The 72089-nt window shown below is 34.0% G+C and overlaps 2 protein-coding genes across 3 annotated transcripts; both read right to left on the bottom strand.

Annotated features, from left to right (window-relative positions):
* Positions 1-39009: 39009 nt before the first annotated feature.
* LOC126889369 (uncharacterized) lies at positions 39010-48293 on the bottom strand. 2 transcript variants are annotated; one of them, XM_050657621.1, is made up of 6 exons: positions 47505-48293; positions 47265-47437; positions 47120-47206; positions 46901-46972; positions 40341-40394; positions 39010-39241 (listed from the first exon to the last, which is right to left on the bottom strand). In XM_050657621.1, the coding sequence occupies exons 1-6, from the start codon at positions 48200-48202 to the stop codon at positions 39048-39050; spliced, it is 1278 nt and encodes a 425-aa protein (XP_050513578.1). In that variant the 5' UTR covers positions 48203-48293; the 3' UTR covers positions 39010-39047. The 2 variants fall into 2 exon arrangements, with proteins under 2 accessions (XP_050513578.1, XP_050513579.1); XM_050657622.1 differs by lacking the exons at positions 40341-40394; positions 46901-46972.
* Positions 48204-56703, bottom strand: LOC126889440 (uncharacterized). The gene is made up of 6 exons (XM_050657745.1): positions 56189-56703; positions 55717-55958; positions 55455-55652; positions 52571-52780; positions 52333-52404; positions 48204-49159 (listed from the first exon to the last, which is right to left on the bottom strand). The coding sequence occupies exons 1-6, from the start codon at positions 56241-56243 to the stop codon at positions 48296-48298; spliced, it is 1641 nt and encodes a 546-aa protein (XP_050513702.1). The 5' UTR covers positions 56244-56703; the 3' UTR covers positions 48204-48295.
* Between the last annotated feature and the right edge of the window lie 15386 nt (positions 56704-72089).

Here is a 72089-nt window from a genome sequence, read left to right as displayed (position 1 = left end):
ATTTCACCTTGAATTTATTCCTAAGTGCCAAATTTGAATTTGTTACAAATTTGTTACATTGCCAAGAATACCATACACCTTATTAACATTGATAGTCCATGCATTTTCTAAGGTTTGAACCGATTTCTCAGAAAAAACTTCAAATTTCATTTATCTGAGTTCATGGAAGTTCTCTCGCGTCACCCTGCTCCCCCCATTAAATTTGAGAAAAATAAAGAATTTTAAAAATAAAAAAAGTTTCCTTTGCCATTTAGACAAAGTCGCCTACCCCTTCACATTTTGTGCACTGAAAGGAAGTAGTGCCTAACTTACCAAATATAGAAATAATTTTGTCTTCCATTATTTGAAACATATCTATCTGAAAATCAAATAAAATTGCATAAAAATATTGCAGTGATAAAAAAAAATCAAAAATCTAAATTGAGAAATGGCTATTTGTATAACAAGGGAGTAAAGTGCTACTTTTCCACCCGAGAATAAAGTTTGAAGATAACTAATCATTCGAGGGAGGAAAAGGCACTTTACTCTCATGTTATACATATGATTTTTCCACGTTCCTCAAATATCAAGTAATTTTTTCATTTTTAAATAATCTATTTTTCTAACTAACTGACAAAATTTATTAGAGCACTAAAACTAACAAGTAGGTACAGTATAACTGTCAACTGTCAAATATAAGTCAAATTATTAATGTAAACATTGTTAAATCACAATAACAATTTACTGTTTTTACCGTTCTGATAAATACAGGGTGCTCGATAAATAAAAGTTAAAATATATAGATACTTACGTAATAGATAACAGAATATTGTATAGGGCGTCAATAAGTTATTTCATCAATGACATACCTTGACGTCACTTTTAATTTTCCTCCCTAGGGAGGAAAAGTACGACTTTGCTCCCTACAATCAGACCAAGAAAAGTATACTTTTGGTAGAGGTAGGTGGAAAAAAATATAACCGTAACTTGGCAATGTAACAAATTTGTTATTGTTCATGAGTCACGATTCATTTTCAAACAAATTAAGTCAAAACATACAGTGAAATGTACGTCGATGTGTGTAGTATATAGTATAGAGTATACAAAATGTATATATGTTACAGTTCAAGTTGATTATCCAGTTGGAGTTGACTTTTACTAGTTCGAGTCAACTCTAACGGCTGGTTTCAGTAAAAGTTGATTATAAAAATATAAAATGAAGATTTATATTCAACAATTACTAGTAAAAGTAGACTCCAACTAGGAAAAGTATACTCTTCCCAATGCCATTTAGTAAAAGTTGATTCTGATTCACACAAACAGCCGATTCTAGAAATTAAATGTTACTGAATATGTTCAAATTAGTCTAGGCTGTATCGTCGCCCCCGTTAGTTAAATTACTCCGATTCGAATTTTTTGCACAAACTTACTCAAAACGAGGTCCTTATAACAAATCTACTGGGTGCCAGGCAGTACCTTGATTGATAAATTGTTTAAACAATTTTTTTTAGACAAATTCACAAAAATAATTTTTTTAACTTCGAACAATTTTTTTTTGATCATTTGGGTTATTCTGAGCAAAAAAGGTATTTTGTGATTTTTCTCTAAAATTGATTGTTGTCGAGTTATACGCGATTTAAAATTTGAAAAATGCGAAAATAGCCATTTTCAAGGCTTAATAACTCGGTTAAAATCCATTATTATGTAAGTCAGAAAGTGACCAAATCAAAGTTCATAGCCCCCTCTACAAGATCCAGCAGAAATTTTTGTCACTATTTTATTACTAAGCTTTATCTTTAATTAATAACAATGAGCGCTAAGTGCGTATTAGGCGGCCGTCAATGGTGAGTGCTAAAGAGATGCACCATTCTGGCCGTCCAACGGTGAATCTCACTCGTACTCACATTGACGGCCGCCTCAATACACGCTTAGCGCTCATTTTTGATAATTAAAAATAATATCTTATTAATGAAATAATGACAAAAATTTCTTCAGGATCTTATAGAGATAGCTTTAATCTTTGATTTTCTTTAGTTTCTGACTTTCATAATATATAATATCGTATGGCATTTTTGCCTTTCGGACAGTTCTGGCGCCAATTACACCTTTAACCCTGTTTCAAGTAACTAGTGTCGATGTACACTAGCCCAGGGGGACCGACGGCTTAACGTGCTCTCCGAGGCACGGTGAGACGGCTCGTGTCATTATTGGAAATGAAAATGGTTTGTCTTGGCACGGCCCGAACCCACGTGCACTGGCGTATGAGGCCAGCGATTATGCCGTTACTCCACGGCCGTTCGCTCGACTTTCACAATAATTATCTTTAACCGAGTTATTAAACCTTGAAAATGGTTATTTGGCGATTTTCAAATTTTAAGTCGCTAATAACTCGACAACAGTCAATTTTAGAGAAAAAAAAACCCAAAGTGAAAAAATTATTTTTGCGAATTTGTTTAAAATCATTGTTTATCGCCAAACGTCACTAAAATCATTCATTATTGTACTCATTTGCCCTCATTTTCGGCAGTAAAGTATCACTTTGTTGTATTGAAAGAAGAATGTTACTTTACCTGCCGAGATTATTAATCAAATTAACCGATATTGAATGTAAGTGGTCAATGGCAGCAATAGATTATTTATTTGAGTGAAATTAAAATTTATTTACTTTAATTATTAAAAATATTGTACAAAATTTATCTTATTAATAAAATTTATGTCAAAAAGTAAAATTCTGTAGTGTTTCGCAATTATATTCATGCATAAAAAAATATAAAAAAAAAATTTTTAAGAAACGCTTTTCTTTAGTTACGAGTGACTAAAATTAAAAATATTATAAAAAATCAACTATTTTCGCCCCACGCTTTTCTTTAACGAATGTGTTAGATTTTTTCAATTTTTTTTATTTTTTGCTTTTTAGTTGATTTTTTTATAATGTTTTTAATTTTAGTCACTCGTAACTAAAGAAAAGCGTTTCTTAAGAATTTTTTTTCGTATTTTTTAATTTTTTTATTTTTAGTCTTACACCTTTCAAACATTAAAATATATCGTCATGTTTCCTAAAATATGTATAAAACATATGATGTACTAACATGAAAAGTAGTCGGAATCCGCAAAAAATTTGAAACTTTACTGTTTATTTATGAAGCATAACGTAAACAATTAACGTAAAAAGTGAAATTATGTATAGTTTATATCATTAGCTACAATCCGTAAAAGTTTCAAATTTTTACATTGTAAAAAACAAGAGAATTTAAGCATTTTCCATTAAAATCCTTTTTTTTATTTAAAGAACTAACCCGGTACCTGCCACGTGGGGTGCTACCAGCACCCCATAACACATTTTTATCAAATATTTGGTATTTCAAGTTTGGTAATCGAGCTGTGCGTCATAGTAGCTTTCTATAATATTATATAGCATATATGTGTTAGTGTTTGAAGTGGTTATTTAGTGTCATTCTGAACTTGTAGCTCTAAAGTCGAATTGGGGTGTCATCATCTGGCACTTGAAGTTTTAAATTTTTTTTGTGTTTTTGATAAACAGGTCAAATTTACATTTTTTATTGAAACAACTGATTTAAATTATTAATATAGACTCTATACTCACTAAATCGTAATTTTTTTAGATATTTTACTTGACTTCATTTATTATCGCTTGGTACTTGCTAATCTGCTTATAACACCTTTTTCATTTTATTTTTTAACTTTTATAACATATTAGTGGCCAATAAGTTAATAAAACATGTTAATTTATATGCTTGTGTTACTCAACACATTATTTGGTTTTTTAAACAAGTAGATCACAGAAAATTTTTAAGGGGTGCTGTGAGCACCCCACGTGGCAGTTGGCGCCTTACAAAGCCACGTGGCAGGTGCCGGGTTAATAAACATAAAAAAAAATTTATTTATTTTTCGTGTATTGTTCCCGCGAATGCATATGTCTGCAAATTTTCATTCATTTGCGTTGGAGAAAAGGCACTCAAATTAACGTCTAAAGATTTGACGCAAACTATTGAACTAAATAAAAGCGTTTAAAAAGCGTTTAAAAATAAATCAAAACTTTACAGATTTAGTAATTAGGTAGGTATAAAATATTGATAACTATCGATTTTACATCAAAACCGGCCATCATACAAAAGTCCTCTGTCATTACTGTCATTAATGCCATAATAATTTTTTATTTCGTCTAAAATTAAAAAAATTTCCTCAAAGTTGTAAGTAAGTGTTAATGTTTTTTATGATTGACGATACAATTTTGTACGCACCACCTCAATACTCTTTATCGAACGCGTCTGTTGCTCGCTTCGCTTCCTCTACTCGTAATATCAGACTCGTTCGATAAAGAGTCACTTTACCGACTTGGTACATAAATAACTAATAAACAATATTTCGACCACGATACTGCCTGGTACCATCTGTTTGACAGCGAGTATAACTCCGCGTTAATTATAACAGGTAGAAAGACAAATGAGGTGTCAAATGAAAGGTTAATATCCAAGGATGGTACTAAAGGTGAAAAATTTAAGCTAGGCTGTCTATCCGTCCGTCCGCGAATATAACTCCTCCGTCATTATAACAGGTAGAATGACAAATCTTCTTCTTCTTCTTTTTGTATAGACATTAGTTTGTCTGTTTTTTCAATGTGCCTCTAGTAAGTTGTCGTTCCATCGTTTTCGTGGTCTTCCCACTGAACGTCTTCCTATTGGGGAACCGTCTCTCGCTCTCCTGACTACAATATTTGTTGTCATTCGACTTATGTGGTCAATCAATTCTATTCTTCTGTTTCTTACCCAGTTATTAATGTTATCCACCTTGCATCTCCGTCGTATATCTGTACTTCTAGCTCTGTCCCATAGAGTCTTACTATCGATTTTTCGAAGGGTTTTCATCTCGGCTGTTTCGAGCAATCTTTTTGTCCTCTCTGTGTCGGGTTGTGTTTCTGTCGCGTATGTCATTATTGGTCTGATGAGTGATTTGTAAATTCTGCCTTTCATTTCTTTTTCAATATGACAAATGATGTGTCAAATGAAAGCTTATAATCCAAGGATGGTAATATTCATTTTCTTCTTTCATCCATTAAATCCAAAATTTCCTCTGTCATCCATCTTTGCTTCCGTGGTCGCTGTTTTGTGAGCATTTCAGTTGCCGTTGCAAGGGCGTGTCTGATTTCCTCCCGAAGGCGAAAGTTAAGGATGTTTAATTGTATGAAAGTGTGCTAAAAAACTGTGCGAAAAAGTAAAACCCATTTAAAATACATTGTTACTTCAGATACACTTTAAACCCTTCATGTACTGCTATCTATATTTACAATTTTCACACAATAAAATCTTTACTTTACATAATATGAGATAGAGTAAATAAAAATTATTTTTGTGAATTTGGTTAACAAAAATTGGTTAAACAATTTTTCGACCGCGGTACCGCGTGACACCCTGTGTATTTGTTATAAGGATTGTTATACGGATGTACATATTTCTTTGAGTAAGTTTGTGCAAAAAATCGAATCAGAATAATTTACCTAACGGGGGCGACGTTACAGACTATACTAATAAGTAGTTGTAACGGTCAAAACAAAGAAACGCACACTCATCAAAAATGCACTTGAGATTCTCGTATAATCAACATTTGCTGAATCGATCCAGTAAGAGTCAACTCGAACTAGTAAAAGTTGATTTAAATTTTTAAAATCAACTTTTACTGCTCGTTTCAGTTGGAGTTGACTCCAACTAGTTGGAGTCAACTATAACTGAGAATGAACTTGAACTGTAACATATACACATCGACGTTCGTTTTACTTTATGTTTTGACTTAATTTGTTTGAAAATTAATCGTGACACATGGGAAAAGATATAGCGGATGAAAAATACAAAAGTTTGGCGACGTTTTTTGATAGTCCAATAAACACAAAACAACTAAAACCTACACTCTCTGTTTATAGGATCATTGAACAATTTAAAGCAATCACAAAAATAATAAAAAACACACTATTTTTTATAAAAAATTAAAAGTTTGTAAAAACAGTGGAGAACTGTTTCGAAAATGCAGTAGGTGACAGATGGAATCAATTAGAAGTTGGCAGAAATCGCTTATAAAAAATATAAAAGTTAACTATTCTGGCCGGATAGCCCTGGCAGCTAAGGCCATTCAAATGAAGAGAGGAAGTTAACTATTGCCAGCTACGGACAGTTTTATATTATTAGTACAAAATGTTATGTTATGGTATTAGTACATGTCGCCTAGAGGGTTAAATAACAAAATTTATTAATAAATTTGGTATACAATTGTGAAAACGTAACATACCTTAAAGAAAATCGGTTTTAAAAGTTTTTGCTTCCTAACCAACTAACAATAATAAATATGTTGGCAAATTTAAACAACAAAACTTGGCAGATATATACGAAAATTATAAATAAAATAATAATATACTGAATTCGCTCTATCGAGATTCACTTTGACACTGACGTTAGTAATTTCTTTTTTGGGAAGTTTAGTTGTCAGAAGTGACTGGAAATTATTACACAACCAACACACCTCCTCATATACCCCAGTTAATAGGGAAAAAAACATGAAAAAATGTTAAGCAGGGTTTTGAAGGTGCTAAACGGTAGATAAGAGATAAATGATGATAATTCCGTGAAGACGTACAGCTAATTTTTCTTCTTCTTTTTTTTAAACAGGTACAAAGAATGACAAACTCAGTTTTTTGACTATAAAACGTTTCTTGTAAATTTTAGAGAAAAATGTTTTAAATAAGTGTTGTAGATCTTAAAAAGTTCTTGAATTTGATAGTACTCATATTAATATACATAAACAATTGACCTAGATAATTGCAAACAACTCTCATTTTTGCACTAATTTTTAAATATTAATAACTTTACTTTTTACACAATGATATATAATTTAACTACTTTAAATTATGCCATTTAATGGTTTCTTTAAGTGCACTAAATTTCAACCAGATTGACCAAATAGTTTATAAGTTATTCAATTTGTTTTTCCCAGAGAGCAATTGTTTATACAACTGTTCTTGCCCTAACAGTGAATCTAGAGATATTTAGCAAATCGCAATCAATTATCCGAGAGTCTACTTTTAAGATGCATTGAGAAACAATTAACATTTTATTAAAATTGTTATTAAAAAACTCGTTTGAAAAAGACCCTACTTTCTAGGTTATAAACAATTTGAATAACTTTGACAGTTTTTATGTCACACGCTTGCATGTAGGCTCACTGAAAAGCTGGTGAAAAAATACATATTAAAAAAGAAAAAATAATTTTATATGACAAATAGGAATCAAGTTAGTATTTTTTTTATAAATCAAATTTTGCATTGTTTATAAACATCTATATTTTACGATCCAGTTTATAGATTGCATATGCAGTGAAATAATAAAAACTTATGACCTGTTAAACTGATGGTACTCGTGAAACACCTCCAACGAAAGTGAAGGTGGGAATTGTTCAAGCTTCGCTTCCTTTTTTGGGAAAAAACTGCAATATATTATCACCTTCCATAGCATGCACAACCTTCTTTTTTAACTGGAGTAGCTCAAGAAAATACTAAAAATTGTGTAAATTTCACCTTGCACAATTGGAAAATCCCGTGAAAATCAATTAATTGAATTTTATTATAAAAGTTATTGAACTCTACAAGTATTCCTTAAAAATTATTTAAATTATTAATTAAAGTATATTTTTTATATAAATATAAAATAATTATAAATTAGTACAATACATTATTTATTTTTTTTTATTTGACATAATTAAAAAGTATTTAAAAGTCCTTAATAGTTTTTAAAAAACTAATTTTTGTTTTATTTTGTTTTTGAATTGTTATGAAATATTATTTAATTTAATGAAGCTATTAATATTTGTTTAGATAGGCATCTAATAAGTACAAATATGTAATATGTTTGCACTATTATTTAATGATGTATGTTAAGTTCAATAATTAGAATAAAATTCATATATTTGTTTTGATAGTAATATATATATTTTAATAAATTCATATAATTAATTATAAAAATAAAAAAGTAAAACATTGTTTATGAATTTTAATTTGATTATTCTAGTGAACGTCTATAACTTCTAAATCGCTTCTCGGCAAGATACAGTTTATCCTCTACAAAGTCTGACTCGACATCGTCAAGAACCACTGCAGCGCGATTACAACATTTTTTCTCCTCTTCTTCCACTGCACAGTTTGTAAAAAGATCCGTACAGTTTATACCATATTTTTTACAGCCACATCTTGTACTTTTGCAACCCGTTGAACATTTACATGTAATTTGTTTTAATATCTCTTTAGGTATCAAACAATCTAAGGTGTAAATAGGTTCAAAACCCGTATCAGTTTTTTTCCATCCATACTGGCTAGCATCCAGTTTTTTACCTAACCAGTGTTAAACGCGATGTACATGCTGATAACCTGCACCTTCTGTTGGGGGCAAATTTTCCAATTTAAAAGACTTTTTCCCTGTATTTCTTATAAATTGTAAAAAACGTAACTAATTTAATGCCAATATGTTATTATTTTTTTTATATGTAACATCAATTGCAGCAGAATACAAAGCAACAATGATATCACATCCGTTTTTCATGATGTTCTCCTTGTTAGCATTCTCGTCATAAAAAATATTTATCAGATCTACAATTTCTGACGATGCAGTTAATAATTTGAATTTTCCTTGATTAAAAAAGTGGAAGTTGTATCACGCTCAGTAAAAATATATAAGAACCCAACGTATTTTCTTAGATGAGAATGTTTAAAACTATTACAACTATAATAGATAGATTTTCCTTTTGCGACTTTTTTTTCAAAATATATGTTATTGTTCGGAGCAGAGAGTTGCGTCAATATTATGAGTATATCAGTATCATTACCAATTATTACAATGGTCTTGTTAGTTTCATATGTATGTTCGTGAAGAGCTGTCTGCACTATTAATACGTCTGCATCTTCATCTGCTACTTTAGTTCGGTACCCAGATTTGTTGAGCTCTGCACATAAAAGTTGAATCAATTGCTTTTTATTCTTACTAACTGCTAAAAATATTTTTTGTTTTATGGATAAGATCGTGTTTTCAACCAATTTATTTTCTGGGCCTGAGCTAATTATTATTGTATATTTATATAAATAATATTCTTTAATTAGTAAAATATAAGTAATTCTTACGAGAAATTATTGTAAAATTAAAGCAAGTAATAGCAATTAAACTGCAAATTTTTTCAAAATGTTTCAAATTGGGATTCCATTCTAAAAAATAAAACGAAGCTATTCTCACCTTCACATTTGTTGGCGGTGTTTCACGAGTACCATCAGTTTAATGAGTCATGACTTTTTATTTTTTTTACTGCATATGCAATCTATAAACTGGATCGTAAAATATAGACTTTCTTAAACAACTTATTCAATTTTCAGCTCTTAATGTTTATAAAAAATGGAAATATGATTTATTGAAAAAAAAATTCTAACTCGATTTCTATTAGTCCTATAAAATCCACTTTATTATTTTAATGTGTATATTTTCACCAGCTTTTCAGTGAGCCTACATACGAGTACGTAACGTAAAAACTGTCAAAGTTATTCTAATTGTTTATAACCTAAAAAGTAGGGTCTTTTTCAGGCGGTTTTTTTAACAACAATTTTGATAAAATCTTAAAACATTTTCAATACATCTTAAAACTAAAGTCTCAAATAATCGATTGCGATTTGTAAAATATCTCTAGAGTCACTGTTAGGGCAAGAACAGTTGTTTAAACAATTGCTGTCTGGGATAAACAAATTGAATAACTTATAAACTATTTGGTCGATCTGGTTGAAATTTAGCTCACTAAAATAACCCATTAATTGACATAATTTAAAGTAGTTAAATTAAATATCGTTGTGCAAAAAATACAGTTATTAATATTTAAAAATTAGTGCAAAAATGAGAGTTTTTTACAATTATCTCGGTCAATTGTTTATATATTGCAATATGTGTCACACCAAATTGAAGAACTTTTTAAGGTCTACAATATTTATTTGAAACATTTTTCTCTAAAATGGATAAGAAACGTTTTATAGTAAAAAAACTTAGTTTTTCATTCTTTATAACTGTTTTAAAAAAAGAAGAAGAAAAATTAGCTGTACGTCTTCACGGAATTATCATCATTTATACCTCATCTATCGCTTAAAACCTTCAAAACCCTGTTTAACATTTTTACGTGAAATCGATGATTTTTTTCCCTATTAACTGGTGTAATAGCCAATATTATTAATAGTAAACAGATATAAAAATAACATAAACCATACGCCAATCAATAATTATTTATTTACACCATTATAATGTATTGATAACAAATGAGAAAATTATTTATTTTACAAAATAAAAATATTTTGTAGAAATAAACTACACAAAATTTTATGAGATTAGTAGACACTCCAACTATTTCTAATATTTCTTCTTTTTTTAATGAAAGATTAAGTTCATTTTAGCAGTTAATAGTGTGAGGTAGGAATATTTGTGTTGTATATTTCCTATTCCGAATGTGTCAAAATGAATCTCGGTAGAGCGAATTCAGTATAACAAAATTTACGAAACAAGAATTAAATCATTTATGTTAATTGAGTGTCTGGTTGTTCTTCTATTTCTTTATAATCCTATTATAGCCTTTTAATATTGTTATGAACTATTTATATGGGAAATAAGCCACAATTAAATTGAAAAAATATTTTTATTAACGTTTCGACGCCCAAATCGGGTGTCGTTGTCAAAATACAAAATACTACTAAATAAACAAAAATAGCATTTTACATAATATCGTGTTTTTATTTCTAATATTATATAGATATTTTCTATTAGCTGCAAAATCAAAACTAAATAGTATTTTTATTTTTGGTAATTACTGTTACTTAACCAAACAATTTAAAACATTTCTGTAATTTTTTATTTTATTTTTGGTCTCTGTGGTTTTTATTACTAAAGCCTATACGAAGATTCATTTGTTCAGTGTGCTTCGCAGCTTCTTATTTACGGCATATTTTAGTAACTTTTAATATTATTAAAAACACCGTAAAGAAGAAGCTGTGAAACACACTGAACAAATTTTTGCAAATAATTAAAGAAAACTATATTGCTTGTTGTAAACAAATGCAGGTTTTTGCAAGTTTGTACCTTTATTGGATTTTGTTATATATTCACTATTCGGAAAAGAGTTTCCGCATTGAAAACCAAGAATCGTGATATATAACGATAAAGAAAAAAGGAATAAAGAGATATATGTGAATTACATACATATCGAATATTCGATTTGAAGCCAGTCATGTAAGTGTCTATACTCTACTTCTCCGCTTGGAAAATAAAAATAAATAAGATTTCGATTTCTAGAATTGAACACAGAAATGAGTGTCTAGGTGCTCGAAATACATGGCCTTTATTCCAGTTTCCACTAAAATCTAGCAACATCGATCATGCTGGCTTAGTTCGAGGTGTTTCGTGCTGAAATTCGCCATTTTTTAAATTTTTTATATCTACGCAACATTCCACTTTAGTTGTCTTTGTTTAAGAAACATGTCATATGTTACCTAAAAAAAATTTGGTGATATCAGATAAATAATTCGTCAACAGATTAGACTCTTAACATTTAATCCAATAATGACTACTTTATTACAGGTTTAAAAGTAAAAGCCAATTTTTTTATAATTTTGTTTTTTATAGAAACCCCATTAATACAGTTTTAAATCCACATTATATAAATAACCAAACATTTTTGGATACAAATAATCTGAATATGTAACCACATTTGGTCTGATTGTTGTTTTTTTAATTCGGCCATATATGGTGGCTGCTGGCTTCTGAGCCACCTTGGATAATTAGGGGTTGGTTACCCCCGTACCATAAGGGTTGATGAAATAACTCGCATCAACGTAGATGCATTTATTTTATAAGTTAGAGTACTAACGGTAAATAGCTGGTGGTACGCTAGTTCTCAGTAGCTGTGATGTTTTCCCTTTGGGATCTCAAATATTAATGACTTACTCTTCGCAATGGAATTAGAAGATAATAATTAGTCTTCTTTTGTTTATTGTTTTGGTATATAATGAAAGTAAGAATGTTTTGATTAAAAGCGCTGAGTCGACTCGGTTATAAAAATAATGAATACTATTGTTATTGCAAACCGACCTTGGTCAAACCTAAACTGTTACACTGATATGTGCTAATTTAGGTCGATCGTATTTACTATAAACAAACGTAGTTTGTTTTGCTAAAGACATTTAAAATTATTAAAAGGATTTGTTTTAATAAGAAGATTACTAAGAGATGCCGTGTATCCCAACAAATCTTCCTTTCCTTCCGAAAATTTTCTGACTACGGAAAAGCAAGAAACATTTTCTTTTATTAGTACCACCACCTGCTTACTGCGTTTTAATAAATACAATATATACATTTTTTATTTCCTATAAATAATAATTAAATAAAAAAAAAATAAAAATGTTCGTTATTGACATTATTCCCGTTTCACTTGTCACTCACTGTGTTCTCGGATTGTAAGCATATAATCTCTTCTTATGTATTTCCCTGATTTTATTGTTTTCCAATCTGATCTTACAATTAACATTACTTACCTCTGTTATTGTGAAGGGGCCTACATAAAGACTATCAAACTTACCATTCTCTTCCCTTTTTACCAGGACTAGGTCTCCTATTTTAAAATGTTGTGATGTTGCTTTGAGCTTATTCTTTTCTTGTCGCTCTTTTTGTCTTCGTTGCTTTTATTACTTCTAGTGAATTGACCTATCGTATCTATGTACTCTGTGTCCTCTTGTTTCGAAGAAGTGTCCGATATCACGTCTTCTTTGACATGTGCTCTTTTCGGTTTGTTAATTTGACATTCATGGCATTGTTTAACGTATTTTCTTACGTCTTTTTCTAAATTTTTCCATCTGAACTTTGCTTTTAGCTTCTTTATTAGTCTATTTTTCTTTAAGTGTCCTCCAAACATCGGATGATTATGATATTCTTCTATTAAGCTGTGTTTTTCTTTGTCATCTTCTATTGTTTCTGGTACTTCACATATGTATATTTCTACATTCTTCAATATTTCGTTTCCTTGTTTAATAAATTTCTCAATTGTGCACACTTTAAAAATAATATCGTTTACGTATATTTTTACTTTACGTACTGCATTCTCTACCGCCAGCTTATCAAGCTGTGCCAACATTTGGTTTAAATCGAGATGATTGAATCCTGTGGCTATGCTCTTGCTGCACTTTATTTTGTTTTTGACCCTAATGCTCAGTCTTGGTGAGATTAGTGCTGCTCCAAAAGACAAAATTGGTAGTCTATGCGCCTCTAAATTATTTAGTACCTTTCTTACTGTCTGTTTGTGGGCTTCTGGCTGTAGTGCGAGTTCACTTTCTGCCTTCGTTTGCCTTGCTTCCTTCTTCTTTTCTCTTGCTTGAGCTGGTGTTATAGCTAATATATGGGTATTGTCTATGTACAGGTTCTTTAGTTGATGTAATGTTATTCTTGAAAGACTATCTGCATAGGTATTTTTCCCTGTTATATATTCTATTTCGAAATCGTATTCCTCTAAATCTAATCTGATTCTTGTAAGTTTCGAAGTTGGTTCTTTCATTGCGAATAAATGTGTTAGTGGCTTATGATCCGTTTTTACTAAAAATGTTGGTGCTCCATATAAATAACATTTGAAATGATTAATTCCCCAATGAATCGCTAGTAATTCCTTAACAATTATAGGTTTATTACATTCTCCTTTATTGAAACTTCTTGATGCGTATGCTATTGGTAGGTCTATTCCGTTATAATCCTGACTTAAAATTGCTGAACAACTCTCGTTGGATGCGTCTGTTGTTAGTATGAATTGTTTATTGAAATCCGGTTATTTTAGGATCGGTGGCTTCATCAGAGATGATTTAAGCTTATTGAAGGCTTTTTCACATTCTTCTGACCAAAAAAATTCTACTCCTTTTCTTGATAATCTGCTGAGTGGTCTGCATATTTCAGCAAAATTTTGAATAAAACGTTTATAATAGTTACAAAATGCTACGAATCTTTTTGTTTCTTCCGCTGTCTTAGGTGTCGGGTATTGTTCAATCGTTGCATATTTCGCTTTGTCTGGTGATACTCCTTCCTGAGAAATATCATGTCCTAAATATGTTACTTCTCTTCTAAATAATTGACGTTTTCCTGGGTTAAGTTTCAAATTGAATTTTCGACATGTCTCGAATGTCTTTTTCAGTTTGTCTAGGTGATGTTTTTCGGATATTCCTATTACTACTATATCGTCCATGTAAAGAAATGCCTTGTCTGGTGTTAATCGCGAAAATGCTATTGATATCATCCTTGAAAAGCTATTTGGGCTTACATTTAATCCAAAAGGTAATCTGGTAAATTGAAATGCTCCATTTTCTGTGCTAAACGATGTGTATTTTCTCGATGATTTTTCTAATGGTATCTGGTGAAAACCTGACATTAAGTCTATAACTGAAAACCATTTTGCTCTTCCTAGTTTATCTAGTATCGAGTCTATCCTTGGTAAAGGAAATTTGTCTGTGACTATTTTCTTGTTCAGTTGTCTAAAATCTATGCATAATCTCCATGCTTTATTTACATCTATCACCTTTTTCGGTACCAGCACTACTGGGCTGTTGTATTCTGATGTAGACGGTTCTATTATTCCTTGGTCTCTCAGTTTTTGTACTTGTCGGTTTAATTCCTCTGTTTGTGCATGAGGTGTCCTATAGTTTTTAATGTATACCGGAGTTTGGTCTTTAACTCTCAGTTTCTGCTCGTAGAAGTTGTTACATGTTAGCATGTCATGCCTAAGGGCTAATATATCTGAATAATCTTCACATAAAGATACTAACTTATCGCGTATGTATTCTGGAATGTCTAACTTCAATGATTCCCGTAATTCCTATTTCCTATCCTTGCTGTCGTTGATCAGTCTATATATGTTGAATAATTTAATGTCTAATGTTTTGATCGCGTTTTTTCTCTACTTTTACTGTTTCGTAGGTTGTGTTCAAAATTTTGATGTACGGATTATTACTTGAAATTATTGCTCTCGCTATGAATATTCCTGGTTGTATTTCCTGTTGTTCCACTATCCTGTCGTTCTTCAGCGTTTGAAAAATTTTTACGACTCTGTAAATTTCACATCTAGGCGGTATTATTATCGTGTCATTATCTATATTATCCAAAATGTTTGTACTAATGTAACAATCGTTGTCCTCTTTAATGTGCATTTTAAGGTTAGCGCAGTCTAGTATGCATTGAAAATTTGAAATAAAGTCTCTCCCAATGATTCCGTCGGTTGGAATAGGAAAGCTAGGTTCCACTAACTGAAAGATATGCTCAAATCGAGATCCTTTTACTTCTAGCGTTGTTTCAACTTCTCCCATTGTTTGTAATTCTCCTTTAATTACTCCTTTTATTTTCGCGTTTGTGTTTGGTTTCACATGTTCCTTCATAAAATCTTGTGAACATTTCAGTATTGAAATATCAGCTCCTGTGTCTATGATAAAGGTATTTGTGTTTTCTAGGAATCCTGTTTTCATTCGTACAAAATTCGTTAGGTTTAAATCGAAGTTGTAAATATTATATTCCACTTCTGACTGTGTACTTTCCTTGTTTCGTTCATTCAAAACCCCAACTGCTGGTTTTCTGGTTCCTCTTGGCTGTCTTCTAACTCAAGTAGCCTTACGTTTCTGTTACGTCCTCCTCTCTGGTTCCCTCTGTATAGAATAGAATAGAATACTTTATTGGTATAGCTTTACAGCTGCCATCATAAAGATGGATATACACGTCAGATATACAACACAATATAGTCACAGACACATAATCAAATACCTATACATACACTTAAATTTTAGATTTAACATAATGTACATTGATAAATATGAAAATTATTAATATTAGACAGAACTCATAACAGCAATCTAGTTGCTAAGTATTCTTCTACACTGTAGAATGCATGTTTACATAGTATACTTTTCACAACTCTTTTGAATTTCACCGGATGCAAAGATCTAACTTCATTTTGTACGTTTGGTTGTTGAATTGTCTATATCCTCTGTTGGAATAATTCCGTTGGTTTCCTGTTTCTTCTCCTTCGTTCCGTTGTCCGAAGTTATTTCTTCTTCTTCTGTCGTATTTGTTATTGTATCCTCTTCGGTATTGCTGTTGTCCTCTCCTATTTTCATAATTCGTCCTATAATTGAACACTCTTCTCTGTGTGTTCTCCTCTGTCGTATCAATCGGTAAAAATTTAGATACTACTTCCTGCGGTGTTGTGAAATTACCTGCCTCCAGTATTAACTTAGCTCTATCCTTATTAACATTTCGTTTCATTGTTGCTACGACTGTTTCCGTTGTGTATTTTTTCGCTAGCTCCAATGGTATTCCTTCCGCTATGTATGCTACTTTCAACTGTTCCGCTAATTCCTCTACTTCGGATGCGTACACTGCTGCATCTTTGTTTCCTTGCCTTTTCTTTGCTAACTTGTAACAGTATCCTCTATGGTTATCAGGTTTCTAGCCTTATTAGTCAATCTTGTTTTTATTAATGTTATCGCTGTTTCTTCATGTCCTTCTGCTATTTTTCCCAGTAACTCTAATGCGTCTAAAAATGGTTGTAGTTTCCCTGCGCTTCCATCAAACTCGTTGGGCAATACGTTGCTTGCAATATTCAAAAATTCGTTGATGGTCAGAGCCATGTTTAATATTTTTATATCTTGTTTTATGTCGCTTTTTCCCTCTTTTATTTTCTCGTCAATTTTTTCCTCTATCTCCTCGTCACTTTTTTCCTCTTCTACTTCTTCGTCGCTTTGTTCTTTCTCTATTTCCTTGTCGATTGGTTGGTGTATTGAACTTGGAACTACTGTTCTTAAGTTTACAGCTTGAAATGAGCGTATAACTTTGTCTCTTATTTTTCCGAAATATTTGTTGCACGCTTCTCTTTGTTTGTCTGATAGCGCTTCCCAATTTTTCTTCGTTAAATGTGTGAATTTGTTATACAATTTAATTAGCTGTGTCGTTAGTTCTTCTTGTATATCCTTAGATTTAGGTACTTTCTTCTTCAAGACCCTTCCACTTTGTTTTGTTACTTCTTGCGTAATCTCCTCAACTATTTTGATGAAGTCTTGCCAAGTAACTTTGTTGCTACTCATTTATTCATAATTCATTTATTCCTGTAATATTCATTTTCCTTATTCCTCTACCCGTAACGAACGCATAAATTTGACAGTATTACGATGTATAGTAAATATATATGTATATGAAATATTATGTCAAAAATAGTAAAAATATAGTAAATTGCAATAAAAAATAATTATATCAATCAATATAAATAACCATTAAAAAGCAGTAGACCAATAAAAATGTAATAAAAATCAGTAGGTCAAATAATAAATGGATAAAAAGTCAGTAAAGATAAAAATAATGCTAGTAAATATATAAAAATCAAACAAAAATCAATATCAAATAAAAATGTATCATTACGTCCTATAAATAACTAATATTTGTAAAAAAAAATTCCTTATAATACCAATAAGGTAATTAAAAATAGAATAGTTAAATAAAAATAGGTAAAACTTAAAAGGTTATGTGCATCTTAAATTACGATTATATTACTTTATTATATGATTATATTATACGAATTATATTATATGATTATATTATATATTATATTATACGAATCAGGACTAATATCATAAAATACTTAATTATTATACGAATCAGGAAATACCATAAAAATAGCTAATATGAACTTACCACTTTTACACGGTCTGTGTTCGTATCACCCAAAAGTCCTCGCTGCACGTTCCATAGCATTGTCCATTGTCCATTGTCCACACGAAGTTCCATCTCCATACCATGTTCCATTTTCCATACCATTATCATCTCCGTCTCGGGCCTGATATCTCCATCCTTTTTATGTGGGCACCCCGCTGCTATCTAGGGTGGTCGAGGTGCAAGAACATTGACGTGTTTTCCCATTTCTCGTTCTAGACTGCTAGTTTTGGGTTCTTCCCTGGTCTTGGATCGCCATATGGTGGCTCCTGGCTTCTGAGCCGCCTTGGATAATTAGGGGTTGGTTACCCCCTACCATAAGGGTTGATGAAATAACTCGTATCACCGTAGATGCATTTATTTTATAAGTTAGAGTACTAACGGTAAATAGCTGGTGGTACGTTAGTTCTCAGTAGCTGTGATGTTTTCCCTTTGGGATCTCAAATATTAATGACTTACTCTTCGCAATGGAATTAGAAGATAATAATTAGTCTTCTCTTGTTTATTGTTTTGGTATATAATGAAAGTAAGAATGTTTTGATTAAAAGCGCTGAGTCGACTCGGTTATAAAAATAATGAATAATATTTTTATTGCAAACCGACCTTGGTCAAACCTAAACTGTTACACTGATATGTGCTAATTTAGGTCGATCGTATTTACTATAAACAAACGTAGTTTGTTTTGCTAAAGACATTTAAAATTATTAAAAGGATTTGTTTTAATAAGAAGATTACTAAGAGATGCCGTGTATCCCAACACACATATATTTCTTTCCCGATTTTTTTATTTCTATATATTGTTCATTCAGGCATCCTGAAGTTTTTTGAATTTTGACGTTTTGATTTCCATTTCAGAAATCGATCTCAAAATATCGGTATTATAAGCATATAATACAAAAAATTATATTTGAGAACGATTTTTGAAGTGCAAAGCAAAGTTAACTTATTATAACTTAAAATCGTCGTTTATTCCAATTAATAATATTGAATGCATTACAAAAGTTGCAAGTGTCTATATTATAGTTTGGTCATAAATAATTGAAAAAATATTAGGTCTACTACATAACTACATAGATAAATATAAAATTATTTGCAATTAAATTTTTTTATTAAAAGCAGCTTGTGCAGTGCATTATAGATTGCACATAATTATAAATAGCAGTTTTTGTGAAAGTCCGAGGTAATGTGCAGACATTAAAAATTATCAATCTAATGTCCAGCCTACAACAGGTTGCAACAAAAAATGTCACACAAACGATTTCTATGGCTTAAGAGCGTAGGCGCAAAATTTCGGCTCGCTGCTTTTTAATGCATTCAGTTTTTTCGAATCCTGAGAAAACTAATGAATATTTTCGAGAACTTTAAACGCAGAAGGAAATATTATATTATTACCGAGGGCCGAAAGTCCCTGAAAACCTTCTGTTAATCCTGAATCCCTTCTATTAATGTGTATTTTAATGATGTACACATATCTCATCCACAAGAAACTTTTTTTGTTTATTCTAAGGGACTTTCGGCACTCGGTAATAATGACATAATCTTTCATTCTGCGTTTAAAACTTTCAAAAATATTTACATATTAGTTTTTTCAAGATTCGAAAAAAATTAATGCATGTAAGAAGCATTGACCCGAAATTTTGGGCCTATGCTCTACTAAATATCACAAAATAAAAAAACTACTTACTGAACACGCATGGAATATACCATTGTGGTTGATCTTACCTAGAAAAAAATAATAATTACTAGTATTCAATTCTTTTTACCATCTTTTTTTTCACTATTTTTAAATAATATTATTATACTTTGTTTATAATTTATTCATTGACTCCTGTGAATAAGCATAAATATGTCACGTTTAGTAAATTTTTCAGCGTCGAAACAATGTTTACAGGGAAGGGCAAAATGGCAGAATAATGGTAAAACCCCCAAGGAAAAATTTCCTGTCGCCAGCTGAATACAATCACAAACAAATTTTAACGAATATTTCATTCATAGAGATTCTGACCAATAGAAAGCTACAGAAATAAAAATTACAGCGATTATTTCATTCATAGGAGGTTCTGACCAATAGAAAGCTACAGAAATCTAAATTAAAGTGATAATTTTTAATAATTTCCCGTCGTCAAGTATATTACGTCAGATGCCCGTCGTTTCTATGAAAAAACACATTCAGTGACATTAATGACAACTAATGATTTAGAAATTATAAAAGTGATGACTTTCAACCGTAAAATATTTATAACAACTGTGTGTTTAATTGTACTAATTTGTACTTACATAAATAAATTACAATAAAATTTTGGTTTTGTTTTATTCATGAAATAATCGCAACAAATTGCACTAGATCTCTAAAATTAATATAGAATTCTTGCCCTCGTGACACTTTGACATAATTTCACTCGCCTTCGGCTCGTGAAATTAAAACTGTCAAAGTGTCACTCGGGAAAAATTCAATAATTTTAGAGCTCTTGTGCAATTACTACTGATAATTTTTGACGATATTCCATCGTCAAGTACTTATTACGTCAGTTGACCTTCGTTGCTACGAAAAAATTAACATCCAGTGGCATTAATAAAAATTCATGTTCTACAACATGTCAAAGAGAACATCAGGAACAGGTTTAGCATATATTCAGGCGAAGATATCAATAAAATCTCGTTGTATCCCGAATGAAGTACGTGCCTCCTAGTGGCGGGATACGGGCAACAATACATTGGCTTATAGGGCAGTCCTTACAGTAGGGATCCTGGCCTATACAGAAAAATGCAGGCGGGTGTGGGGTAATACTGCACTTTGGTTGCATTGGTGGTGTATTGGCTAAACGTGCAGGACAGGGCAGGGTATGGTGCTGATAGAAAAGGCATTCAGGCATCAAATATCCAAAAATCTTTTCAGGCCATAATAATGAAAAGACCTTCTCCAAACGAAATAAAAACATACTGAAATGATGGCATCTCCTGAGGTAAAATGTTCCGGAAGTAAAATGAGCCTCCATTCGGATCTCCGGGTGAGGACTATCTCAGGGGGAACACCATTGCAGGTTAGAAAAATCAGGATAGGGTCTTGGAATCTTGGTAGTCTTACAGGTAAGAGTCTGGAGTTAGTGGATGCGCTCAAACGAAGAGGAGTTCAAATTGCTTGTATTCAAGAAACTAGGTGGAAAGGACAAAGGGCGAAAGAACTAGGTGATGGATATAAATTGTGGTATGTAGGGAGTAGTAACACTAGAAATGGAGTTGGTATAATTGCTGATAGTGAAATGAAAGATAACGTAGTAGATGTTGTAAGAACGAGTGATAGAATGATGTCAGTGAAATTTGTAATTGATAAAGAAGTATTGAATGTTGTGTGTGTGTATGCTCCTCAAACAGGTCTGGGTGAGAATGAAAGAAGAGCTTTCTATGATCAATTGGGAGACATACTGAGTGATATTCCAGCGGAGGAGAAAGTTATAATAGGAGGTGATTTCAATGCACATGTGGGCCAAGCCAAGACAGGATATGAAACAATACATGGGGGATTAGGCTTTGGAACTAGAAATGAAGCTGGAGATGACATGCTAGAATTAGCAACAGCATTGGATATGGCGATTGTTAACACATTCTTTAAAAAGAGAGAAACTCAACTTATTACCTACAAAAGTGGACAACATCAATCCCAAATAGACTACTTCATGATAAGGAAAGAAGACATACGTGAATGCAAGGACTGCAAGGTAATAGTTAGTGAGACAGTAAGCCAACAACATAAGCTGCTTGTTCTGGACATCGAAGTAAAAAGCGAAACTAAACAAAAATATCGGAGAGGACCACAAAAAATCAAGTGGTGGATGCTAAAAGATGAGAAGGAAGGTCTATTCAGGGAAAGAATAGTAGAAAAAATATATTGGAACATGAAAGGAAGCCCTAACACAATTTGGAGAAAAATGGCCAATATTATTAGAGAGACGGCTATTGAAATACTTGGGAAAACGTCAGGAAAGAAGTTTGAAGATAAAGAGACTTGGTGGTGGTCAAATGAAGTACAAGGAAACATAAAAGAGAAGAGAAAATTATATAAAAAGTGGCAAGAAACCAGATCGGACATAGATCTTCAAAACTATATGGTCGCCAAAAAGGAAGCGAAAGTAGCAGTAGCAAAAGCTAAAGCAGAAGCGTATTCAAACCTATACGATCAACTTGATACCAGGGAAGGCGAAACGAAGATATATAAAATAGCCAAACAGAGAGCAAAGAAAACAAAAGATTTTAATCAGATTAGATGTATCCGAGATGAAAATAATAAAATACTAGTTCACGAAAGGGATGTCAAAAAGAGATGGAGAAAGTACTTTGACAGCTTATTAAATGAAGAATTTGACAGACAGCCTGTAGAGTCAACGGAGACAGTAGCAGCAATGGTCACCAAAATAACCAACGAGGAAGTGGCTCAAGCGCTTCAAAAAATAAAGAAAGGAAAAGCGGTAGGACCAGATGATATTCCTGGGGAAGTATGGAGAGCATTGGGAGAGACAGGAACAAGGTGGCTAGCAGGTCTATTTAATAGAATTATGGAAGTTGGACAAATGCCAGACGAATGGAGAAGCAGTATACTGGTACCTGTTTACAAAAGCAAGGGAGATATACAACAATGTACAAACTACAGGGCTATAAAACTGCTTAGCCACACCATGAAAATATGGGAAAGAGTAATTGATAGACGGATACGTGAAGAAACCGAAATATCCGAGAATCAATTTGGCTTTATGCAGGGTAGATCAACAACAGATGCAATTTTCATTATAAGGCAGTTGATGGAAAAATACAGGAGTAAAGAAACAAACGCTCATATGGTATTCATTGATCTTGAGAAAGCATATGATAGAGTTCCTCGAGAGATTCTGTGGTGGGCACTCAATAAGAAAGGAGTCCCTGGTGAATATGTAAAGATTGTGAGGGATATGTATGAGGGAGTAACGACTAGTGTTAGGACAGGTGTGGGAGAGACTGATAAATTTCATGTGAAAGTAGGACTGCATCAAGGTTCTGTGCTTAGTCCGTATTTATTCTCATTAGTTTTGGACCAGATAACAGCGAAAATACAGGGTAACATTCCATGGTGCTTAATGTATGCTGATGATGTCGTGTTAGTAGGAAATAGTGAAAGAGACTTAGAACAAAAACTGGAACAGTGGAGACAAGCTCTGGAGGAAAAAGGTTTAAAACTTAGTAGGACAAAAACAGAGTATTTGGAATGTTCATTTAAAGATGGAGCTACTACAAATAAAATGGTATCTTTGGATGGTGAAATGATTGTAAAAAGCAATAGTTTTAAGTACCTAGGATCGGTATTACAGAGTAATGGAGAAATAGATAGAGATGCATGCAGTAGAATTAGGGCTGGATGGATGAAGTGGAAAGAAGCGAGTGGTGTGTTGTGTGACAGAAAAGTTCCAATGAAGCTGAAGGGAAAATTCTATAAAACAGCCATAAGACCAGCTATGATGTACGGAACTGAATGTTGGGCAGTGAAAAAGAAAGAGGAACAGCGAATGCATGTGGCGGAAATGAGAATGCTTAGATGGATGAGTGGAGTGACAAAGAAGGATAAAATTAGAAATGAGTATATTAGGGGAAGTCTAGGTGTGGCACCAATTGATGCCAAAATGAGAGAGCATAGGTTAAGATGGTTTGGTCATGTTCAACGTCGAGACGTTAACCACCCAATACGAAGAATAGCTGAAGTGCAGATTCCTGGAAGGAGTAGGAGAGGAAGACCAAAGAAGAGCTGGGGGGAGACGATAAGGCAGGTCATGTTGGTAAAGGGGATTAACATTGATATGGCCCAAGATAGAATTGTGTGGAGAAATGCAATTAGGGAAGCCGACCCCGCATAGGGATAAGGCAAAGAGAATGATGATATCAATAAAATCTCGTTCCAAATAAACTTTTTTTATTCTAAAGAACTTTCGGCCTTTTAAATGAGACATTTAGTAAAAATTATATGCAACTCTTAATGCAGAACGCAGAACGTCAAATTTCCAGTTAAAGTTCACTGATTTGTCCCTACTGGCGCTCGCGAATTTTTAATTATTCCCTCTACCTACGAGCTCAGGGCGGATAGTATGCTTAGTATGCTCTATTTTTTCGTTGTAAATTTTCTTTCACTACATTTACAGCTAAATGCTGTAACATTTAATGCTAGGATGACTGCTCAGAGGTTTATAGATTTGGTTGTAGAACCAATTGTACCATTTGAGGGTGCAATAGGAGAAAGTATTGTCCCTTTTGGCGACAATGCCCGGTCTCATGGTGCAAGAATTGTGACCGAAAGGTTACAGCATCACGGTATTGACAGAATGGATTAACCAGCAAACTCACCAGATATGAATTGCATAGAACATGTTTGGGCCGCTATATCATGATAACTAAATGTGTGAGAAAATGCTGTGTATACGCCTCAACAGTTAAGTGATGAAGCACATATGGGTAACTTTGGATCAAAATTTATTGAATGCATTAATAAATTGGTAGCATGTATGTCCAATAGAGTAAGAAGTTTAGTGCTTTAACGAAGAGGTCTTTTTTATTTAAAATTTGTAGGTAAATTATCTCGTTATTTTGGATTTTGTAGAACACCATTTTATTTTAATTTATTTCAATAAACTGCTATTCTTGTTAAAACATCTTATTTTTGCTTTTGGTTATTTATGTTCAAAAAAATATACATTTTTTAAATATAGCCAACGAAAAAATTCTACGACTTCAATAAACTTTTAAAATATTAAATTTGTAATAATTATTATGATTCTCATCAATTGTTAAGAACTGGGCATACTAAAATTTTGTTACTATACGGGGTGCTACAGATACCCTTCAGCTGGGTACACATATGCGAGCCGAACTGTTTGCGAACTGATCGCGTGCAGTTCGTTGAAAATATATTCATCTTATCACGATCCATGGAAAGTGACAAACCAACACTTGTGCGAAATTTATGTAAATTATTCGTTTAATTTGTAATTTTATCTCAAAGTCACGTTCTAAAAGCAATTATCTGTTTATCAACTATAAAATAAAAATTATTTTCTCTATATCTGTTATTTATATCTTGGAAGCGTGAACAATAAAACAAGTCCATTTGAATAAGTTGGCCGCCTGTGAATTTTAGTGTTACAGAAGAATCCTACGAATATCATAGATTCAAAGATTGTCAAAAGTGGAAGTAACTAGAAGGATATGAAAAAACCGGAAATAATAATAACTATCAAAAGACGAAAACTTGAGTACTTGGGACATGTGATTAAAGAGAAAAAATACCCATTTTTACAACTTATTCTGCAAGGCAAAATCCGAGGAAAGCTAAATGTGGGAAGACGAAAAACATCCTGGCTTAAGAACTTAAGGGAATGGTTCAAATGCAGTAGTGCAGAGCTGTTTAAGGCGGCAGCAAACAGGGTCCGCATTGCCATGATGATTTCCTTCTTCATCTTCATGTGAAATCTTCGTTCCGAAGGTTGGCGAGATCATCAGGGCTATACGTATTTTCAAAACTGCTGACCGAACAATTCGTTGTTGCTACAGCCATACCATTCCCGTAGATTCTTTATCCAGGAGTTTCGTCTTCTTCCTATGGACCTTTTTCCTGCTATCTTCCCCTGCATAATTATTCGAAGCAGCTCATATATTTTGCCTCTTGTAATGTGTCCCAAGTATTGCAGTTTCCGTTTTTTGATCGTAAATATGACTTCCTTTTCTTTATTCATTCTTCTCAAGACCTCGACGTTTGTGACTCTCTCCGTCCTTGATATTCTCAGGATTCTGCGACACATCCACAGTTCAAATGCCTCTAATTTCTTGGTATCAATCTTTTTCAGCGTCCATGACTCCATGCCGTAGAACAGCAAAGAAAGTACGTAACATCTCATCAGGCGAAGTTTCATTTCAAGGCTCAAATCTCTTCCATAGAACACTCTCTTCATTTTAGTGAATAAGTAACTGGCCTTTTCTATTTTTATTTTGATTTCTGCTGAGCTATCGTTGTCTTCATTTATTATAGTGCCTAAATATTTGTATTTGCTACATCGATCGATAATTTCATTGTGTAAATATAAATTTTGGACATTTCGTGTTGATTTCGATATTACCATAAATTTAGTTTTCTTTATGTTCAAAGACAGTCCATATCCTTCGCTGCAGTCAGCTATCTTATTCACCAATGTCTGTAGCTCTTCAAGTGTTTCTGCGATCAGAAAGGTGTCGACGGCAAATCTCAGATTGTTTAATCTAACACCATATATTTTAATACCTATGGATTGCTCAGAGAGTGTTTTATTCATTACGTCTTCGGAATAGAGATTAAACAGGGTTGGTGACAGTATACACCCTTGTCTCACACCTCGCTTTGTTTTAATTTCTTCAGTGGTATTATTCTCTACTCTCACTACTGCTTTTTGATTGTAATAAATTTTTGCTATTAGTCGGATGTCTCGTTTATCTAAATTCTTTTCTGCCAGGAGTCTGATTAGATGATCATGCCGCACTTTATCAAAGGCCTTGTTATAATCTATAAAACACATGAATACATCTTGATTTATGTCAAGACATCTTTGAGACATAACGTTCAGTGCTAACAACGCCTCTCTTGTTCCGAATCCATTTCGGAATCCAAACTGGGTATCATTGCTGTCCATTTCCAGTTTTCTGTGTACTCTAGTGTGTATAATTTTCAGGAATATTTTCAGTACATGGCTCATCAAACTGATTGTACGGTAATCACTACATTGTTAGGCATTCATATTTTTGGTATAATAACAAAGGTGGATAAAAGCCATTCTTCTGGTATTTTTCCTGGTGTATAAACGCTATTGAAAAGTTCAACTAAAATGTTAATCGAGTCTTCTTCTATCAGTTTAAGGATTTCCGTTGGTATTTCATCTGGACCTGGGGCTTTACCGTTTTTCATTCTTTTTAATGCGTACATTAATTCCTCTTCCACTATTTCTGGACCTTCGTCTCCTTGTATGTTACTTAGTTCAGATTGTGGTCTATCATATGCAAAGAGTTCTTCAACATAGTTTTTCCATGTCTTCAACTGTTCTTCTAGTTCTGTTATTATGTTTCCGTTGACATTATACAGGATATTTGGCTGCTTACGTTTTTGTGTACCTGTTAGTTCTTTCACTATTTTATGTACAATAAAAATATCATGTTTTGCCTGCAATTGCTCTATTTCTTCACATTTTCTTTTATAAAAATCTCCCTTTAGTATTCCGATTCCTTTTTTGATTTCTTTCTGTATTTGTTTTTACCGTTGTTCGTTTTTTTTTCTTTCATTATTCTCCGATTGTCCATGAGAAGAAGGATTTCAGTCATTCAGCTTTGCTTTATTTTTGTTTTTCTTTAGTCAGAATTTTCTTCGCAGGACTTGTTATCGCCATTTTTACGTTTTGCCATTTTTTTATCTGTGTTGTTCGTTGGCTGAAATGTTTCTTTTTTATCAAGTATTTTCAAATTATTATTAATACATCTTTGCAGTTCCTTCTTTACCACCAGGTTACATAAATGACTGAAGTTTATCTGGTTTGCTCTTCTTTCCTGCTCCAATCTTTTTCCTTGATGATTTCCAACCTTCGATAAAAGATCTTCTTCTTCTTCTTCTTCTACTTTCAAAAGACGAAAGAAGAAGGAACACGCCATTCCCATAATCTCGATTAGACGAAACCAACCAGGCAATATCGCTGGGTACGCGGTCTAAATTGAATGGCTAAACAATATCCTTTGTGTTTGTCCCAAAAACCGACAGGCTGGGGTTTAAAACAAGCGATTAACGAACAGCTCACAAGCGGTTCGTTCAGCTCTGCTCGCATACTTTACACGAGCACTGTATTTAAAAATATATTATAGATTTTTTTTCACAGAAAGGTGTCTTATGTTATAAAATCAATAAAAATATATATAAAACCGAGACCTGCAATAAAATATTTATTACTAAATTGTTATTATTTCTCCCGATCTTTTTCAGACCCCATTTAAGTGGACTGTGGCCGAAAAGTAATAAAGCGAAAGACAATATAAAAACAACTGCTCTGGGATTTGTACGGGCTTTCTGCGAAAGGATATTGAATTCCCGAAAATATTTCTTTATGTCGTACCTATCTCACTTTGAAATGGAATAAAAAAATCGTCAAGCGATATTACTGCTCAAGCTAAACAAACGAAAATAGCCATATAAATTTTATTCATATATAAATCAAAGAGTTTCTTTATATAGAATCTTGGATAAAGAAAAATTATAAAAAAACTATTCCAGACGTCTATTGAAAATAGTTTGCAAGAAATTTCTGGATTTCTCAGAACAATAACAATAAGTTAAAAGTGATCTAACAGATCCAACAAAAATATTAAAACATCAATAATATTATATACTCAGCTGAAAAGGAAACGTTTTAGCACAAGTATGTTAATTCACTTTGAACTGTGTCGTTTTACGGACAGTTCATCGAAAAAGATCCACGCTTTTCAGGACAATAAAAATAGGGTAAACAGGCAATAACTTAGGGTTGAGTATTAGCTTCTTCAGCCTTCAGTAATCCAACTTTGGACATAGGCCTCCCCCAAGTCAATCCAGTGTTGTCTATTTTGTGCCACCTGTTTCCAGTTGTGTCCTCCAAACTTCTTTATCTCATCGGCCCATCTCATTTGTGGCCTTCCTCTACTTTTTCTTCCTAACCACGGTCTCCATTGTTGTATTTCGTGATTCTATCTTTTATCCTTCAGTCGGGCTTGTGTCCTGCGAAGCTCCATTTTAATTTGGCAGTATGTCCTCCTGCGTCTTTTACTTTGGTATTGCTTCTAATCCATGTATTTGTTTTTTTGTCTATGAGGCTCACCCCGAGCATTGATCCTTCCATCGATCTCTGTGCCTTTACTATTTTATCCATATTGGCCTTGGTGAGTGTTCACGTCTGTGAACCATACGTAAGTATAGGGAGGATACACTGATCGTAAACTCTGGTTCTAAAATATTGTTCTATTTTAGTGTTTCTCAAGATCCAACTCAGTTTTCCAAATCCTGTCCACGCTAATCTTATTCTTCTAGTAATTTCGGCAGTTTGATTTTCTTTGTTAACTTTCATTATCTGTCCTAGGTAGATGTATTCGCTTACTGTTTCTAAATCTAAGTCATTCAACGTTATTTTTGTAATGTTCGGTGTATTCGTTATTACTTTTGTTTTTTTCAAGTTCATCTTAAGACCTACTTTTTCCGAAGCTTGAAATAATTGCGTCATCATGGTCTGTAATTCTTCGAAACTTCTAGCGAATATTACAATGTCGTCAGCATATCTCAAATGACTCAGTTTTCTTCCATTAACATTTATTCCTTTATCTACCCAGTTAATGTCTTTGAACACGTCTTCAAGTCCCAGTGTGAACAGCTTTGGTGAAATAACGTCTCCCTGGCAAACTCCTCTGTTGATTGGTATAGCTTTGGTTTTCTCATCTATTTGTATTTTCATTGTAGCTTTTTTAAAAATATTATGTATGACCATTTTGTATCGACAATCTATCTTGCAGTTGTTCATAACTCTTTCTATTGCCCAAAGTTTTATGGAGTCGAATGCCTTTTCATAATCAACGAAGCCAATGTATAAGTTCAAGTGATATTCATTGGGTTTCTCTATTAGCCTATCTACTTTCTTAGCTCCCTATTAGCGTTCTCTACTCCTTTGGGTATTAGCTTATGGGTTATAAATAATAAATTTCGAGAGTAATTTCGCTATTTTTTTTTATTTCATTGATTCCCGTATTCATTTCTTATATTTCTCTGTTACATTTGTCTATTTCACTCGTCCTGTCGTTCCAACGTTCCATGGGAGTTCTTTTTGATGCTCATTATTTATACCTCTCTCCTCATTCACTCCAATCCAAAATTGACTTAAAGACCATCGGAATTGCTTACACGAAAGCTAGAGTCATCTGTAAGTAAACAGTTTCTCCATTTTGTCGTAAGATATTACTTTGATCCTTGTTAATTACTGGGCACTGCAATAGTGACTTAAAATTACATATATATTTTCGATGTTGCCAAATGTACAGTTTCTAAATTATAAGGATAACAAATATGCGCATTTTTTAATAGGACCACCCGTATATTTTACGATCTTCTGTTACAGTTTTTATTGCTGATGCAACATCTACCATGTTAATGGCATGGCCAATATTATTATGCAGAAAGTAGTAAAAACTTTTTATTACAAGCGTTGATATTAATATAACTAGAAAATAAAATGGGCGACTTGGTTTTTGTTAAAGTTTAAAAATGTCCTATTTGTTTTTTTATGTATATCGGTTTCATTTCATTAAATCAATTAGGGTGTATTGCTATACCGTGATTTAGATTTAACAGCGATACAATTCAGACTAAAATACAATGGTACATTCAACAGAGCCTCAAACAATTTAAATTTTAATACTAAAAGGATGTTGTGATAGGTACATAATAATACCAAAAAATTATGAAATTTGAGAATTTTTTACTTGCAAAATTTGCAAGTTTAAAATAGGGCAGTCAATGAGAGCAAGAAGAGGTTATTACCTCCGATTTATATCCTACTGGATGGATTTTAATGAAATTTTAGGAATAGCATGAAAATATCTCCTTATTCAAAGTCTACCTTATGCCGATGTGTGCTTTTGTCTTGGGGGCGGTTCCCACCCCTTCTCAGGGGTGGAAAATATTTTGGTTAAACAACTACGGAAGTTGCTAGAGAGCCTAATTCTAAGCAAAGACTGTTCTATAATTTTTTTTTCGAAAACTCCATACTTTTTGAGTTATTCGTGGTTGAAAATTGGCCATTTTCATTAAAATATAAGACCTTTTGAAACGCTTTTTTGCGAATACCTTAAAAAACAATGCATCTAAAAAATTATATAAAACATTTTTGTAGCTCATAAGAAATCAAAGAGATTTGTTCCTTTTTCAATTTTCTAGTTACAACACAAAACGAGATATGGTAGGTTATATACACCGCTGACGTACCTAGAACACCAGGTACCCTAATGAGCCTCTACGCCGACGATACAGCGATAGCGGCCAAACACAGAAACGTAGACATCGCAGTGACCAACCTGCAAACAGCGTTAGAAGACATCGAGGAATGGTGTATAAAATGGAAGATATCCATCAAATCCGAAAAGACGCAAGCGGTACTATATTAGAAAGGAAGACAACAGCCAGAAGGACAGCTGACGGTGCTAAACAACCCCATCGAGTGTAAACATGAAGCTAAATACCTGGGAGTCATCATGAAAAAAGGATTAACCTTCCAAAAACACTAGAAGCCACAGTCCAGAAGGCCAACATGGCGAGAGTAACTTTAAGAGGACTCACAGGAAGAAAAAGTAAACTAAGACCAAAAACGAGGTTAGGACTAATAAATAGCATAATATTACCGGTATTAACATACGCATCTCTCGCATGGGGACAAGTATGCAACACCCACAAAAAGAAGATACAAGCGGTCCACAACAGCAGCTTAAAAGAAGCAGCCAGAGTCCCAAGATACGTCGCAGAAAGATTCCTATTTAGAGAACTTCAACAGGTGATAGTCACCGAAATGATGACAGATAAGGCAAGGGTCAAATTCGCGGAGCTGGAGCACCAACCAAGTCACATACTGCGAGAGATTCTAGGGTATGACGCGTTCCACCGATGGAAGCACAAACGTCCTAAACAGCAAATAATGGAATAAAGTGAATCCAATAAAGCAAACAAAGAGTGACAAAGTAAAAGAAAAAGTAAAAGTGAAAGTAGTAGTCAGTTCGTAGCTCAAAACACCAAGTGCCGAAGAAACACGCAACCCAAGCGTAGGTCCAACATCCCAGGTAAAAAAATAGAGGAAAAGGCGCAAGCATAACAAAAAAAAAAACACAAAAAAAAAACAAAAAAGGCGTAAGCCACCAAAAAAATCACAAAAAAATCATAAAATTCTTGAGCACCAAGTCATTGGACCGAGCTCAGTGGGGCTTGGTACAATGACTTGGGGCCCAAGCAAGCAATTTCAGTACCGCGGATAAGTAAATAGATACAGGGGTGGCCAAGCTCCTTGATAGTCGGAGTCATTCTTCAAAATTTGAAATTTTCCACGAGCCGCAATTAAACAATTATTTAAAAAGTGTAAAAAAGGTATTAAATTTTTCTCTCACCGTTTGGATGTCATGAATTTTAAAGTGAAATAAAATGGTTCACATCGTTTTTTCAAATATGCAAATAATTCTACAAGCAGCCTTTACTAATTCAGGATACTTCGATTCTTCATCATCCTTCTATCTTTCTCCGGGAAGGCTTACTGATCTTATACCGTCTCTCAAAAAAACACTGCTTTTAACACTCTGTCTTCCTCTGATCTGACCGAATGACCTGCTCATCTTATCCAGTTAGCTTTTATATGTCTGACGATGTTTTCAGTGCCATACACACTCACCAATTCAGCTTTGCGACGCCATATCCACTCCCCTGTCAATTCATCCCTGTGACGGCCACATATCATTCTGAGAATTTTCCTTTCAAATACCAGCAGCTTATTTATTTCCCGCTGATGTAGAGTCCACCGAACAATTGGGCGAATAATTGGCATGTACAGTTTTAATTTAGATTGTCTTTTTAGCAGCTTAGATTTTAATAATCATGATAGGGAGTATAATGCTCTATTGCAGCAGCTATCCTTGCTGAGACCTTTTTTATATGTGGTTGTCATCTGTGAGTACATTTTTTTTCTTCTTCTACGGCACTACAGCCAAAATTGAGCCTTGGCCTCCTTTATTTTTTTGCCTCCACCCTTGCTTGTCTGTGGCTGCTCTTCTCCATACACGGACTCCTAAAAAGGCTTGTGCGTCGCTGTTTACTGTGTCTTCCCAGCGCTTTCTTGGCTCTCCAACCGGTGTCTTTCCCTGCATTCTAGCATTCAGTGCTCTTTTTGGTAGCCTATCCTTTCCCATTCTTATCACAGGTCCGGCCCATTGCAATCTTTGTATTCCGATGAAGTCTGACAGGGGTGCTTCCTTATAAAGTTGATAAAGTTCGTGGTTGTATCGACTTCTGAAAATTCCGTTTTCCCTCACAGGTCCTAGTATTCTCCTCAGCACTTTCCTTTCGAATGTGTCGGGTTTGTTTTTGGATGTTTCTTTCAGGACCCAGGCTTCACTGTCATAGCATGTTATTGGTCGAATTAAAGTTTTATAGATTCTCCTCTTTGTATTTCGGTGGACACTTTTAGACCGAAATATATGGGAGAGGGCAAAATCAGCTCTGTTTGCCTGCGTTATTCTCTTCCGTATTTCTCCATCTTCTGATCCGTCGGCATATATTTCTACTCTCAGGTATGTAAACTTTCCAACCATTTCAATGTCATCTTCATGTATAATGTTTTGTGGGACTACATTTCTTCTCGTCTGAGTCATAATTTTTGTTTTTTCTGTGTTAATTTCCAGACCTAGCATTTTTGTTTTTGTTTTCAGCTCTGCGTATGTTTCCTGTGCTCCTGTTGATGTTATACTCATAATATTAATATCATCGGCATAAGCGGCCAATTGAACCGTTCGGTTGGTCAGTAGGTTTCCTCGTCCAGTTTGCATTTGCCTAACCGCATACTTCAGTGCCAGGTTAAACAATGTTGGGGCTTTAGTCCCAATCTCCCTGCTTTAGTCGCTGCGAAATTTTGAAAAAGTCTGTCCGGTGGTTTTGTATTCGTACACATGCCTGAGTTTCATCCATTGTGGCTTTAATGAGTCTTATTAGCTTGTGTGGTATTGCCAATTCAGCCAATATATAGTATAGTTTGTTCCTTTTGACTGAGCTGTATGCCTGTTTGAAGTCTACAAACACGTTGTGAACATCAATATCGTGTTCCCATGTATTGCTTAAGATCTGTTTGACTGTAAATATTTGATCCAGTGTCGATCTTCCCCGTCGGAAGCCCGTCTGATACTCTCCACTAATATTTTCTGCTAGTGGTTGGAGCCGCTGGTTTATAATATACGTGAGGACTTTATATGCTGTACATAGTAGAGGGATTCCACGGTTGTTTTTTAGCATTGGAGTTTGTCTCCTTTTTTATAGATCGGGCATACTTAGTGTGACCAACTCCAATTCAGTCGAATTCGGGACAAGGCTAAAAAAAATATATCTAAAATCCGGGACTTTTCAATGAAAATCGGGCCATTTTTTTAAATGTAGAATTTTAATATCGTGTTATTGATTATTTAACAAATGATTGCAACCAATTGTGGCTTAATCCCATCAAATATATAATTATTGTCTTTTCAGAAGACGATAATTAAAATACAGAAACGAAAAAAAGTCCACTAATACTGGTATTAGTATTACACTCTATTACACTCATTTGATGTGAATTCTTAGAAGAATAACATATTAAAAATTGCAAAATAGAATTTTACCAAATAGTTGAAAATTCGGATGGCCCGAAAGCCTTGTCCGGGACGCCGGGACACGACTTCGTAATTCGGGCCATGTCCCGGATTTTTCGGGCTAGTTGGTCACACTAGGCATACTATACTTTTCTTTCAGTTCTCGGGTATTTTCTCTTCTTGCCATATGTCTTTGATGAGCGCGTGGATGTGACTTGCTAGGTGGTTGCCACCTACATTATACAGTTCTGCTGGTATTTCATCAACTCCCGCAGCTTTATTGTTTTTCTGGGCCTTAATAGCTTCGAGAACTTCCCCTATAGTTGGAGCTTTTACTCCATTATCTACTTCATTCTCTTCTAGGTAGTTCATACCCATTTCATCTTCCACGTCTACTTTTGTTCCAAGTAGGGTCTGAAAATAACCTGTGATTACAGATTACCGTAAAAGTAGAAAGAGCGGTAATCTGTGATTACCGCTCCTAGATATTTAAACTCTTTTACTATTTCTAAGTTGTGGGCATTAATAGTTATGTTCTGCCTAACTCTTGGACTTGGATTTTTCGTTACTAGCATGTTGTATCTAACTTTTGGTCTTGGATTTTTGGTTACTTACATGCATTTCGTCTTTTCTTCATTTATTCGAAGGCGCAAACTACCTGTTTCTTCATCGAGTTGTGAAAACACTTCTCTCACGTCTCTTGTAGAATGAGAGACTGTATGACCAAAAGCCACCAGTAGTTTTCGTCCTCGATTCGCAAATCTCCTGTTGTCTCAGTGTAATATCATTAGGACAATCTATATAGAATAATATGTTTTAAGTTAATTTTAAATAACCTTATAAGATAGTAGATAGACAACCTGCGTTCTGGCACATCCCCTAAATCGCAACCCTTAAATATTAATAAATGCCAAACGGCTTAACGTAGGATGACGTGTGACGTATCGTTGGAAAGGGGATGAAAAAGGGGGTTGAACGTAGTATGTGGCGTGCGCATCGGAATATGCCAAAAGGGCATTACGTCATATCTTCTTTTCTATTGGTCCGATTTTGACGTAAGAGGGCTCGTCGGAACGGGGAGGGGGTAACGAATAAGTTGAGACAAAAACAAAGATGGCGCCAGTGCCAAAAGGGCATTACGTCATATCTTCGTTTCTATTGGTCCGATTTTGACGTAAGAGGGCTCGTCGGAACGTGGAGGGGGTAACGAATAAGTTGAGACAAAAAACAAAGATGGCGGCAGTGGCAAAACGGCATTACAGCATATCTTTGTTGCTATTGGTCCGATTGTGACGTATGGAGTGTCAAATGAAAGCGGCGGTGACACAGAAGCCAACTGTCAATTCTTCTTCTTCTTTTCGTTTGTCAATTCTTCTTCTTTTCCGTGTAGTGCCTAACAGAACGTGACATTCGACATCTTTGTTGTCATTGGTCCGATTTTGACGTATGGGGTGTCAAATGAAAGCGGTGGCAACACAGAAGCTAACTGTCAATTCTTCTTCTTCTTTTCGTCTGTCAATTCTTCTTTTTTTCCGTATAGTGCCTAACAGAACGTGACATTCGACATCTTTGTTGTCATTGGTCCGATTTTGACGTATGGGGTGTCAAATGAAAGCGGTAACGACACAGAAGCCAACTGTCAATTCTTCTTCTTTTCGTTTGTTAATTCTTCTTCTTTTCCGTATAGTGCCTAACAGAACGTGACATTTGACGTATGACGTGACATTTATATGACATTGTTCAGTTTTCCGTCCGAAATTTGACGCAGAACGTGGCATTTGGCGTGAAATATGACGTGAATGACGTGAAATTCGACGCAGAACGTGACATTTGACGTAGAGATGTGACATTCGACGTAGGACGTGAATGACGTGAAATTCGACGCAGAACGTGAATGACGTGACGTGAATGATGTGACATGTGACGTAGGACGTAAATGACGTGACGTGAATGACGTGAAATTCGAAGCAGAACGTGACATTTGAACGTGAATGACGTGACATGTGACGTAGGACGTAAATGACGTGACGTGAATGACGTGAAATTCGACGCAGAACGTGACATTTGAACGTGAATGAGTGACGTGAATGACGTGTCGTGAATGACGTGACCTGAATGACGTGAAATTCGACGCAGAACGTGAATGACGTGACGTGAATGACGTGACATTTGACGTAGGACGGGACATTTGAACGTGAATGACGTGACATTCGACTTGCTATCTTCTGCTACCGTCTGCTAATCTCTATTACCTTCTGCTTCGCTCTGCTACACTCTGCTGACCCCTTATACCGCTCTGTGATCGTCTGTGCCTTCGTGAAATTCGACGCAGAACGTGAATGACGTGACGTGAATGACGTGACATTTGACGTAGGACGTGTCGGTTGACGAAGGACGTGACATTTGACGTGAAACATTAAACGTGACCTATTATCGGTTCGATTGTGACGTATGAGGTGTCAAATACGCAAGCCCAACATCAACTGCTCGTCACCAGCCTACTTATTATTGTTCTTTCAAATAAACTAGTCAAATGTCCACTATTATACAGAAGTCTTCCATTCTTTCGTCTATAAGTAATTTTTTTGATCAACACGGTATATACAAGTACTAATATTTTCACACACTAGAGTAATTCCAACGAAAATTTCTAATCTGGACTTTTAAAATTTCCTTATTTTATAACTTCTATTTCACGAGTAAATTCGTGAGCCACCCCGTATATACAAATACTAATATTTTTCATACATTACAATTAAAATAGGTAAATAAATGCACAAGAAATGTCGTTAAAGAAGGAAACTGTATATGTGAATCATTTCCAATAACAAAGTAGTTTAAACAAGGATGTTGTCTGCCTCCGACTTTATTCAAAATATATTCAATCATAGCTAGAGCAGTGGAGGAAACAATTATCCGGAATGGGAATAGACAGAGGCGGTGGTAAATATCTAGCAACCTTGTTTTTCGCAGATGATCAGGTAGTCGTAGCGAATGATGAAGAAGACAGACTATATGTTTAGAAGAATACATAAAGAATATGAAAAATGAGACCTCAATATGAATATGTCAAAGACAGAGTATCTTTATGATAGGAGATAATTAAGAAGATCCAGATGTAGAAATTAGAACCACAAAAACATGTAAAGAATATAAATATCTCGGATCTCTAATATGTAAAGAAGGCACTACCAAAAGAGACATCGAAAACAGAACGCAGCAGGGCAAAAAAAAAGCGGTAAATATTCTAAGCTCTCTACTATGGTCTAAAGGTATTATAAGACAAAAAAAATGTTTGACATAAATAAGCGGCATCAATATCTTTATGATAGGGGATTAAGAGGATGATGAAGAAGTTCCAGATGTAGAAATTAGAACAACAAAAACATGTAAAGAATATAACTATCTCGGATCTCTAATATGTAAAGAAGGCACTACCAAAAGAGACATCGAAAACAGAACGCAGCAGGACAAAAAAAAAGCGGTAAATATTCTAAGCTCTCCTGTATGGTCTAAAGATATAAGAAAATGAAATTGACAATCTAGCGTACCGTGGTAGAGATATTATGATTTATGGGGCAGAAGTGTGGCAAATCACGAAAAAAGATAGAAAAAAGGAAGGAAGTTGTAGAAATGGATTATCTAAAGAAATTAGAACCACAAAAACATGTAAAGAATATAAATATCTCGGATCTCTAATATCTAAAGAAGGCACTGTCACAAGAGATATCGAAAACAGAACGCAGCAGGGCAAAAAAAAAAAGTGGTAAATATTCTAAGATCTCCTGTATGGTAGAGCCTATTATGATTTATGGGACAGAAGTGTGGAAAATCACGAAAAAAGATAGAAAAAGGAAGGAAGTAGTAGAAATGGATTATCTAAGAAGAGCGTGTGGTATATCAAAAAAAAAAAAAATATATATATATATATATATATATAGACGTACACACCGGCCATGTGAGTCCCATTTTGCCATATGTTGCGCACCGTCCGAGACCCGTTTTGACCATGCGAGACCCTTCAGCGGGACTCGCATGGTTTTATCGTGTATATCGGTTGCAGAAGGTCCAACTTATCCAAAAAAACTGATCAACAAAAAATTTTTTTTGGACTCGGAAGTCTGTTTGCTATCGCAAAATATATGGAATTTAGTTCATAGAAACGCACCATAGGCGGCGCACAGGTAGACTGTATGTAAGCTGTATGTCCATCCGAGACCCAGATTGATCAAACATTATATGCGAGACCCAAAACCCGGCAACATTGCTTTGTTATAATTTACTAAAGGAATTTCATTTGAACTTTATTTTAGCCAGGGCCGCGATTCAAAAAGAACGACTGTCCGCCATATTTAAAGACGGCGTAAATCGTGTAGCCGAGAAGCAGAATCGCGGGACTGATTATATTTTGTCAGCAGGCTACTTTTCACCAGATTATTGATTACGTATTGGTTGTATTCGGTGGGATTTTGTATTGGATTAAAGAAGGGCTCCCGCCATTCTTTAATACCGCTAAGTTGGAAAAAAAAACGTTTGTGCGATGAAAAAATTTAAAGTTGTATGTATTTTTTAATCCACATTATAAAAAGATAATAAAATACAAGTCCAAAAAATGTTTTAGGGGTGGACAACCCTTATCATCTAGGGGGATAAAAATCGGTCGAACCGTTTCAGAGGAGTTTGGGAACGTACTTTATGACACAAGAATTTTATATAATATAAGATACTATTTTATTAATCATATTTTTGTTAAGAATCTGATTTGCTAGATTAAATGAATTTTTACCGAAAAATATATATCAAACGAAATCGAATTAAAACACAAATGTTTAGAAACACGTTATTTAATAAAAAACTTCACAAAAACTACACTCTGTAAGAATTGTAAACAAACGTTTTAATTTTTACCCAATCAATTGATTGAAAGTTTTCTCCAGCTTTATTTTTTTTAAATTTCTGTACGTCTGCTTTTTTCGGAACCCTTTTTTCTTTTATGAATCTTGTAAAGTATTTAAGCATAGTTTGTTTGTCCTTTTCGGTCCATCGGTGCCTTGCAATCGCTAAAAAAAGTTAATACATAAATAGTTATTTATGATATAAGTGTTAAAAGTACACGTTTAAGGCACGCATGTGAAAGTTTGCAGAATGAGCTATAGCAAGTTCTGCAATTCACATGAGTGCCTTAAAAATGTACTTTTTAACACGCATATCATACAATATTTTTTCTACAAACGTAATTACAGAACAATATCTACAAAAACTTTTACTTGAACTTGACTGACATTCCATTTTTATATTTTTTGACATTACATCAAAATTGTCTATACGCTGTGAGCTCGTACGTAGAGGGGATATTTACAAATTCGCGAGCGCCAATAGTGGCAAGTCTGTAAACCTTTACCGGAAATTTGACATAAATGTCAAAGTGATTAATTTAAAATTAAAAGTAAAAACATTAATTATAAAAAAAATATTAGTTGGTCAAAGCTGTGGTATATATTTTTACCTTAAATATATTTACGTTTTAAATACTGAATTTAAATTTTTTAATGTTCCGTAATATGTAACTATAAATTAATCTTAGCGCCATCTACACGATAATTGTGAAAGTATCCAAAGTAAGAAATTCATATTTTATCAATAGAACGTCAAAATGATTAGCAAAATCTTAAAAAAATCGATTACAATTTAATTAATTTTTTGCGTTGTAAATATTAAGCGATAACAATTAAATAATAAATTTAAAAATTACCGGTGAAAGTTGAATTAGTAATCCGCCAGGAGCGCCACCAGCGAAGCTCAGGGCGTATACGGTCAATACGAACTGCAGTGCCTTAAAAATATTTTAAAGCACTAGTGCCTTAAAGTAGCATTTTTAACGCACGCATGGAGTGCTAAAAATTGCATTTTTAACACGGTTGTAGAAAAAAAATAATACTTAAAAATTGTAACAAAAAATATGCCGTAAATTAGTTATAAAATTTGGAAAGCATTTTTAATTTTAACAAAAACAGGTAATTGTCCTTTTACAAATAAAATTATTATATTAGAGTTTTTTACGAATAAATATTTTTTAAATCCTATTAGGTAATAAATGTATTATTAAATTAAAACAATTGTATTACGAGTAGCAGAGTAATAGTTATCTAAAGAAATTACCATTTGAAGTGCTTTCGGTTTTTTCAGTAGTTGGCACCTCCTTTCTTTTTGTAACTAAAAAAATCAAATAATACATGTATGACAGCCCTGGGCACTAAGGCTATCTTCTCCCGGTGAGGGTGGTTATCCCTTATCCGAGGGGTGGAATAATTGATACGCTTACTTGTTGAGTTGGTTTATTTACACTCGCATTAGTATAAGCTGGTAGCACCTCACCCAAAGAACATCTCGTGTAGAAAGAGACACTATCTTTAATGTGGAAATATTACGTCTGATCACACAAATAGAATGACGAATGTCTAATATAATAATAAAGAATTCCCTTGTTATAGTTTAACTGTTTATACATTTAGAAATGCCTATTCAGCATCGACCATGAAAAGTGTTTATAATTGACTCTGCAATTATTAGTGAATCGTGATCTTGGCTAACAATATTTATATAATCGAATGAAGGTTGTAATGTTGTTTTGATGACATAAATAACTGAAAGTAATTATCGTAGATAATTACAGGGTGTTTTTAAGATATATCTACTGAGTACAGATGAATTCTTGTACACCTTCCCTTTTTAGGAATTTTCCGACTACGGGGAGGGAAATTTGCAAGTCGTACTACCAACCCATACTGTGTTGTAATCAATACAAAAAAATTTATTTTATATACAACTTCCTAAGCCTACGCAAATACATAAATAATATAAAATGTTCGTTTAACAACATTGTTTCGTAACACTTGTCACTCACTGTGTTTTCGGATTGTAAGCATATAATCTATTCTTATGTATTTCCTTGATTTTATTGTTTTCTATTCTGATTTTACAATTAACGTTATTTACTTCTGTTATCGTGAAAGGACCTACATAAAGACTATCAAACTTACCATTCTCTTCCCTTTTTACAAGGACTAGGTCTCCTCTTTTAAAGTGTTGTGGTGTTGTTTTGGGCTTATTTTCTTCTTGCCGCTCTTTTTTGTCTTCATTGCTTCTAGTGAGGTGACCTATCGTGTCTATGTACGCTGTGTCCTCTGGTTTCGAAGAAGTGTCCGATATCACGTCTTCTTTGACAAGTGTTCTATTCGGTTTGTTAATGTGACATTCATGGCATTGTTTAACGTATTTTCTTACGTCTTTTTCTAAATTTTTCCATCTAAATCTTGCTTTTAGCTTCTTTATTAGTCTATTTTTCTTTAAGTGTCCTCCGAACATCGGGTGATTATGGTATTCTTCTATTAATCTGTGTTTTTCTTTGTCATCTTTTATTGTTTCTGGTACTTCACATATGTATATTTCTATATTCTTCAATTTTTTATTTCCTTCTTTAATAAATTCATCAATTGTGCACATTTTAAAAATAATATCATTTACGTATATTTTTACTTTACGTACTGCATTCTCTACCGCCAGCTTATCAAGCTGTACCAACGCTTGGTTTAAATCGAAACGATTCAATCCTGTGGCTATGCTTTTGCTGCATTTTATTTTGTTTTTGGCCCTAATGCTCAGTCTTGGTGAGATTAGTTCTGCTCCAAAGGACAAAATTGGTAGTCTATGCGCCTCTAAATTATTTAGTACCTTCCTTACTGTCTGTTTGGTGGCTTCTGGCTGTAGTGCGAGTTCACTTTCAGCCTTTGTTTGTCTTGCTTCTTTCTCCTTTTCTTTTGCTTGAGCTCTTGTTATAGCTAGTATATGGGCGTTGTCTATGTATAGGTTTTTTAGTTGATGCAATGTTATTCTTGAAAGACTATCTGCGTAGTTACTTTTCCCTGTTATATACTCTATTTCGAAGTCATATTCTTCTAGGTCTAATCTGATCCTCGTGAGTTTTGAGGTTGGTTCTTTCATTGCAAATAGGTGTGTCAAAGGTTTATGGTCTGTTTTTACTTTGAATGTTGGTGCTCCATATAGATAACATTTAAAATAATTAATTCCCCAATGAATCGCTAGTAATTCCTTAACGATTATAGGTTTATTACATTCTCCTTTACTAAAACTTCTTGATGCATATGCTATAGGTAGGTCAATTCCGTTGTAATCTTGACTTAGGATTGCTGAACAACTCTCATTGGATGCGTCTGTTGTTAAGATAAACTGTTTGTTGAAATCAGGATATTTTAAAATTGGTGGTTTCGTCAGAGATGCTTTAAGCTTTTTGAATGCTTTTTCACACTCCTCGGTCCACGAAAATTCTACTCCTTTCCTCGATAATTTGTTGAGTGGTCTGCATATTTCCGCAAAATTTTTAATAAAACGTCTGTAATAGTTGCAAAATGCTACAAATCTCTTTGTTTCTTCCGCTGTCTTAGGTGTCGGATATTGTTCAATTGCTGCATACTTCGCTTTGTCGGGTGATACTCCCTCTTGAGAAAGATCATGTCCTAAATATGTTACTTCCCTTCTAAAGAATTGACATTTTCCTGGGTTAAGTTTCAAATTGAATTTTCGACATGTCTCGAATGTCTTTTTCAGGTTGTCTAAGTGATGTTTTTCGGATATTCCAATTACTACGATATCGTCCATGTAAAGAAATGCTTTGTCTGGTGTTAATCCTGAAAATGCTATTGACATCATTCTTGAAAAGCTATTTGGGCTTACATTTAATCCAAAAGGTAATCTGGTAAATTGAAATGCTCCATTTTCTGTGCTGAACGATGTGTATTTTCTCGATGATTTTTCTAATGGTATCTGGTGAAAGCCTGACATTAAGTCTATAACTGAAAACCATTTTGCTCTTCCTAGTTGATCTAATATCGAATCTATTCTTGGTAATGGAAATTTGTCTGTAACTATCTTCTTGTTCAGTTGTCTAAAATCTATGCATAATCTCCATGCTTTTCCTCCATCTATAGCTTTTTTCGGTACCAGTACTACTGGGCTGTTGTACTCGGATGTAGATGGTTCTATGATTCCTTGGTCTCTTAGGTTTTGTACTTGTCGATTTAATTCCTCTGTTTGCGCATGAGGTGTCCTATAATTCTTGATATATACCGGAGTTTGGTCTTTAACTCTTAGTTTTTGTTCGTAGAAATTGTTACAGGTTAACATATCATGCCTTAGGGCGAATATGTCCGAATATTCCTCGCATAACGATACTAAGTTGTCTCGTATGTATTCTGGTATGTCTAATTTCAGTGATTCTCGTAATTCTTTTTTTCTGTCCTTGCTGTCGTTGACTAGCCTATATATATTGAATAGTTTAATATCCAACGTCCTGATTGTGCTTGCGTCTACATTTACTGTTTCGTACGTTGTGTTCAAAATTTTGATGTATGGATTATTACTTGAAATAATTGCTCTTGCTATGAATATTCCTGGTTGTATTTCTTGCTGTTCCACTATCCTGTCTTTCTTTAACGTTTGAAAAATTTTTACGATTCTGTAAATTTCACATCTAGGCGGTATTATTATGGTGTCATTGTCTATATTATCCAGAATTTTCGTACTAATGTAACAATCGTTGTCCTCTTTAATGTGCATTTTAAGGTTTGCGTAATCTAGTATACATTGAAAGTTAGAAATAAAGTCTCTCCCAATGATTCCGTCTGTTGGAATTGGAAAGTTAGGTTCTACCAATTGAAAGATGTGTTCGAATCGAGTTCCTTTTACTTCGAGTGTTGTCTCAACTTCTCCCATTGTTTGCAACTCTCCTTTAGTGACTCCTTTTATTTTTGCCTTTGTGTTTGGTTTCACCTGTTCCTTCATAAAATCTTGTGAACATTTTAGTATTGAAATATCAGCTCCTGTGTCTATGATAAAAGTGCTTGTGTTTTCAAGAATTCCTGTTTTCATTCGTACAAAGTTCGTTAGGTTTAGGTCGAAGTTGTAAATGTTATATTTTATTTCTGCCTGTGTGCTTCCAACTTGTTGTTCATTCAAAACCCCAACTGCTGGTTTTCTTGCTCTTCTTGACTGTCCTCTATTTCTAGTAATCTTACGTTCCTGTTACGTCCGCCTCTCTGGTTTCCTCTGTATGTTTGATTGTTAAATTGTCTGTATCCTCTGTTCGAATAATTTCGTTGATTGTCCGTTGCTTCTCCTTCGTTCCGTTGTCCGAAGTTATTTCTTCTTCCTCTGTCATATTTGTTATGGTATCCTCTTCTGTATTGCTGCTGTCCTCTCCTATTCTCGTAGTTTGTCCTATAATTTAAGACTCTTCCTTGTGCATTTTCTTCAGTCGTATCGATCGACAAAAATTTAGATATTACTTCCTGCGGTGATGTAAAGTTACCTGCTTCCAGTATTAGCTTAGCTTTCTCTGCATTAGCGTTTCGTTTCATTGTTGTTGCTACTGCTTCCGTCGTATATTTCTTTGCTAAGTCAAGTGGCATTCCTTCCGCTATGTATGCTACTTTTAATTGTTCTGCTAACTCTTCCACTTCAGATGCGTACACTGCTGCATCTCTATGCCCTTGCCTTTTTTTGGCTAATTTGGCTATTAAATTCTTCGGATTATCACCTTTTAATTCTTTCTTTAGTACTTCAGCTATCCGTGGAATTGTATCTTCTGTGGTTATTAGGTTCCTAGCCTTATTGGTGAGTCGCGTTTTTATTAGCGTTACAGCTGTGTCTTCATGACCTTCTGCCAATTTTCCAAGTAGTTCTAATGCGTCTAAAAATGGTTGTAATTTCCCTGCGCTTCCATCGAACTCGTTGGGCAATATCTTGCTTGCGATATTCAAAAATTCAGTGATTGTCAAAGCCATGTTTAATATTGTTATATCTTGTTTTATGTCACCTTTTTTCTCTTTTATTTCGTCGTTAATTATTTCTTCTTCTCCTTCCTCGTCGCTTTTTCCTTCTTCTATTTCCTCATCGCTTTGTTCCTCTTCAACTTCCTTGTCGATTGGTTGATGTATTGAACTTGGAACCACTGTTCTCACATTTACTGCTTGAAATGATCGTATAACTTTGTCTCTGATTTTTCCAAAATATTTGTTGCACGATTCCCTTTGTTTGTCCGAAAGTGCTTCCCAGTTTTTCCTAGTCAATTGTGTGAACTTGTTATAAGCTTTAATTAGCTGTGTCGTTACTTCTTCCTTTATGTCCTTAGATTTCGGAACTTTTTTCTTTAAGACTCTTCTGCTTTGCCTGTCTATTTCTTGTGCAATTTCCTCAACTATTTTGACAAAATCTTCCCAAGTAACTTTGTTGCTACTCATTTATACATAATTTTTTTCTTTCTTTTTTTTTCAGCTTCTGCACTTCTTAGCGAAAATATAAATTCGATAGTCTTACGGTGTATATAGATATGTAGTATATAGATATATAGTAAAAAATATATAGAGATAAAATAATACGTCAATATATGGTAAAAATATGTAAAAATTGCAGTAGTAATAAAAATTCAAAAATAAATAACGTTATATTAACCCTTGTAAATAAGTAGTTAGAATAATAATTTAAATGTATTATGCATATAGCGTATATTTGTTATATCGTATATTTATTTTGATAGGTATATTTACGATAGCAAATATTAAGATCATAAAATTTGCAAAAATGTACTAAAAATCAGTAGTCAAATAATAAATGAATAAAAGTCATCAAGGATAAGGTATACGTTGATAAATATGTAAAAAATCATATAAAATTGTATCATTGCGTCCTATAATAACTTAATATGAGAGTAAAAAAAATCTTTGTATATTGATAAATATTGGTAATAGAATAGAATAATTAAGTAAAAATAGGTAAACTTGAAACATATATTAATGTAATTAAGGTAGCACATAATGTTTATACTTTATACTAATCAGGAAATACCATAAAAATAGCTAATATGGACTTACCACTTTTACGCGTCTTTGTTCGTATCACAAGTCCTCGCTGCACGTTCCATAGCATTGTCCATTTTCCATTGTCCCACGATGTTCCATCTCCATCCTATTCCATTTTCAGCTCCGCGTCGGCCTGATGTCTCCATCCATTTTACATATACCACACTGTTGTCTAAGGTGGTCTAGGTGCCTGAACATTGACGTGTTTCTTCATACCTGTCCTGTTCACCAGTCCTGAGTTCTTCCCTGGTTCTGGATCGCCATATGACAGCCCTGGGCACTAAGGCTATCTTCTCCCGGTGAGGGTGGTTATCCCTTATCCGAGGGGTGGAATAATTGATACGCTTACTTGTTGAGTTGGTTTATTTACACTCGCATTAGTATAAGCTGGTAGCACCTCACCCAAAGAACATCTCGTGTAGAAAGAGACACTATCTTTAATGTGGAAATATTACGTCTGATCACACAAATAGAATGACGAATGTCTAATATAATAATAAAGAATTCCCTTGTTATAGTTTAACTGTTTATACATTTAGAAATGCCTATTCAGCATCGACCATGAAAAGTGTTTATAATTGACTCTGCAATTATTAGTGAATCGTGATCTTGGCTAACAATATTTATATAATCGAATGAAGGTTGTAATGTTGTTTTGATGACATAAATAACTGAAAGTAATTATCGTAGATAATTACAGGGTGTTTTTAAGATATATCTACTGAGTACAGATGAATTCTTGTACACATGCATTTTTTCGATATACTCTTATTAAAACTGCTTTACCTTTATTATTTTGCATTGGATGCGTCATTTCATCGGTAAATAACTTTCTTTTACCCTTCGACGAAACTTTTTCTGCAAATTAATAATAATTAGTTATTTGTTACTTTTAAGTAGAAAACTGCTTTTAAAAGTTAGGAGCTACTCATCTTTTTTTTTTTCATTTATAACATTTATTGTAATGATTTTTTAAGACTTCGTTTATAATAATCTTTTACCTACCATTTTTATTAGCTTGTTCAATCTTTTCGTCGGTTACATCGCTAAAATTACTTTTAGGACTCCAAGAATGAGTAGGCTCTGTTAATTCTAAAAAATGGATTATTAAACTTTTAGGCAATTACCAATGCGAGTACACTAATTCTACCTTTTTCATTTATTTCATTTACTTCTGTTTCTATGTTTTCAATTTCCAAGTAGTCATTTTCTTCTATATTGATATCGTCTAAGCTCTTTCCTTTGTAAATATTAACATCACCTTTATTCAAAGCGATCATTAGTTTGGCTATTTTTGCAGTCTGGTATAGATCTTGAGGAAGTCTAAAAAATATTACAACTATTAATTATGCTAATATAATAATAAACCACTTTAACAAGATTGGCTTACCTATACCATTCTTCATGGGTTTTTTTTGTATGGCCCATAAAAATGGCCAATTGTTCCATGTCAGTATTATTAATGTCCATAATCTGTAAAATTGTTGCAGTCTGTTTTCGAAATTTGGTAGAAGTTAGAGAGTTGGGATCCTTTGCCCCACAGTTTTTTGCAAATTGTTTAATTACACTTGTTCCATGAAACCAACCTTTCGACGAATTTGGATTTGCAAATATGTATTTATTATCTTCTGGAATTAATTTTATTTTTTCCCTTATTTTAATCATCAGCTCAATTTTCTCGTTTAAAAAAGGAGAAATTAAAATAGCTACAGGTTTGCTACCTTTTCCACCTGTAATAATTCTTCTAAAGTTTCTACACAATAGTTTTTCTGAAACAGTTAAACTTTCAGCAATTTCTTTTTGAACACTGGGCTCCGCAAATGATCTTTTGTAAGTAGAAATTTCAAGGTATTGAATCTCACCGATGCGTTTTCTATTTAGTATTAAAAGAAGGGCCATTATTCCTTTTGCTAAGGTTTTATATAAAGGAAGTAAATCATTTTTGTCATTTTGTTTCCCCTCCTTTTCTAAAAGTTTGTTTAATTTTTTGGCACTGTCTTCAACCTGATTTTTGACAAAATTATTAAACTTAATTACGTCACTTGTCACCGGAAGTATTTGGGGTTTTTCCCATTGCTGTTCTTTCATTGTTTTAAGGGCTAATGAAGAAATTTCATTGGCCCAACTGGTCTCTAATAATGTTTTTAAATCTCGAATGCTTTTTTTTCCTCATTAGGGTTTTTAAAGGTAAATAATGGGGATTTTTTTTAAAATCATTCGATTAATTATATCGCACACTTGTTTTAAAGTGGTACCCATATGAAGTGCTAATGATGAAGATTTAAAGCTTTTATCGGCATTACTAAATCCCGAAATTACTTTTGTGGCCGTAACTAAATCGTCAAATAATTCTGGTTTCATAGCATCAATTAGGTTCTGAACAGGTGTGAACTCTCTAAGAGCAATCAAAAGTCTTGCTAATTCTCTCATTTTGTTGGACGTTACTGTTACAATTTGCTTTCTTTTATGTTTTTTAAGATGGGTTTCCCCGAATAAACATATTAAAATATCATTTTTTGCGGTGGCGCTTATTTTATCTGCTTTCATAATGCAAAATACCTCTTTCTTTAATCTTGACTGTGATAAAAAACTGTTTTGGCAGCGAGAAGCCGCTAAAAATGTTTGGGATTGAGTTAAGGCATTTAGTCGCCCACACTTTGTACCAGTGTGTTTTTCTTGGCATTTTTTAGCATGCTTATAGAAAAAATTTTTTTTGTACACCCCAGAACAGTTTTCGCAAACAACAAAATCGTCAAAGTCTAATGCTTGGGCTTCCGTGGGCCTTCGAACAGCCACCACTTTTTTTTCTTCTCTAAACAAATGAAAATTTCCTTCCTTGCGTAAATAATCCCATAAGGTTTTCCTTTCATTAGATCCTTTTGGAAAAGATAAAATCTTTTTTACTCGACTTTCGTCAGCATGATTTCTTTCCAAATGTCTTGCAAAATGACTCACTTCTACGAAACAAATTGGACAGAAATTCTTTCTATCCCAAACTCTGTTTTTTCTATGTGAAAGGGCAACAATGGAATTATTAGTTTCGATCTAAAAAAATTAAAAGTAAGACTGTAAAAAAGTACATTTTAAAACTAAATTTAAACAATTTAAATTAATTAAAAAATTACAAGGGACAGGCCCGCGCCAAACACACTTGGCGCCCTTGTGCATTAAATTACTGTGCGCCTTCACCTATTAGGCCAGGGTAGATCCTGTTTCGAGATAAAAAAAATTTAACAGCATTATGCATACTTTATTTTGTAATTATTCGTTTAAGTACTTGAAGGGAAGTGGATCGGGAGGAAAAAAAAATTGAATGGGGGTTGGTGGGGGTGGTTTATAGGGGTGAAAAATTTGCCTTGCGATTTCCGGCTTAGGTTCGCAATTTTTCTAATAACATTGAACGTAAAAGTTGTAGATATTAAAAAAACAAGCAACTTTTGTTCTATGTATTTTTCAACATAACCTCAAAATTTACGAGAAAAATGCCAAACACCACTTTTTCATGTTCTTCGGTGTAACTTTAACAAAAATTATTTAAATTTAACCAAATTCCGGGAAATATACCTTTTTGCATCTAATATTTTTTTTAATTTTTTTTAATGGCGGATATTGAACGGTTTCCGAGAAATTTCAATCGAAAAATTTGGTAGCTCAAATTGAGCTTTTTAACTTTTGTAGGTGGGCATTATCTTCGTTGAAATGTGTACTTTCGAATGAAAAAAAAGGTCACCTTAAGAAAGAATTTTTTTGAAAATCGCAAAAAAAACCGAAAAAACCGGTTTTTAGGTTATAGAATTTAAGTGATCGTTATAATTTTGAAGTTATTTACTTAAATTTCGGTTCAAACTTTGTAAAACATGTTAACATAGTTATTTATAAACAGTTTTCAATTATTTAAACACGATCAGTTAATAAAACTATTATTTTAACAATATTTTTGCATACAATTTTTTTGCAAAATTGACATATTTACTTCAAAAAATTTTTTTTGTATTTAAAAAAACAAATCGAAAGTATTACATATATGCAATTTTATGAAAAAGGCGATAGCTTTTGAGTAAAAATTCTTTGAAAATTTTAAAAAGTGGTAGACTAGTATAACTCTAGGTTTTTATGTGTTCAGGACCGTAGAAATAAAAAAGAACGTAATTTTAATTTTTTTTATTCAAAATTTTGTACAGATGTTTTAATTACAAAATTAAAAATGAAAACTTGTTACACGTGCACTTTACAAAAAAAATTTGATCAATTTATTTGTGCCTACTTCTTTTTGGAACTGGTTCATTAAAATTTTCAACGAATTTTTACTCAAAATCTATCGCCTTTTTCATAAAATTGCATAGAGTACTTTCGATTTGTTTTTTTTTAATACAAAAAAAAAATTCCAAGCAAAAATGTCAATTTTGCAAAAAAAATGTTATGCAAAAATATTGTTTAAACAATAGTTTTATTAACTGAACGTGTTTAAATAATTGAAAACTGTTTATAAATAATAACTTAAAATTATTATAAATAATGTTAACAAATATGTTTTACAAAGTTTGAACCGAAATTTAAATAAATAACTTCAAAATTATAACGATCACTGAAATTCTATAACCTAAAAACCGTTTTTTTCGGATTTTTGCGATTTCCAAAAAAATTCTCTCTTAAGGTGCCCTTTTTTTCATTTGAAAGTACACGTTTCATCGAAGATAATGCCTACCTACAAAAGTCAAAAAGCTCAATTTGAGCTACCAAATTTTTCGATTGAATGTATAGTGTCATTTTATGAAAAAGTGAAATTTCTCGGAAACCGTTCGATATTCGCCATTAAAAAATTTTTAAAAAATATTAGATGCAAAAAGGTATATTTCCACCAAATTTGCTTAAATTTAAATAATTTTTGTTAAAGTTACACCGAAAAACATAAAAAAGTGGTTTTTGGCGTTTTTCTAGTAAATTTTGAGGTTATGTTGAAAAATACATAGAACAAAAGTTGTTTGATTTTTTAATACCTACAACTTTTACGTTCAATATTATTAGAAAAAATGCGAACCTAAGCCGGAAATCGCAAGGCAAATTTTCCACCCCTATAAACCACCCCCACCGACCCCCATTCAAAATTTGTTTCTTACCGATCCACTTCCCCTCAAGTACTTAAACGAATAATTACAAAATAAAGTACGCATAATGCTGTTAAAATTTTTTTAGAATTTTGACTATTTTGAGAGGATCTACCTTGGCCTATATACCGCTTTTCACAAAATTTTAACTATGCACGTTTAAGAACGACAATCATAAATAACAGGTAAATGACGCTGGCCTATTGCTGGGCTCTGGGTTCATAATCCATAATCCGCCCTTCTGGCTAGTGGGAACAATGGTTAAGCATGCTGTCCTTGACTATTGAAGGAGGACAAAGATGTTTTCGTGCATAAACGTAAATTATGTATTTAACCTTTAACTACACGCGCTGGCGTATTTTGTACGCCAGATATAAGAATTCTACTGCACATATATTAAAAAATTTAATTTTTGACCTTGTTTATCTATCTAACCTGTCACTGGAATGTGATTTACAATTTGGTTTTAGTTTCGTTATAATCGGCGTTCTGAGAAGATCATAATTTACAGTTTGTTGGTGGACAATAATAGGTGGACAGTAATTTGTTGTTTCCGGTGGTGGTCAATATACACCACGATTATAATAATCTAAGTAGTAATATAAGTACATATTTTAATTGTTTTTTAGTCATTATGGCACAAAATATATTTTTCTTTATAAACAATACTTTTTCTCCTGTAAAAAAAGCACATTTAAAAAAAAATTATTAGTAATTTTATTTATCATGGAATCCAGTTATTCCATGATTCCAGTTATAAATCCCAATTGGCTTACTGAGAAGGAACTCCAAGTATTCACTGATGCCGAATAATGTTTATAACAAACAACTAAATGTATTTCTTCAAAAAAAAAAAATAAACAAATCCGCTGTTTTTAAGTGTATTTTCTTGTGGCGTATAAAGTACGCCACGCGTGTAGTTATGTTATAACTTGATGCGCGTGTAGTTAAAGGTTAAGATAGTTCTTGCGCTTTTTGTTATTTAGCCAAAAACCCGGAGCGCCTTTTCATAAATATATATCACTTATATATTATATCACGTATGGACAGAGCGGCCCTGACAAGGGATTCCCGACTGCTAATAATTATTAACCTAATAATTCTTTAACTTACGTTAGAAATATGGGGCTTTTCCGAGGGTTCGTCCTTTGTTAAAGTTGATTCAGGGCAAGTTACGTTTATGGTCTAAAATTAATAACACACAATCAGTAATGTCTATAAATAAATAAAGAATTACATTGAGCAATATCTTTTAAAATAAGTATCTACTTGTCATTTTGTATTTTACTTAAAATAAGGATTTATCCAATACTTTTTTGAACTGATTAAATATGTCGTATTAAAAAATTACCTTAAAAATTGGAATAATAGTTTCCTCTTCCCCTCCCTCAGACTCTATTTCCGTTTCGGGTACATATGAGGATGTGTCACGTGACTCGCTAAAGTCTTCATTGTCTTCATAGTCTCTATGGTCAGTATTTAGATTCGTGTCAATTTTGGTCAAAATTGGATAGCAATCAAAATTTACAGCTTTTAATGGAGTGTAAGTTTTTTCTTCCAGCTAAAGCAATATTTAATAATTAACACCAAAATAAGACTTTTTTAAGATATTACGTTTTATAAAATAGAGCAAATAAGTAGTATGAAGGTGCAATAATATGTCGATAGGCGACTTAAACCATATTATATTTTTCGACTGCACTAAATATACACTTGAAACATTGGAACTAATGACGGAATTAAATAATATAAAATTTCCTCTTCCAGTAAATATTTCAGCACTCCTTGCTTCATTTGATAAAAGAGTCTATGACATATTAGTTCATTTTGTGATTAGGACGAAAGTAGACATTTGATCTTTCTTACGTCATAGTTTGTGGCAAATAGACTTTGTCTGATGCCAAAAACACACACACACACACACACACACACACACACACACACACACACACACACACACACACACACACACACACACACACACACACACACACACACACACACACACACACACACACACACACACACACACACACACACACACACACACACACACACACACACACACACACACACACACACACACACACACACACACACACACACACACACACACACACACACACACACACACACACACACACACACACACACACACACACACACACACACACACACACACACACACACACACACACACACACACACACACACACACACACACACACACACACACACACACACACACACACACACACACACACACACACACACACACACACACACACACACACACACACACACACACACACACACACACACACACACACACACACACACACACACACACACACACACACACACACACACACACACACACACACACACACACACACACACACACACACACACACACACACACACACACACACACACACACACACACACACACACACACACACACACACACACACACACACACACACACACACACACACACACACACACACACACACACACACACACACACACACACACACACACACACACACACACACACACACACACACACACACACACACACACACACACACACACACACACACACACACACACACACACACACACACACACACACACACACACACACACACACACACACACACACACACACACACACACACACACACACACACACACACACACACACACACACACACACACACACACACACACACACACACACACACACACACACACACACACACACACACACACACACACACACACACACACACACACACACACACACACACACACACACACACACACACACACACACACACACACACACACACACACACACACACACACACACACACACACACACACACACACACACACACACACACACACACACACACACACACACACACACACACACACACACACACACACACACACACACACACACACACACACACACACACACACACACACACACACACACACACACACACACACACACACACACACACACACACACACACACACACACACACACACACACACACACACACACACACACACACACACACACACACACACACACACACACACACACACACACACACACACACACACACACACACACACACACACACACACACACACACACACACACACACACACACACACACACACACACACACACACACACACACACACACACACACACACACACACACACACACACACACACACACACACACACACACACACACACACACACACACACACACACACACACACACACACACACACACACACACACACACACACACACACACACACACACACACACACACACACACACACACACACACACACACACACACACACACACACACACACACACACACACACACACACACACACACACACACACACACACACACACACACACACACACACACACACACACACACACACACACACACACACACACACACACACACACACACACACACACACACACACACACACACACACACACACACACACACACACACACACACACACACACACACACACACACACACACACACACACACACACACACACACACACACACACACACACACACACACACACACACACACACACACACACACACACACACACACACACACACACACACACACACACACACACACACACACACACACACACACACACACACACACACACACACACACACACACACACACACACACACACACACACACACACACACACACACACACACACACACACACACACACACACACACACACACACACACACACACACACACACACACACACACACACACACACACACACACACACACACACACACACACACACACACACACACACACACACACACACACACACACACACACACACACACACACACACACACACACACACACACACACACACACACACACACACACACACACACACACACACACACACACACACACACACACACACACACACACACACACACACACACACACACACACACACACACACACACACACACACACACACACACACACACACACACACACACACACACACACACACACACACACACACACACACACACACACACACACACACACACACAAGTAGTATGAAAATAAACAAGTTTTTGTTAAATATTTTGTTTAAAACAATTTTTACCTTGTCGTACTCAGGCGATTTTGATGCTTTTTCCTCTAAATCATTTTCTTGAAATTCATATAAATCCAAGGTTTTGTTTAAAGGTTGTGAGTCGTTATCAGTGTTATCATTAAGTTTAACATCTGGTTCCAGTAAAATATTTGCTTTGGGTTTTAAATGGTCCTGTTTTTTTTCTTTATCATACTTATTAAATGGAGTCTAAAAATTAAAATAGTTTTCTTGGTGTATACTTTAATTTACACTAAATGAAATCAAGACTTACCTCTACGTTATTTTTACTTTCAGATAATGTTGATTCATCTATTTTATTTTCTTGACATTCAAAAAAAAAGGGAGTTGTTATAGTTTGCAAGTAGTTATCAATTTTTTCTTTAAGGTTAACGTTCGATAAGATCTTTACATTGGGCTCTAAAAGCTCAGTTTTTTTCTTCGCATTTTGTTTCGTTTTGCTAGGCGGCCCAAAATAAGATTTCCCCATCTTATTTGCATTTGAATAATCTTTTTCTAAAAATTTAAGAAATAAATAAGAATAGAATAAAAAATTATTTATTTCACCAACAATTGCCAATAAAAAAACATAATTTATAAAAGCGCTCCGAAGTTTATAATAAAATGGCATTTTTTAATTTATTAATTCATTTATAATAAATATTTTGTAAAAACTTTAAATAATTAGACGTGTGTAAGTAATATTAACTACTTTGCATAAATTAAAAAACACTTGAGGTACTTACTTTTATTATTTTCGTCCAACGCGAGTTCCAAAATTTTTTTTGATCTATTTTCCATAGGTACCTAATATTTATCCTTGCGCCTAAAATCACTATTTTACGTCCGCCCTTACTATTCACAAGAATTAAAATAACCGCTGAAACAAAACTGTTAAATTCGAGGTGAAATATACAAACCGGGGAAGTACCTAAAATATTCGGCAAACAATACGAGACCCAGCGTTGTGGCAACATCGCTGGGTCTCATATTGTTTGCTGAGTGTGCCATGTATAACTGGCGGGACTCGCATGTCCTCTTGACTTGTAAGTGGGACTCGCACGGTATGCTCCGTATAGATTTTTTAAACTAAAAGATTTTTCTTACCCCTCTCTGGGGCCCATAAAAGTTCATATTATATTCTTTATTTTTCTATAATAAAAATCTAATTATACACTTTGGTTATGGTGGGTCTCGGGTGGTCTGCTGGATATATCGGGACTCGCATGGTGCGTTGCTCGCGTATATATATATATATATATATATATATATATATATATATATATCACATCAGGAATGAAGATATTAGAAGGAGGCAAATATTACTACTAATAATAAAACACTTATTAATTTGAACACATTTTATTATGTATTTAAAAAACTACTTACGTAAAAACAAGCAACTCTTTCATGTTTATGTGAACAAAAAGTACATAGATACGTAAACAGCATTTATCTCTATTTTAGGGGAACAAAATTATATTTTACACAAAAAAAATAAGACTATTTTAGCGAAACAATACAGCATCCTACATAAAAAAAATCAGTTAATACTATTAGTGGTACAAAAAGACATCCTACATGAAAAACAAGTAGCACTATTTAGTGATACAAAACTACATATTACGTAAAATAAAAGTAACTTTATATAAATGAACAAAACTACCTACGTAAAAGCATTTTAACAATTCAATAGAAACCAAGATAACAGATGATCACAAAAGAAAGACGTAATCAGAAGCAGACACATAGCTAGAGCTGTTTACCGTCCAAACGCTGCATCACGTTTGGTCGCTGTGGTACACATATTTCACGAACCATCTAAAAAACAAATTATACGTACAACACAACCGTATAATATGATTTTTACATTAAATATGTAAGGACGTAAAATATCTGAACCACACGCACGCACGCACGCACACACACACACACACACACACACACACACACACACACACACACACACACACACACACACACACACACTCACACACACTGAACTAAGAATGCCTAAAGACTGCAACGAATAGAAAGGCGTGCTGAAGCGGCCAGAGAATGTAGAAAACGAACCGAGTAAAAAAAAAAAAAAAGAAAAAAGCCTCAGATGTCCTACATAAAAACCCTTATGCGTTGGAAAATTTCAGATCGGCATATGCAACATTCCTCTAATTCGTTACTGCAGGATATGCAGACAGCTAGATGTCTGCAGGGTAAAAATAAAACATTCATTTCATCATCCAGACATACCTTGCACACAATTCTACCATCAATTTTTTTGGGGGGCAAATCCATATCTAGCATTACACATACGTCTGTATGTATCACCCTTTGATATACACCCGAATAGAAATAGCCGTTTTCGGCAGCTTTTTTCTCCTCTACCAATCTCTTAGACACGACCGGACCAGGCCGTAATGCAAGCGTTTGTAACCGCACGTTGGGTAAAAATATGTGTTGTTTCGTCACATACCGTAACGTCTCTCCTGTAAAATAGAAACCAGCTCTAGCATATGTCTCTGCTTCTGAACCTCCCCAGTTCTTAAATGTTTGGAGACGACCCTCGTAAGTACTTAAATGGTAAAATTCTTTAAATGCTTTTACATACGTGCAAGTCGGCTTATGGGCTTCCATTGGTTTGCTGCTACTTGGCCAGTTATGCAACCGTGTGTTGCAAAAACAACACAAGACCACGTCACTATTCCCTGTGTAACGGAATCCCGCAAGGCAAAATTCCAGAGGTTGAATAGGTAACGCGGCCGGCCATGTTGCATATGTTGCTAATCGCAGTGAAAACGATGGGAAGGATAGCATTGGTGGTACGTCTGCCATGTTATACTAAAAACAAAAGAAAAAAAATCATAAAATATGTAGAAGAGAAAGAAGAATAACTGCTTATAAATGTGTTAAAAGTATGCGTATTGCACAAACAATAACATCAATGGAGTGCCTAAATGAAGTGTTCTAAATAACGTCTACATAAAGTGTAAAACTATTCTGTAGATACTAATAAAAAAGTGGTTATAAAAATGTCTAAAGAAGTCTTCGCCCATTCCAACGGAAATAGAACAAGCCTGCTGTGTTACACACAAGATAATAGAAACGTAATACTGACCTAAAATACCATTTTAAAAGAAGCAGACGTGGATAACAAAAACCTCAGAATAATTTCAGGCATCTACTGAAATCAGACCAGCATATATGAAAATTAACGGAGAAGAAACAGATCACATAAAAATTTCTAAATAACGTCTACATAAAGTGTAAAACTATTCTGTAGATACTAATAAAAAAGTGGTTATAAAAATGTCTAAAGAAGTCTTCGCCCATTTCAACGGAAATAGAACAAGCCTGCTATGTTACACATAAGATAATAGAAACGTAATACTAAACTAAAATACCATTTTAAAAGAAGCAGACGTGGATGACAAAAACCTCAGAATAATTTCAGACATCTACTGAATTAACGGAGAAGAAACAGATCACATAAAAATACTATGTGGAGTTAGACAGGGATGTATCCTATCCCGTTGATATTTACTATGTACTCAGAGAGAATTTTTAACGAGGCTCTATACGGAGTAGACGAAAACATCCTTCTAAATGGAGAAAGGGTAAACAATATTAGATATGCCGACGACACCATGGTGACAGCAGATAGTTTAGAGAGACTTCAGAGGCTAATGGACAGAATCAACGAGTACAGTCAGTGTAAAACTATTCTGTAGATACTAATAAAAAAAAAGTGGTTATAAAAATGGTATACAAGCGAATACGGGGAAGACGGCCAACGCTACGGACTGACGGTCTCAAAAGAATGGTGACATAGCGGATAAGAGAGGAACAAAACAGAAATAGATGGAAATGTGTGAACAAAATTGTATAAAATTATGATTTTTTCAAAAGTTACCAAGATACAATTTTGATTTTGATCAGAATTGATTACGGAAATATCTACTTGTAATAATCTTAAATAATTTTGTGGGTGGCTTTCATATGGGGTTAAAGTCGCTTGTACATTACCGTGGTATATTAATGTATGTTTTTTTTGCAGCGAAAATAAATAATAAAAAAAAATACAAATGTTAGTTATTGATGTGCGTGTGTGTGTGTGTGTGTGTGTGTGTGTGTGTGTGTGTAGAAAAAGCTATTAGTTATTGGCTTTGTAGAAAATCTTTACGATTCTTGCTGGTATTGACCGATTGGTTTGGCTAACTGGTTAGATTTCTGCAGGCGTTTTCCAACAAGATAATTGCTACATAAATAGGAGAAAAGAATTAAGCTAACTAGAGAACTGCTTTATATGTTAGATTGATACAAATGTTACATACAAATTTAAAGGAGAGATGTTTGATAAGAATAGATATTACTAGATACAAGAGAAGTGTGGCAAACGTATCATAAAATGGATAACGTATGGCAAAGGCATACAAAAAAAAAAATAATGAAAATGTACAGATGTTGCCAAACCAATAATTATTACATCAATATATTAAGCAATGGGGGTACTTACCAATTATTTTTTTTGCCTCGATTTTTACACAGCACTTCTTTCAGCAGCAACACTAGCAGCTGTTTTCCGAAAAGATAATTGCTACAAAAATAGGAAAAAATAATTAAGCTAACTACAGAACTGCTTTATATGTTAGATTGATACAATTGTTACATACAAATTTAAAGGAGAGATGTTTGATAAGAATAGATATTACTAGATACAAAAGAAGTGTGGCAAACGTATCATAAAATGGACACCGTATGGCAAAGGTATACAAAAAATAATGAAAATGTACAGATGTCGCCAAACCAATAATTATTACATCAATATATTAAGCAATGGGGTACTTACCAATTATTTTTTTTTGCCTCGAATTTTACACAGCACTCTTTTCAGCAGCAACAACAGCAACACTAGATACTAGTAATAGTGAAGGCAGCACAGTATGGGACTTTTTAGCAGGCTACTCATCCTTTTATACACAATAAATCTGCTGAATATAAAGCTTCGTTTTACTGCATCAGGAAATTTGATAAAATATTGCAACACGTTTGCTGAATTTGTACACTTATTACTACACATGCTTATTTGCCACGGATGTCCCGTGTGTGGTTCTAGCTGAGTAGACGATGAAAACGGGTGCATACATATATCAGTAATAAGATTTTATTTCCCCTAACAACATTCCTTTTGAACATTTAGCTTTTCCATAGTAAGAAAATAATGTACAACAACTATCGCCGAAATACTTTGTTCCCTTAAATTTATTTAATTGTGTGGAAAGGGAGCTGTATAGATTGTTTATCCATACATAGTGGTATCTAATCGAAACTTGCACATCATATTATTTATCTTGAATAAGAAGATTCACATGTTTATCCTTCTTCTTTCTTTTTTTCTTATCGTTCTTTTCGTCAAATATGTTGGGTGGGTCTTCGTCTCTTTCATCTTTCTTAAGGTTATATACACATTAGTCGACATATTTTTTTTTTCGACTTTTTCCGCCTCTTATGGCTTTTTCCATGAACAAAATCATATCCTGAGTTTTCGATGGCCTCAGATGCTCAAGAAGAGATCATACAAATCAGCGGTAAAGTAAAGAATTCAGAAAATTGTAACTTATATCCAACCCCTTTGTTAATTTCCAAAGAAAAATATAGCGATCTGAATAAATTGTGCCAATCGAATGTCATACCCTTACCTAGAATATATACCCTTACATATAAATTACCTAGAGGTAATAGTGTAAATGATGCCCTTATAGATACTGACGAAGAAGATTGAGTTCAACTTTAATATATTGCTGATGTGTTTTTTATTGTTTTTGCCATGAACCTCACTTTTTTTTTCGTAGAAATAAAGTATTTTCTAATAACTTAAACTATTTCTTTTTGTTTTTAATGTGGAATGTCTAGAATATCTAATAATTATGCAATAAATATAATAAAATAGTAGAATTTAAACCGAGAATGACTTATATTCTTGTAATTTCAAAAGACATTTCTAGTAGCTTGCACTCATAAGATAAATATATTATAAAACATTTCACCTTCTCATAAAATTACTCATAAATGGTAAATTAACCTGATTGCATTCAAGAATCACTTTGTATAATGCGCCATTAATTTTAAAACTAGATAATATTTCCTTTAGAAATTTATACCATGAAAGCATTCTATTATGAAACATTTATATTCCTAAGATTTATCAAGATAGTAAGCGTACAACAAAAATTATAATTTTTTTTTATAATATTTCAAACTTTAAAGGGTTCTCCTGTAAAATTCGTAGTTTGCGTATTAGCAGTTTTACCTTTCAAGCGTCGATATAATATCTATAATAAGCAAGGACTGCTTGGTGTGCGAATATTGATATTGAATTTGTATGTATTACTATCATTTTTCATGTCTACTTTTGCTGTATTCTACTGTATCGAATTTTGCCCAACATGCGTTAAATAATGTCGATATTAATTTATCAGAAACCACTAACCGTTTTTTTTTATTTTATTTCGAAATACACAACTACTATTATAGGCCATTACCCCCACGTAATTAACAACAAATTAAGTCATTAATGACCGCTAAAGGATTCCTCATCGTTTTGTGTGACTAATAATTCAAATTCTTTATGTATTCTTCTAAACATATAGTCTGTCTTCTTCATCATTCGCTACGACTACCTGATCATCTGCGAAAAACAAGGTTGCTAGATATTTACCACCGCCTCTGTCTATTCCCATTCCGGATAATTGTTTCCTCCACTGCTCTAGCTATGATTGAATATATTTTGAATAAAGTCGGAGGCAGACAACATCCTTGTTTAAACTACTTTGTTATTGGAAATGATTCACATATACAGTTTCCTTCTTTAACGACATTTCTTGTGCATTTATTTACCTATTTTAATTGTAATGTATGAAAAATATTAGTATGTGTATATACGGGGTGGCTCACGAATTTACTCGTGAAATAGAAGTTATAAAATAAGGAAATTTTAAAAGTCCAGATTAGAAATTTTCGTTGGAATTACTCTAGTGTGTGAAAATATTAGTACTTGTATATACCGTGTTGATCAAAAAATTACTTATAGACGAAAGAATGGAAGACTTCTGTATAATAGTGGACATTTGACTAGTTTATTTGAAAGAACAATAATAAGTAGGCTGGTGACGAGCAGTTGATGTTGGGCTTGCGTATTTGACACCTCATACGTCACAATCGAACCGATAATAGGTCACGTTTAATGTTTCACGTCAAATGTCACGTCACGTCATTCACGTTCTGCGTCGAATTTCACGAAGGCACAGACGATCACAGAGCGGTATAAGGGGTCAGCAGAGTGTAGCAGAGCGAAGCAGAAGGTAATAGAGATTAGCAGACGGTAGCAGAAGATAGCAAGTCGAATGTCACGTCATTCACGTTCAAATGTCACGTCCTACGTCAAATGTCACGTCATTCACGTCACGTCATTCACGTTCTGCGTCGAATTTCACGTCATTCAGGTCACGTCATTCACGACACGTCATTCACGTCACGTCATTCACGTCACTCATTCACGTTCAAATGTCACGTTCTGCGTAGAATTTCACGTCATTCACGTCACGTCATTTACGTCCTACGTCACATGTCACGTCATTCACGTTCAAATGTCACGTTCTGCTTCGAATTTCACGTCATTCACGTCACGTCATTTACGTCCTACGTCACATGTCACATCATTCACGTCACGTCATTCACGTTCTGCGTCGAATTTCACGTCATTCACGTCCTACGTCGAATGTCACATATCTACGTCAAATGTCACGTTCTGCGTCGAATTTCACGTCATTCACGTCATATTTCACGCCAAATGCCACGTTCTGCGTCAAATTTCGGACGGAAAACTGAACAATGTCATATAAATGTCACGTCATACGTCAAATGTCACGTTCTGTTAGGCACTACACGGAAAAGAAGAAGAATTGACAAACGAAAAGAAGAAGAATTGACAGTTGGCTTCTGTGTCGTTACCGCTTTCATTTGACACCCCATACGTCAAAATCGGACCAATAGAAACGAAGATGTCGAATGTCACGTTCTGTTAGGCACTATACGGAAAAGAAGAAGAATTGACAAACGAAAAGAAGAAGAAGAATTGACAGTTGGCTTCTGTGTTGCCACCGCTTTCATTTGACACCCCATACGTCAAAATCGGACCAATGACAACAAAGATGTCGAATGTCACGTTCTGTTAGGCACTACACGGAAAAGAAGAAGAATTGACAAACGAAAAGAAGAAGAAGAATTGACAGTTGGCTTCTGTGTCACCACCGCTTTTATTTGACACCCCATACGTCAAAATCGGACCAATAGCAACAAAGATATGCTGTAATGCCGTTTTGGCACTGCCGCCATCTTTGTTTTTTGTCTCAACTTATTCGTTACCCCCTCCACGTTCCGACGAGCCCTCTTACGTCAAAATCGGACCAATAGAAACGAAGATATGACGTAATGCCCTTTTGGCACTGGCGCCATCTTTGTTTTTTGTCTCAACTTATTCGTTACCCCCTCCCCATTCCGACGAGCCCTCTTACGTCAAAATTGGACCAATAGAAAAGAAGATATGACGTAATGCCCTTTTGGCACTGCCGCCATCTTTGTTTTTTGTCTCAACTTATTCGTTACCCCCTCCCCGTTCCGACGAGCCCTCTTACGTCAAAATCGGACCAATAGAAAAGAAGATATGACGTAATGCCCTTTTGGCACTGGCGCCATCTTTGTTTTTTTGTCTCAACTTATTCGTTACCCCCCTCCCCGTTCCGACGAGCCCTCTTACGTCAAAATCGGACCAATAGAAAAGAAGATATGACGTAATGCCCTTTTGGCATATTCCGATGCGCACGCCACATACTGCGTTCAACCCCCCTTTTCATCCCCTTTCCAACGATACGTCACACGTCATCCTACGTTAAGCCGTTTGGCATTTATTAATATTTAAGGGTTGCGATTTAGGGGATGTGCCAGAACGCAGGTTGTCTATCTACTTAAGATATGTATTAGTGAAGTGACATTGAACTCAGGTGAACCCATAAGACGTGTTGTTTTGAGTTAAGAATAAAATATAAAATAGACGACAAAACACGAGAGAATGAATTATATTATTGTACGTAGGATTGCGAAATGGTTTGGCTGATATAATGTTATTGTTTATAATACATTTCAAAGACTTGTAAATAAAGTATGTTGTAGCAGATGAAGCAGTAATTATTTAAATAAGGACTATAAGGGTTAATTGTATACCAACCCTTCAACATTCCTTACATCAGGGGTTCAAGCTGAGATGATATAGGTCTGGATCCCGCGTATGAAAAAAAAGTTGATTAATAGCAAGCTGAAAATTTGTTAATAGGCTAAGGGTGTCTAGTCGGACAAACTTTGATATATTGGAACACTGGAACAGGGGAAGTTTTAATTGTGGAACAGATTAAAAATTTGGAACGGTCAGACCACGAAAACGGCACATGTATTTTGTCCGACAGAACAGACTTAACTCTCCGACAGAGATTAAACTCTCATGAAAAAATCAGACTGCTATTTATCACCAAATGGGCGTTTTAATGAGTGGAATATGTAGAATATGTCCAATGACAGGAATTATGACAGGTGATAAATAGCAGTCTGATTTTTGCATGAGAGTTTAATCTCTGTTCAGAGAGTTTAAGGTGATACAGTAGCGATCAACAGGTAGCCAAAATGCGTTCCAAGATTGCGGCTGTAATTTTGAATATTTTTTCGAGATATTTGGCACACGTATTCGTAATATAATAAAGAATGGCGGTACAGAGCCCAATTTAAAAAATATATTAATACGTGGAAGTTACTCTGTAATTAAATACAATATTAAAAAAAGAGCCTGTACCGCCATTAAGAAGAACCAAAAAAATACACTTTCTTCAAATAAATTTTTTATCCGATGCCTAGATTTTGTGTCATTTTGGAACTACTACTGAAATAAAAAATTTTAGTAGTTCCAAAATGACACAAAATCTAGGCATCGGATAAAAAAGTTTATTTTAAGAAAGTGTATTTTTTTGTTCTTCTTAATGGCGGTACAGGCTCGTTTTTTTAATATTGTATTTATTTACAGAGTAATTTCCACGTATTAATATATTTTTAAATTGGGCTCTGTACCGCCATTCTTTATTATATTACGAATACGTGTGCCAAATATCTCGAGAAAATATTCAAAATTACAGCCGCAATCTTGGAACGCGTTTTCGCTACCTGTTGATCGCTACTGTTTCCTCTTAAGTCTATTCTGTGGGACAAAATAAATGTGCCGTTTTCGTGGTCTGACCGTTCCAAATTTTTAACCTGTTCCACAATTAAAACTGCCCCTGTTCCAGTGTTCCCATATGTCAAAGTTTATCCGACCAGGCACCCTTAAGCTATTAACAAATTTTCAGCTTGCTATTAATCAACTTTTTTTTCATACGCGGGATCCAGACCTAATATTTGCTTATTACATATCCTCGTGGTAACTATAATAGGCCGTATGTCAAAATCATATGGATTTTGGTTTATAGGTTTATTATAAGTGATCGATTAATTCAGTCATTTACACAACTTGAAAAGGTCGTACGTCAACAGCCCAATAGGAAGTCGATATAAAGTCGAGTTTCAAAAAGTCGAATAGTTTGACAATGTTATTTGGCCACTGCAAATAATCTTATGTCAAGCTGTGATCAGAGATGCTGCAAAAAAACAGTTGAAACATTTCTAATCATAATATAATATACTTACAAAATATAAAGGTAAGTTATGTTTATACTATCAATGCTTATAACAAGGTATAATCAATTTAGATTACTTTTATGCTCCAATATTTGACATAGAACTTTTTGCAACTGGGAAAGTATAAAATGGTTTTTTGTCCTTCCCGAAAATTTCCAAGGTTTTGACCTACCACCTATTGCAGTTACCACGACGATATTCTAAAGCCAAATTGAATAGCAACAGTGATAAGAAGTCTCCTTGTTTATGTCCTGATGTTATACTTAGTCTTCTATATTTGTTGTCAGTAATTTAAGACATTTTGAAACACAAAAATTGAAAGTAATTCAGGTACATTTATTGAGCCACAAATAATCCTTCAAAGAGCCACACGTGGCTTGCGAGCCACAATTTGGCCACCCCTGAAATAGAAGATAAAGGTTAATTATTTATAAGGGAAATAAGCCACAATTAAAATGAAGAAAATAATTTTATTAACGTTTCGACGCCCAAATCGGGTGCCGTTGTCAAAATACAAAATACTACTAGAATAAACAAAAGTGTTGTTGCTAAGCAAAAAAAAATTCTTCTAATAATTTATTTAATCTGACTCATTTATATTGGCAATTCATACATATATTATACATTTTAAAGTAGAAGACTTTAAAATGATATTGCCAATATTTATGAGTTGCGTTCCTGGGACGACTTACTGAAAGATAGTTCATTCGATTACATGAAATCAATCCTAACTCAAGAATATCCGTCACAAAAAATTATAGCATGTGATCTGTCTTCAAAAAGACAACCAAATGCAACGACAGTAAAATTCTCGCGTTAGAAACTCCATAGTAAATCACAAGGGAAAACCAGGATAGTATCACAAGGTTTTTTCCTGGTTTTCCCTTGTGATTTACTATGAAGTCTCTAACGCGAGAATTTTACTGTCGTTGCATTTGGTTGTCTTTTTAAAGACAGATCACATGCTATAATTTTTTTGTGACGGATATTCTTGAGTTAGGGTTGATTTCATGTAATCGAATGAACTATCTTTCAGTAAGTCGTCCCAGGAACGCAACTCATAAATATTGGCAATATCATTGTAAAGTCTTCTACTTTTAAATGTATAATATATGTATGAATTGCCAATATAAATGAGTCAGATTAAATAAATTATTACAAGAGTTTTTTCTGCTTAGCAACAACACTTTTGTTTATTCTAGTAATATTTTGTATTTTGACAACGGCACCCGATTTGGGCATCGAAACGTTAATAAAATTATTTTTTTCATTTTATTTGTGGCTTATTTCCCATATAAATAATTCATTATAAAAATGCCACAAGGAAATAGCTTCAGAACAACAAGAAGATATAGAGTGCTTCACGCTGGCCTATTTTTGTAATTCGATTAGGGCACCACATTGGAATCTTATTTCCCAGGATTCCATTGTGAAGAGCATTTGGCTACGATAGTTGTGCCCCCATCGCGCATCAGCGTGCTATGGGGGGAAAGGGATGGCCTGGGGCATTGGAGCGAGGTGGGGTGATCCCTGTTTTGAACTCGGGTCAAAACACCTCGCCCCAATGAATTGTTACACCTGAATGTACTTTTTCGATAGGATGGGCATCTCCCACAGGTCGGGTTGAATCAAATTGCTTGCTTTCTTGCTTCCCTTGCCATTCTCAGATCTCTCGGCAACTGAACAAGGCGTTAGAAGTCAATCGTTTTCAGTCGACGAATAAGTAAAAACGAGAGGGTATACACCGGTTGGTGATACAGTGGGATATGCGCCTTACTTTTATCTATTTATGTTATTAGCCTTTTTCGGTCCATATTATTATATAAACCCTCATAATCCTCTTACATTCTTCTCTGTATGTGGTTACAGTCATCCACCTAGAGCCCAAGTGCTTCTTGATATTATCTGCCACTCTCATTTGGGCTTTCCTCTGCTCCGTTTATACCCCCACGGTCTCCAATTTATAAGAATTTTGTTCCGTCTGTCTTATTTTTGTTTTTTATTGTGTCCGGCAAATCTCCATTTCAATTTTGCAACTTCTTCTCTAAATTCTACAAGAATATAAAACCGTTAAACGCCGTAAAAACGAGTGGCGCATACAATATTCCAGCTACAAAAGATCTGATATGAATATTACGTGGCGCGGAAATGTATTTTCATTTTGATGCAAACTAAAATTTTAGTTTTATTTTAAAAGATTTTTCCATCATATTTGCTAAATTTAAAGTAAAACGCGCCACAAAAAAGTACCTTTGATGCAGTTTGAAATTTTAAACTCTTTTGTGGCGCGTTTACTTCAAATTCAGCAAATATTATGAAAAAATATTTAAAAATAAAACTAGAATTTTGTTTTGCATCAAAATGAAAATACATTTTCGCGCCACGTAATATTCATATCAGATCTTTTTTAGTTGGAATATTGTATGCGCCACTCATTTTTACGGCGTTTAGCGGTTTTTTTTTCTTGTATCAGGAGTTTTTCAAAGTTATTTATAAATTAAATGAATGAAGTTAAATGCCATGTTTCTCGATTACACGTTAAGCTTTATAAATGGTCGCCTTTGTCGCATTATCTCCCAAATGATCTAGTTTCCATCGAATGTACACTAGATTTTTTATCTATTCGAAATAGATTGAGAAAAATATTGGGATAGCCGGTAAATGTACTCGGATTGCCCGTTTCCAGATCAAATTAAGCATAGTTAGTCCGTTCTTTAACGGTAAAATATTGCAAAACCTCTAAATTTTAAAGAACCGCTTGGGTTGACATTAAATTTGGCATACACATAGCTAACAAGTCAAAGAAAAAAAGTGATATTGTGCCGATATGTGCTTTTGCTCTGGGGGTGGTTTTCACCCCCTTTTGGTGGTGAAAAATATTCGTCTAAAGAAAGTCAGGAAATGGATAAACTGGCTAATTTTAAGTAACTTTTGTTCTATAGAGTTTTTTCACTAAGTTAATACTTCTCGAGTTATTTGGCAGTGAATATGTTAATTTTTCAACAAAATAACCACGCTTCTAAACGGTTTTTCGCAAATAACTCAAATAGTAAGTATTTTGTCGAAAAAAACATACAAAAATGGTGTATATATCACGTCTCTGCACCTAGCAGAAGCACAGTTATAGCTAATGAAAAATAGGTTCATGTTCGTCAAACTCCAAATGGAATATTTTAACGTGAAATAACCACAAATGAAGCACATTTCGGGGAAAACTCATTTTAACTTATTTAAAGTGTTTAAAAAAAGCTTCATTTTTGTTTTATAAAAAAAATTCTAGCATCAAAATTAAACAAGTTACGCTCAAAAGAAAGTTAGTCCCTTTTGGTTTTGGTGAAAAAATCGAGAAAATCACCCCCTAATTAATATCTTAAATGAACTTAATCGTTACGACTTCACAAGTTTCCTGACTCGTGTATATATTGTTTATATGATATGTAAGTTTCATCGGTTCAAAGTTCTTATTATTGAAAGGGCTGTAGTTAAAATGGGTTGAACGAGTCACTGATCACGAATGTATGCAAATTTAGAAACACAAAATCTTAATCAATTTTTGTCTAACAGAAAAACAAAAAATACATGATATTCAGAAAAGCAAATCTGACTTTTTTTGTTTTTCAAGATTTTTGATATCTCTAACAATTTTTAAGTTATTTTGAAAAAAAGCATATTTTTCAAAATTTAAATTTGTAAAAATTTTATTTTGAAACCAAATTTTTTTAAAAATAAGCACTTTAAATCGATGAAACTTACAGATCATATAAACACAATGTAACTGAAATAATTTGTGGAGCGGTAACGATTAATTTGATTTAAGTTGCTAATTAGGGGGTGGTCTTTCCGATTTTTTTTTGCAAAAACAAAAGGGACCATTTTTATTTTGAGCGTAACTTGTTTAAATTTAATGCTAGAAACTTTTTGTAAACACAGAAATAAAGCTTTTTTTAAACATTTTAAAAAAGTTAAAATGAGTTTTCCCTAAAAATTGCTTAATTTTTTGGATATTTCACGTCTAAATATTCTATTTGAAATTTGGTGTATATGAATCTATTTTTCATTGGCTATAACTCTGGTTCTAGGAGATCCAGAGACCTAACGCGTACACCATTTTTTTTACTTTTTTATATGCTATATTTTTGCTAGGAAGTTTTTTTCGGTAAAATACTTACCTTTTGAATTATTTGCGAAAAATCTTCTAAAAATGTGGTTATTTTGTTGAAAAATGAACATATTCACTCGCAAATAACTCGAAAATTGTTGTCTTGGCGAAAAAGCTCTATAGAACAAAAGTTACTTAAAATTAGTCAGTTTACCCATTTCCGGACTTATTTTGGACATACATTTTTTCACCCACAAGACGGGGTGAAAGTCACCCCCAGGGTAAAAGCACACATCGGCACAATATCACTTTGTTTTTTGACATGTAAGCTATACGTATGCCAAATTTCATGTCAATCCAAGCTGTTCTTTAAAATTTAGAGCAAAAACCGTGAAAGAATGGACTAAGTAACCACTACAACTACATAAACAATTTCGGTAATAATCGTTAATTGGATTATTCTTGTGCAGCTTAATAACTTCTAAACTGCTTAACCGATTTTGATCAGTAAACATGTGTTTGAAACGTATTGACAAGTAGTATCTGATGCATCTAATTTCAAGTATGATAACTAAATCAATTACAGGAATTATTGAGCTTGAAAAACCGTTTTTCCCATAGGAAGTAGATTTGATCATATTTTATGAGGACTATAACTTAAAAATTCGAATTTTCCCGGATATATACCAGATTCGTCTAGACTCCTTCTACAAACGCACAGTTATTGGCGCAATTCGTAGGTTAAAATTTTGAGTAATTGTCGAAAAGCCAAAATTTTAAAAGTTTAGTTTTTCAGTTTTTCGGCTATACTGAGCCATGTGTATGTCTGATCCTGGCGGTTTAAACACCATTTAAAAGCTTAACTCAACAATATTGATTTGGTGTATTTGCGGTTCTCCTGTCTCTTCCTGAACCGAAGATATATACCCCCAAAAGATATGCCGTTTTTTACCTATCAAGTCTTAATATAGCTGGCTTATGGGTGGTCAAAAGTCGCAAACTACACCGGTTCTGTATCGGCCCTGACTCCCTCTTCAAAGACAGAAAACAAAATCAGATCGGTTTAACTTTTCCAAAGACATACATACAAACATACATTTTTTTTAAGATTTTGGGAGTTTTGGGGACGAGAACGAAAACCAGACCCTAAATAGGAAGGGCCGTAAAATCCATACCCGTGGACCAAAATGGATGGTTGACATATGAATGGGTAAGTCTTTTCATGAACTTTAAAGTCGAAAATTTCCTGTATACAGTGCTACTCAAAAGTCCGTACCCCACCTCGTATCTTTTGAACGGTTATACCTATAATAGTGAAATGTGAAGGGATGAAACAAACGGACGTAAGCTTCTTAACTAGTCATGATAGGTGACGTAAGAGTGACAGATGACTTTACAGCGCCACTGTGACAGATAATTTTAAATGGGCCTTATGGCAAGTGATACCTCGTTTGAAAGGTATTGAAAATACCTATACAGTCATATGAATTTTGTTTGAGTTTAAGCTAATTTTGATGAATAAATGAAATAAATATAAAATTGTATTTTCGCATTTAATTAATAAAAATTGAAAATTCCACATATGATTACTTGTCAAAAGGTTGACGTTGAAGTAAAAACTACTAGAGAATTGAAAAACGTCAACTATTTTGACAAAAAAACCACAGGCGGGCATTTGAATTTTTATTAATTAAATGCGAAACTACAATATTACATTTATTGAATTTATACACCAAACTCAAAATCAACTAAAATCCAAAAAATTAGTATGGCTGAAT

This window comes from Diabrotica virgifera, chromosome 8 (assembly GCF_917563875.1).
Source record: "Diabrotica virgifera virgifera chromosome 8, PGI_DIABVI_V3a".
In the NCBI taxonomy this organism is placed as follows: Eukaryota; Metazoa; Arthropoda; class Insecta; order Coleoptera; family Chrysomelidae; genus Diabrotica; species Diabrotica virgifera.
The sequence above is the reverse complement of the archived record's forward strand: the minus strand, read 5'-3'. Positions and strand labels throughout refer to the sequence as shown.

Coding starts and splice junctions, on each gene's coding strand:
- LOC126889369 (XM_050657621.1), bottom strand. CDS start 48,202: ATGAAAGAACAGCAATGGGAAAAACCCCAAATACTTCCGGTGACAAGT. Junction 47,438..47,504: donor ACCCATGAAGAATGGTATAG/GTAAGCCAATCT, acceptor AATATTTTTTAG/ACTTCCTCAAGATCTATACC. Junction 39,242..40,340: donor AACCGAAAGCACTTCAAATG/GTAATTTCTTTA, acceptor AACTTTTTTTAG/CGATTGCAAGGCACCGATGG.
- LOC126889440 (XM_050657745.1), bottom strand. CDS start 56,243: ATGGAAAATAGATCAAAAAAAATTTTGGAACTCGCGTTGGACGAAAAT. Junction 52,405..52,570: donor CTATTATTCCAATTTTTAAG/GTAATTTTTTAA, acceptor TATTAATTTTAG/ACCATAAACGTAACTTGCCC. Junction 49,160..52,332: donor AAAAGCCCCATATTTCTAAC/GTAAGTTAAAGA, acceptor TAATTTTTTTAG/ATCGAAACTAATAATTCCAT.